The sequence below is a fragment of the Ostrinia furnacalis genome, unplaced genomic scaffold (assembly GCF_004193835.3).
Source record: "Ostrinia furnacalis isolate ACB-3 unplaced genomic scaffold, ASM419383v2 OfSCF7580, whole genome shotgun sequence".
In the NCBI taxonomy this organism is placed as follows: domain Eukaryota; kingdom Metazoa; phylum Arthropoda; class Insecta; order Lepidoptera; family Crambidae; genus Ostrinia; species Ostrinia furnacalis.
Window position 1 is genome coordinate 821439 of NW_021137819.1, and position 72089 is coordinate 893527.

Sequence of the window (72089 nt, forward strand, 5' to 3'; positions counted from 1 at the left end):
AAACTCGTGGTTTATAATGACTACCCTACCCCGCGAGCTGCGTTCAGTTGGTGTTGATGAATTACCACCTAGACCGACTTCTGCCTCGTCCCAAAACCATTCTGGGGTTAAAAGAACATGTGCCATTTGTCTTAGCCATGTAATAAAATGAACTAGGTTCACTAGAACTTATTATGATAAACCTATGTGCCTAAATTTCTGCAAGCAAAATTGTGATGTCTGTAGACGTGAACGTTTCTAGTAAGTGATGTTTGATGATTGTAGTTTTTTTAATTTCTTATCTTAGGATATCTTTACCTGCTGAGTTTTGTTGATTAGTATCTAAACTATCTAAAAATGATGATTAGGAAGGTCCCAAAGTGAATTTCTGGGGGCTAGTATGCCCATTTTAGGTGACTAACTTTTTTTTGAATGAAAAGTACCTTGCTCAAATAAATACTGATTTTGTACTAAAAACTAATGTTTTTTTAATCCATGTTTTTATATTAATTGGACAACTATATAAGTTACGAAATTCTTGGCCTCAAACTTATTTTACGTTAGCCAATTTTTTTGTACATTAGTTTTTCTTTGACGTCTCTTAAACGTCACCTCACCAAATACGCACTGTTGACTTCAGGTCACCAGTTAAAGGTTAAGTATCATTCATATAAATTTGATTTTTGAACTCATACCCTGTGTAGACTCTACCAGGTAGACCCCAATCTTCGGATACATTGATGCAATTCTAATATTTATTATCATTAACAACACAAAGTTTGACAACTACAAGAATCGCTAAAACTTGGATCAGATCTAGGCAGACTTCACCTTTACAATCATCCCGGAGAGAACATGTTTTTGAATTTCCGTTTTCTAAATACTATAGATACCGATTTTTCTTACTAGTCGCCTCAAACAAATAGCAAGGAAAATGCCACATCATCTCCGTAAACTTCCATTCTTCCGTGCCCCGTCTCGCAATCGCAACGGGGAAATAAAAAGTGCAAGTTTTTTACAACATCGCCGGTTGTTGGTTCAATTTTCAAATTCAATTTAGATTTACTGCGCTCTTAAGGCGCTTCCTCGGGCCACTCGCGATCCACAATGAATCGCAATAAACTGAGCTAGTGATCCTTTAGTTCAGTACAATGCGTCCACTTCAATGGGCCGTGTCTTTTGTACGGTCCGATGCTTCGATATCTGAGTTCGAGAACTTTCGGAAATTGATTGAAGTTATTTTAGTGTCTTCTACTAATTATCATCAGCCTTTGTAAGTCCACTGCTTATCAAAAAATATCACCTTACAAAGATTGCAGGAAGGCGCTGGATGCAGGCTGCTACCAACCGGTTAATACGGAAATTATTGAGACCTATGTTTAGCAGTGGACATCCTGTGGCTACAATAATGATGATGATGATGAATGAAAAAGGGTTTCAGTTTCTACCATCAGGCTTGTGGTATCCGCGAGTTCGTTCGTTCGTTTCAGCCGAAAGACGTCCACTGCTGGACATAGACCTCCTTCAAGGATTTCCACAAAGACCGGTCCTGCGCCTATTCTCGAGTACTATTTCTCTATTTTAATTACTTGTAATGATATGCGATAGCTTAACAAAGCCCAATCTTTATTTGTTCATTTCTAACTACGAGTACCTATACCAAATTACCTTCCATTTACTATTTTTTTTCCTATCCAATCCCGATTTATATTTTTATGTTTAAAAAAGTAAATCATGACGCAATAAATTAGCATCAGATGCCGTTCTTTTTGTGTGAAAAGAACCAATATCTTATCATTGCTTTCACTCCAAGATGTAACATACTACCTCTATAATATTATTAAGCACAACACATCCATCCCCATATACGTATATTCATTGCGTAANCCGTCGAATGAAGGGTTAATGAAATTAAGTTTAGAACTAGGCTTTCAAATGGGACCAATGTTGGTGGGAAGCGGGCATGCATACGTTTGAGAAGTGCTTGTTGCGGGAGGTGCGATTTATTTGATGCCGAGTGTAGTTTACACCATAATAAATTGAATTATTCACGCAATTTCATTCCAGTTACAGAAATTATATCGTGCGTACCACGGTCAAAAGTATTTCAACCTCAAATGTATTCTTTTTAAGTAAATTTTTTTCCCCTCCTATTTTTACTTCCTTTAAGTTTAAGTTTGTAATGTAAACGTATCTTTATTTTATTTATTTATTTATTTATTTATTAACACCAACAAGACATACACCATTTTAAACAATATTATACATGCTTATATAATAGGTTAAGTGCTATCTTAATTATAAGNATCTTATCATTGCTTTCACTCCAAGATGTAACATACTACCTCTATAATATTATTAAGCACAACACATCCATCCCCATATACGTATATTCATTGCGTAAAAGATGGCCTGTCCCAACCTTTGTACGGCGGCTCATAAACCCATCTCGAGTCGCGGCACCTTGACTGATCGCAGCCGGCCGCCAGGACATACGGGGGGATATTGTGAGGAATTTACTAGTTATTTGAAGAAAAAGCTCAAGTTTTAAATGGAAAACATATTGCAAAGTGAACTAAAATAAATACCAACGCCCCTATTCACAAATATTTCTATGAGGTCTCACATTGCGCGTGGACGCACAGGGTAACACATGAACCAATCACAGAGCTCTATTCATCCTGTGCGTTCCATTTGCTGCTTGACTTATGCAAGCATCGTTTGTGAAGACGGGCGTAAGTATCAAAGGCGTGAGGCAAAGAGGTTAAAATGATTAGAAATCATTCGATCCTTATACCACACTCTTCGAACCAATGTTACCAAACGGTAGAGCCGTTTGCAGAGTTATTGTAGAGTTCTAGCATCGGCTATTTACTCAAGACCTGTTCCCACTTCATAAACAAACCTCTAAAACTTCTGTGTAGCCAAGATATGTACAGCTTGACTGTAAAACTCCTAATCATCATAATTGAAATTTCTTAGCGAATAGAGTCGCTTCTCAAACTAATTTTTTAAATAAACAACTTGAAAAAATCGATCTGCCTAAAGCGGGAACTGAACCTACGACGTTTTGCTTGCCAGGCGACTCAGCCATTGGACGTCTACTGCTAAACGTAGGCCTCCCTCAAAGATTTCCAGGGAGGCTGGGTGGTAACGGCCTGCATCCAGCGCCTTCCTGTTTTTTATGAGATCATCTGTGTAGACATCCCACGCTGTGCTAGATCCTGGCTAGGCGAATTTGCTGTGATGGGAACGAAAGGCGTTAATCCCACTAAACTCTTAAAGCTATAAACATCTGCAACTCCTGAACAACGCCCGCAAAATCGCGCCGTATGTTTCCTCATCAGCTAAAATACTTTGTTTTATGCGTTCCGCTAGTTGGGTTTATACGAGTGCGGTTTCGCCCCTCGCTCGGTGTCCGCAAGGTACCTACGTAAACATCCCTAGATAAAACATTTTGCGCTAGCTCAAGCCAAATTTGGCGACTCAGAGTGGTTTTATGATGTGTTTACGAGTGTACTTAAGCGGTTAAAATAAAACGAATCCGTGATATAAAAGGTCAATTAAGTTAAAAGCATTTGTACTAAAGCTAAGACAATACTACTTATTTAATTACTTTTGGAAATAGAACCTGGACATTTGGTTTTGGATTGTAACTGTACCCCTTTTATAGCAAAATAAATAAATAATGTATTTATTTAAGTTTCAAGGTCTCAAAATAAATAATCTCATCATCTTTTGTCATCAGCATCTCTACTTTTGTCGGCCGTTTGGTGTAGTGGTTTGAAACGGACTACTTAATTCCGGAGGTAGCGGGTTCGATTCCCGCACAGTACAAACATTTGTGTGCATGAACATATTTGTTTGTATTGGACTGGGTGTTTTCAATGTATAATAAGTATGTATTTACAAAAAAAAAGTATTTAAGTATGTTTATATCCGTTGTCTAGTACCCATAGTACAAGCTTTGCTTAGTTTGGGACTAGAATCGCAGTGTAAAAAATGTCTAAGGATCTAAAGCATTGGTTCCCAACCTTATTTGAGACACGCCCTCTTTCGACCATAAGAAATGAGAATGCTCCCTCTCCTCCAGTCAAGATTATTTATTGGTCTTATCAAACAGTTTGGAATACATTCTCTCAGCGGTCGCAGGGTTCTTACAGATGGCCCGCGCCCCCCTCTAAAGGTCTTTGGGAACCAATGATCTAAATAATCATGTACCAATTAGGTACACAGACATACCTACTGATTTTTCTCAATTGAGTCAACCAGGAACTGAGTCTGGGGGCAGATACGATTAAATTTTACTTTAGAACTTCAAGATGAGGAGAAGCAGTTTGTTGTGTCTTGTTTTTAGTTTGATCGGAATTTGATAAGTTTAAGTACCTTTGTAGAGAATAAATCGAATCCTGATTGCCAATCGGAGTGAGTAAGCGATACTTGATTTCTAGTCAACTTATTCCTACAGCTCCAGTTTTTATTTGGAATTTATAGTCTTAAATATTTGCCAACTGTGCACTTATAGAAAAGTTATTTTTGCACTGAAAAGTGGAAAATATAATCTTTTCTACATTTAAAAGCAGATAAATTAATTATTTACCGGACTTGATAAACGAACTAGACATAAACAACTTTTTACGTTACTCAGAAGGTCAAGCTGATTTTTGTAAACATTTCTTAGAAGCTGAAACTAAAATAAAGAGGCAAAAAATTTAAATTCCATCTCAAGGATACAAATATTATTTCTAAAGTTATTCCATCGCAAACTTAGAATAAATCTGAGTTACATAAATTANTAGGGTAACACATGAACCAATCACAGAGCTCTATTCAACGTTGTGCGTTCCATTTGCTGCTTCACTTAAGTAAGCATCGTTTATGAATACGGGCATAAGTATCAAAGGCGTGAGGCAAAGAGGTTGAAATCATTAGAAATCATTCGATCCAAGCCATACTCTACGGACGGTAGAGCCATTTGGTCCCGGCTGCTGAGTTACATCACACCATTCGGGACTATTCCCACCTCACGGTCCCACCGCTGCAACTCCTGTGCAGCCAGGATCTACAGCTTGAGCGCCAATAAAAACAGTCATTGAACCTACAACAATTTAATAATAAACAAAACATAACCCTCCTTAGCGCAGTCGGATAAAAATAGAAAGAGTTTAAAGTTTAGGATCGACTCTCTAGATCGAGTATTCATAAAGCAAAGTTTCAACTTTCACCCCCACCTTGATGGTTAGGTGAAGGCGGTGACTGGCGGACACACTGTAGATCCTGGCTATACAAAACTTGCAGTGTTGGGAACGAAAGGCGTTAGTCCCGTTACACTCTTAGGCTGAGTTGCACCACCTAACTTTGACCGTAACTACGAGTATAACGACAACCGGCGTATTTTGTATGGAATTTGACAGATTTTTGACGTTTGATAATGTCAAAGTAAGATGGTGCAACCCAGCCTTAAAGCTATAAACATCTGCAACTCCTCAACAACGCCCGCAAAATCGCGCCGTATGTTTCCTCATCAGCTAAAATACTTTGTTTTATGCGTTCCGCTAGTTGGGTTTATACGAGTGCGGTTTCGCCCCTCGCTCGGTGTCCGCAAGGTACCTACGTAAACATCCCTAGATAAAACATTTTGCGCTAGCTCAAGCCAAATTTGGGGACTCAGAGTGGTTTTATGATGTGTTTACGAGTGTACTTAAGCGGTTAAAATAAAACGAATCCGTGATATAAAAGGTCAATTAAGTTAAAAGCATTTGTACTAAAGCTAAGACAATACAAGATAGTAAACAACTTTTGGAAATAGAAGATCCATGCTTCTAGGCTTAGATATATCTTTTTGAAAGGAAATTTTGGTTGTGGATTGTAACTGTACCCCTTTTAAATAAATTGTTTATTCAATTAATTTTCAAGGACTCAAAATAAATAACTTTGTCATTTTGTTATTACTCATCATCTAAAGCAATCGTATGCCAATTAGGTACACATATCTATTGATTTTTCTCAATTGAGTCAACCAGGAACAGGAACAGGTCTGGGGGCAGATACGATCAATTTTTTTTTAAGAAGTTCAAGATGAGGAGAAGCAAATTTGTTGTGTCTTGTTTTTAGTTTGATCGGAATTTGATAAGTACTTTTCTGGAGAATAAATCGAGTCGTGATTGCTAATCGGAGTGAGTAAGCGATACTTTATTTCTAGTCAACTAATTCCAGCTCCAGTTTTTGTTTGGAATTTATAAAGTCTTAAATATTTGCCAACTGTGCACTTACAGAAAAGTTTTTTTTGCACTGAAAAGTGGAATAATCTTTTCTACATTTAAAAGCAGATAAATTAATTATTTACCGGCCTTGATAAACGAACTAGACATAAACAACTTTTTACGTTACTCAGAAGATCAGACTGATTTTTGTAAACATTTCTTAGAAGCTGAAACTAAAATAAAGAGGCAAAAAATTTAAATTCCATCTCAAGGATACAAATATTATTTCTAAAGTTATTCCATCGCAAATTTAGAATAAATCTGAGTTATATAAATTAAGTTCTATTCAATCTTTGAGACGTCTAAAAACCCGGCGGAATTGCCTTCGTGCTTTTACTTAGAATCAATAAAAACCGCTCGCTGGCCTATCCCGATAAAATTTAACGGTACCTAAACTAATAAACGAAATCCGAGCCTTCGCCATTGATTGGGGTTGGCTTACCTATAGCCGATGCAGAACAGACGGCAATAACAACAAATAAATAATTCGTTACATTGCAAACTGATAGGGTTATTTTAATAGACCAGGGGGGGTAGTGTGAGTTTACGTAAAAGTAAAAATATATGAAGATTTTAGTTCTTGAAACTTTTCCTCTAGGGGCGCTGTACAATCCGTCATACATTTTTAATGTCACTTTTTTATGCAGTCGATATCGAATGCTTTTGACGTAACCTCACACTACGCCCCCAGATAACTCTTCTCTCTTAAACCTATGTAGATCTATGTCAAAATAACAATTTGATTCTTCAATTAATACTCAATACTCAATCGTTTATTGCATAACCACATTAGCATTCACATTAGGTCTTACAATTTAGGCAGTTATGTTATACAATGTGGACCCAGTTAGGGCACAGCAACTTTAGGAAGGAGACAGAACGACGATCTTAATAGTTTCAAAAGAAATTAAACATTGAGTTTGGTGGAAAAATATTGTTAAAATGTCATGCTAATTACTGTCAAGTGTTGAAATGTCAGGTTAAATATCAAGTGGTAAGCAGTTAGGTCCTACTAATTTATTATTCAGGTCAACATTAATAAATAATAACTTAAAAATCCTTAAATGTCAAGAAATTTCTAAAATAAAAGTAAACATACTCTTTTCTGACCCGACGGATTAGCAAGCTGAAATGGCAATGAGCAGGGCACATAGCACTGTCGGAGGATGGGGCTACAAGGTTATGGAATAACCATGTACCGTAAGCGTAGGTACCATAAATGACTTTCAACAACAAGATGGACCAGACTCTCTTAAACTGGAATCTTATTGGTTTTGAAATCTTAAAGTAGTCGGTAGTTTTCTTAAAAACCAACTCGAGGGACCAATGTTTCAGCCTTAGTCCCTAAACGGACCGATAATCTCTTATTAAGGAGTGTAATGCCCGTTTTTACCATCAATCCCTAATTTTTAAGTGACCCCTATGGTAACAAATAACAGGAATTTTGTTTACATAGAGCTCACTTAAAAATTAGGGATTGATGGTGAAAACGGGCATAAGACACGGGTCTTGACGCGACGTTTACGACGACGCCGCGAGCCGCCAGTCTGCTTGTGACCACGGCTGCAGCATCGCAACCGTAACGTCAAGCCGTGAGTACATAATGTAACTCATTAATAAACGTCGCGTTAAGACCCGTGTTTTACTATTTTAGTTGAAATGGAACGCGAAAGTTTAAAATCTTATATCTTTTTAAGGAGATTGTAAATCTTGATGTGCTGTCGTCCGCTATTGAAACGGCGGTTTTTTGGGCTATGTTCAAAGTACGCACTATCCGACAAACGGTTATAGCTTTTATGTTTTAAGGCTCTAGAATTTAGGTAAGTATGCCTCAGGGTCGAGATATTGGCGTGGAAAATTATAACGGAGAAATACTTGTGGCCAGTGAACTCTTTCAACAGTTATGGCCACGAAATATGAAATTTTTATTAGATATTTTCTGCCACGGTTCGACATGGTTTAATTTTTTGATGCTGACTAAATAATTCTTCGTAGGCTATACAATAGGTAAGATATGTATGCTCAATTCTCCATCTAATATTATACAAAAGATATACAAAAGAGGGATGTTATGAAAATTCAGCCGACGCCAGGACACTGCTGGGGATAATTATACATTACTAAAGACATTAAGGGCCCTTGGCTGGAAGAAATAAAGCTTATGAGTAAGTATATCGGTTTATACCTTTAGGGAACTTTTTTAAGCAGGTAGGTATTTACTAAAACTCTTTCACTATATTTCATTCAATATCATCCATGATGACACAACAATTAAATGTCAATGATTCATGAAATAGCGAAACAGGTGATAATTACTGCATGGGTATAAGCATGGGATAGTCAACCTTTTTGCTTTAATTCGTTTAGCACCAGTTTCCACAATTCCTGATAGAGTTTCAGATTATATAATAGATACTTACTGGGTACCGGGGACCTTATCTGCCAGGTAGGATCATACCCTTCGAATCCACTAGTTGCAGAGTAATTGTTATAGCCGACTTTATCTTCACATTTATCTTTACTGACATAATTTATATGTAACTACTATCTACTAACAATACGAGTCATTGTTACTTGATTAAATAAATTCGTTCATTAATTCATTTACTTATTAGAAAGTTATTGACCTTAAGAATAAGAATATTGTTATAATTGTTTATTGTTTAAATCTGCAAATAAAGTGTTTTCAGTAAATACAGTGTGAGTCACGATAAAGTGCAAATATGAAAATAGGTGAAACTAGACCTATATTTATCGACAAAAAAGAGGTGTATGTACCTACACTTTAACGTGACTCACACTGTATTTAATTTTCCTAGTACTTATAATGACCGATTAAAATTCACTTGAGTGAAGTTGCGATCGAAGAAATATCCACAATTGGTTAATTACATTCATCATCATCATCATCATCATCATGGTCATGTGTTACGTCTGACCCCATTACACTCTTTTTATCCATTTGAAAAATATTATTTAAAATTTTCTCTCACACCATTTGGTGCCATTGATTTGCCATCCCTGCCTCGCGGTATAATGAGATTCTTAATTACGGTTCAGTTGGCTTAATTATATGATTGCTGTTTGCCAATGTCTAATTGATATCGGTAGGTATTTTTACAGCCCGTATTTTGATATTTGAGTTAATGAAACGGCCGTTCGTTCAAACAAATGGTGNTAAAAAACAAAATTAGTGAACATTCTTCATTGATAGCAATTTAAGTGTGAATGATTGTGCCAATGAATTTGACCTTGAATTACATTTAGACCGCGTGTCCAATCAACTGTTTGCTAGGATAATATTATTTCCTTTGTCACTTCAGTTATACGAGTAGAAGGGACTCGTGATTATGAATGAATACTGATTCTTTTGAAAATAAGTATTTTGGGATACAATCAAACCTTAATATCTCGACTGTTCTCGACTATTTAAAAAATGTATTTGCAACAAAAACTGTTCAATATCAACATTATTATTATCAGTAACCGAGTTCAAANAAAAATGGTGGATAAAAACTGGATTGGTTTATGATCTATTTAAAAGCAAGTGGCTGATCTATTTTTGTCAGTTCTTTAATTTGTCAATTATGTTTTTTTTAATAAGTTTTAGGAACTTTGATAACCTATGCACTTATAGGCGAAGAATCTGTTGTACTATCATGACTTTCTAATTTACCACAGATTTTCTTTGCTTTATCTTCTATTTTGGTGTCAGTTGTGACAACTGTAGTCTAAGGCTGAGTTGCACCACCTTATTTTAACCGTAAGAATACCATTAACCATCGGTTAATTTAACTTTTTGTATGGAGTTTGACAAATTTTTGACGTTTGTCAAAGTTAAATTAAATGATGCAACATTAGCCTAGACCCTGATGTCAGATTATTTGTTCCGCCGCCCGGCGTCTGATATGGCTCAATACCACAAACTATCTGATGATATGACTCAATCTTACTACAACAATAAAGTCTTCCAAAGCACTGAAACATATAACTTTCCGGACAATTGCGTTGTCCAAGCCTGCAATGTAAGCAATGTCATTATAAGGGTACAATAAACCCCAAAACTTACTGTCCCACTTATTGTCCGACCTTATTGATGGATGTATCTAAACCTTAACTAAGCCCAACTAAATCCCGGCGCCAACTTTCGTGGAACATTCTCGACCATCAGCGCGCCATATTTATTGTAACGAATGGAAACCGAACAACGAAAAGTTAAATTGAATATAAATCTATTGCCGGAACGTTTACAAACTTAGAAATGCCGATAAATCTTGCAAAACCACCTTTACGTTGACGCAATAAGAGCCGTGTAGAGTGCGCGCTAGTGTTGGTAGTTCAAGAGACCGGGACGCATCAATATTGGGAAAGGGCCTTCGGGTGTTTAAATAAATAAAATAACCCGCTTGTAGGCAATTAGGAATCGTGTGCTTTTACGTTTTTCGTTCATTTCACTGAATGCGAATTAAGGTTTAAGTATCGCCCGTAGCAAAGGGCAATTAGGGGCTGTACGTAAATATATTTTCGGACGCTGTTAGTTTGCTCAATTAAAAAACCTCTCACCGATTGATTGAACGATTTTTTTTTACACAGAGCTACTCACGAAAGCTGTTTCGGTATTATCGAATCCATCCATCACTCCCACTTATTGGGACAATTGCTAGGCCTAAAAAGATAGGACCAACAGGACAATCCGAAAATACAGAAATTGTATTAGTCTAAGCGATTTTCTATTTTTTTGGACTGTTAGATTGATTCCGTGTGCTCGTTTGCCTCCTGTCACATAAAAAAAATTACACTTAAACTTAAATTTCAATATTTTTTCTGACAAATAAGACATAATTATCCAATAGATTACAGACTTGATATTAATAATAAATAATTTCAACAAGATATGGACCTGTTTTCCAGAGAAATAGTCAACGAGATTGTAAATATTATAAGGACTCCTTCCTTATTTCAACGAAGTGATCTAATATAAATAAATGTGTCTTTTTCTTTTTAAGATATTGATCCTTAAAAATTACTGGTTGATATTTATATCTACAAAAGGAATAACTAAAATGTTACAAAACAATTTATACAATAATACCTAACATCATAACTGGATTTAATTTCAGTGTACAGAAGCATCCACCAATATGGATATTTGCTCTATGGATAAATACTGCAATGATATTTGCATACGACCAAGGTGTATGCGGACTTGTGCAATCAGGTAGTTGGCTCCAATACTATAAGCTTTTTACTTATTAAAATCCACCTTCCTTAATTTGTAGATTGTAATGAATGAGGTCTATGAGATCGAATTAGAAATGAGGCGATCCGTAAACGAACTAAAGTCGCTGACATAGCCCGATGGATTAGCAAGCTGAAGTGGCAATGGGCAGGGTACATAGTAAGCAGAACTGACGACCGATGGGGCAGCAAGGTTCTGAAGTGCCACGTACCGGAAAGCGCAGCGTAGGACGTCCACCCACAAGTGGACTCACGACCTCATAAAGATAGCAGGAAGGCGCTGGATGCAAGCTGCTTCCAGCCAGGCAATATGGAAATCATTGGGGGAGGCCTAATGTGCAGCAGTGGACAATGGACATCCTGTGGCCGAAATGATGATGATGATGAATGACTGAAGCTACAACCTCGACAGAATTAACCCTCAAACAGGCTGAAGAAAAAATATGTTTACCAATTTTAACCGTATCTCTAGGGATCTATTTAACCACTCTGCCTGGCGAAGGGTTAATAAATGCAAGAAATAAAGGGAAGGAAGGAAATTATTGTTTATAAGTTTATTATGGTAAATAAACAATGTCCACAAACTAGAAAAAATATAAGTATACTCATATAGGTAGCCGCAAGATTTACACTGGTTACTTCCATCGATCCAAAATCTTGAATGCTAATAAAAGTTACTCATAGGTTTTATTATTATGTACAATATCAAAGTACCTATGTAACTATTAATGTTTCAGTAGGTACCTTTGAACAGTTTTCAGTATATTCGAAATAAAAACCAACCTTCAGTTAAATTCAGTTTAACTTTTTATTTATTTACTTACTGACTTACGGAGTAAATTTCAACAACTACAAGTATATTTATTTGGTCTTACATGATACTTAAGGGGGAAGTTTCTATTCAGCAGTGGAAGTCCTGAAGCTGAAATGATAATAATATTTTGCTTCAAAAATTATCGCTATATGACACATGAAGCCTTCATCACTTTCAAAATTTTCAAGCAATATTTTTGCTCGAGTCTCTAGTTTGCCCACGCACCACGATCAGGCACATTATATTACAATTACGTTGAACTGTATCGCCAATATTGTTGATTAGTCGGCTCGTACATTTGTAATTCTAATGGTTTCCACGCAATTTAGATCGTATGATATCCCTGATCGTGTACGTAACGACTGTTGGATATTATTGTTTTGAGTGTTTTAGGGTTAACTTTCAATGTCGATGTCAAAATATTGGGAAAACGTTAGTTCATAATTTATAAGAAAAATGGACATGCTGAACTAAATAAAAGCTTATGAAGCTCACTAAGGTGTTCAAGTATACATAATATACGAGTATACGAGAAAACAATCAACATCTTTCTTTGAGGCGCCCGCTGCAAATCAGTATCTATGCACTTGGCTGGTGGGATATACTGGACGGGTGCACGATATTTTTGTAAAAAAAATAGTGCAAAAATGAATCTTACTTTGTTTCTTCTTTCTTAAATAAAAGTAAAAATCCGTCCAGGTACCTTATAACAATTTATACGTCTCCTTTTCCTGTATCCTGTATCAAAACCACACAACACGCGTAAATCTTCTTTCCGACAATTAAGTCACACGTTCGATCTAATCGAATCGTCTCAAGACAAAAAGTAACGGAGTGGACCCACATCTGGCACGGACGCATGCCAGGCAAACAAATTGGCCCATGCGGAGCAGAATAACCGCGTCCTTCAATGCGCGACGTTGAGCTATCGACGCTAGTGATTTAGGGCGGTATAGTCAGCCACATAAACAACAAAGTAAGAAAAAAAAAAAGAAATTAGAAAATATTTTATGCATCAAAATTTCTAGAGGTGGCTGACAAAATTCAATAAATATGTCAGAGACAAAGAGAGATTAATTTAAAAAAAGTCAACTTTAGATACATACTTAGTAGAAAGTCTTGCAAAGTAATTACAAATGTTTGAGATGTTACGAGTATCATAACATCGTCTCAAGACAAAAACTAACGGAGTTGACCCACATCTGGCACGGACGCATGCCAGTCAAACAAATTGGTCCATGCGGAGCAGAATAACCGCGTCCTACAATGCGCGATGTTGAGCTATCGACGCCCGCCAGTGATTTGGGCAGTAAATAACTACTGTTTGAAAAAAAGTGTTCTAGGGGTAACAAGAAAGAAGTGCCATTTCGAGGAATATCCTTTAATTAAAGGACTGAAGCAAATAATTTTATCTGAGCGTGTGTAAGGTTTTATTTGATTTATTTTTAGCGCGACATCCAGTAATTATGATTTCGAAGCCGGTAAAGAAATATCCAGTAGGTACTTTATTACTGACAGAATAAAAAAATATCTCAAGGTATATGTGGCTGATTGTACCATAACGCCCGTGTCTATTGGGGATTAAACGGACGCTGGATTTTGGGATTATCGAGCGAGAAAGAGATTTCCACGTCACGCCCTGCCTCATTTTACCCACCCTATGTTTTAGACAACACATTTGTTATTACAATTCTTTAATGTCGTATGCATTCATTATTTGGTAAAGACGACAGCATATTAAGCTTAATACTGTGGCGTCTTATAATATGACTGTAATGGGCAAGAAAAAATTATAGTATTAAGCACTTGCCATATTTTGTTTGTCTCGAAGCGCTGGTATGGCCCAAAAGATAAGGAGACATGGTAAAGTGCCCATTAAGGGCCACCTTTTTTTTTACTGTATTTTTTCGTTCATTAGTGCCACCAGTGCAGCAGTGGACAAAATTGAATAAAATATTTTTTATTGTTTTTTTAATTAGACTATGCTGCTTACTGTACGTTAACTAAAGTCGTCACGTTGTTGAATCGATATCGAATGATATATTATTATTGTCTACAAGCAATGATAAGGTCATTAATGTCTACGGGATAAGGATGACTGTGTTGTTCTCCAAGGACCAATCCATCTAGAGACAGAAATTAATCAGATTTGTTTCAACAGCGGCAGTTAAACGTTACAGTCAGACAAAGTAGCTTTCTAAAATTTGTAGAGATTGTTTTACGAAGGCTGAGTTGCACCATCTAACTTTGACCGTAACTATAACGATAACCAGTGTTTTTTGTATGGAGTTTTACATTTGGCATTTGTCAAAGTTAAAGTAAGATGGTGCAATCTAGCGTAAGACTTTAAGTTATGTTCTGAAAATATGGCTCTTTCAAATTAAACGTTTCAAGCCAGATATTATTCCTCCACTTTCAGGACAGCGAAAGGAAAATTGTGTGACAACTGTGTTGGAATAAAAATGTCAATTACCAACAGTAAGGGTGGGTTGCACCATCTTACGTTAACTTTGACAAACGTCAACAATCTGTCAAACTCTATACAAAAAGCACCAGTTATTGTTATTGTTACGGTTAAAATAAGGTGGTGCAACTCAGCCTTAGTGTGCAGTCCTGTATTTGAAAGAGCTAAGAGCTCATACAGTGACGTTACTTCATCCAATAACCTAGACCCATTCGTATTGAATTCCCATCACAAAATAATGAAAAGCGAATAGCAGTTCCCCTCAATCTTTCTCGAATTATCGGCGACAGTGATTGATTTCAACTTAATTGGCTCTTATATCGATGTAGCAAGGTTGATTTTCCAACACATCTCATTTAATCCAAGGTAAAACTGCACGCTAAGACCATGTCTATCGAGGATTATACGGAGCCGTATCGGGTCTACATTTTGGTTGTATCAGGTCTATCCATCTCTTTCATACACACCAGCTTACCAAAGTGAGTGAGGGAGATAGTTAGAACCAGGGTGTTAGGGATTAGCGGATAAAGGTACGGTAAGATTGACATGCTTTAAAAAGCTCTGGCTAAATTCGGGCCAATTTTCACCGATTACAGTGAGGAAGTTAAGGTTTTTGAGTTTCTGTTTGATTGTTGTTAGGGTCCTAACGAATATTAGTAAGAAATAAATAAAATAGCGTATAATAGGTGCTGTAATTCCCGCCAGCCTAATTACAACAAATTATCTAGAACTACACGGTAATTGTGTGTCCAACGGTGGTGTCCCAGGGCGAGTGTGCGAGCCAAGCGCTGCCGATGATGACGCTGTGGGTCCCGAGGTGATGTTTGTCATCGTACGCCGTTCGCACGTCTCCTCCCGCGCGTTGTTGGCTTCCCAACTTTGTCATTAAACCGCACATGTTTCGGTTGACAATACTTATTTATTTATTACTTCGATTATGTACTTAAAAACTAGAACATGGGTCCATTGACCACCGTATGGTAGAGATTTGCAGCTTATTTTCGGTTGATAAATTGATTACATTAAAAACGTTTCTCAATATCCCATTTAATTAAGTTATTCTTCTTCGAATAACCTTACAACATTGTAGACTAGAACATAAAGTAGCCATTAAGTTAGTGGCTCTAACTGCTGTCGGGGGAGTATTGCGGACTAACTACCCTCATAAGTCAACTAAACTGGCTCGCGAATTACCAGGCCAGGTCTTGGAACTAAACGGTCGACCATTTAATGTAAGGCTTTAAAATATACAGGGTGACTTTGAAATCGTTGGCAGCCTTTTAAAATAAGACCCTACTCATGATACAAAGTACATACCCCAAAATATGAGACAAATCGCCAAGGATGCCAACAATTTAAAAGTCAACCTGTATAACAGGAAAATTGTGATGAACATAGAGTAAGATAAAAAAATATTGTAAATCAAATGAGACCCACTAATAACATTAAGATCGTATTAATGAGTCTTAATCAAGATTACTAAAAGTCTACCTTTGCTGGTTTTGAGCTGGAAACATTGAATTTTCGGATAGATCCCGTTTATTCGGTAACCTATGATTGATACGGTTTGAAAGAGCTCGTGAAGCACTTTCAGCATCAGTGACCAGTTTATTAATACCTTGTATAGTTTAGAAATAATCGAGTGAGATCACTTATCGTTTCCACCCTGTATACTTTATAATACGATACAAGTCATCTAGGCAATACGTCTTATTAATACGATACATTTTTAGCCATAACAAGGAAGTAAGAGCTTCCTCACCTGATGGAAAGTGATGATCAGGCCCCAGAGGAACTACTTATCTTACCTCTAACTGCCGAAAAACAATGTGGTTAACAACAATGTTGCTATGGGGACAGACTTAGGTAAGATTAACTTAGAGAAGACCAACAAACTTAAATGGAACTAAATTTTCTCCCTTATCCTCTCCTATCCTCCCTTACCTCTCGTCATCCATTTTATATAAATTATATGTATGTATTTATGTATATATTTTGTATAAATATATATTATAATATTTTATGTATCATATTGTGTACATTTTTGTAGCTTTTTAGCACCGCCTACTCAATATCTCTGTTTTGCTCAAGGTCAGCTGGTAGAGAATGACGTATGGCATTAAGCTCGCCTTTTTGTACTAAACATTGTTGTGTGTGCAATAAAGTCTTTAAACAAATAAATAAATAAATTATTAACAATAAATTGGTGTACCTTAAATTTTAATTTCATTTTCAATGAATTCATCATATCAAATTGAAATAAAACAGGTTAATACCCAAAGCTTTTACTGAAACAAAAAGTTATAAATCCATATTTTATTTACGACCGTTTGATGGCCATAGTATAACATAACTTACACAATTTACAACGAGTAAACTTTTATAGTTAACAATTCTGCCGAACTGCCCAAAACAAATAGGTAATTCCCAAGTGTGTGTATGTTACAGTCAAAATTCATAATCGGTCTAAACCACTTCTGACTGCAAAAATCAGTCAAAACCACTTTTCAGTGAAAAATAATTATTCATCCGACAGAACAAATTGACAATCTACTTATATTTACCTGACGAATACCCAGATTTCTTAAAAGTAGTACCTAAGGTAGGTGTGATCATTTTGTATGTACAATCACATGTTAAATGTTACACTTTGAAATGGTTTAATAACGCATTTTTATGATTTTCAAGTTGTTATTGTTGTTGTTTCAGCCAAATGACGTCCACTGCTGGACAAAGGCCTCCTCCAAGATTTTCAAGTAATTTTCATTAATCATAACACTGTATGAATGACTGATTGATAAAATTTTAAATCAGTCGAAACCACTTATTGACTAATTTTTTGCACTTAAAAGTGATATTGACTAACGCGCTTGGTCAAGACCACTTTTGACTGATTTTCAACCGACTTCAAAGAAAGGAGGAGGTTCTCAATTCGACCCGTATGTTTTTTTTTTCTATGTTTGTTACGCGATAACTCCGCCAATTATGAACCGATTTGAACAAATCTTTTTTCAGCGTATAGGTAATACCTCAAGGGTGGTCCCATTTAAATTTAATAGTAAAAAAAACAACCCCCAAGGGTGGAAAATTGGGGAGGAACTTTTTTATACGCAATATATCCGCCGATTATAAACCAATTAGAACGATTACTTTTTTGTTGAAAAGGTATTATCAAAAGGGTGGTTTCATGCGAATTTGAAGAAAATATTTCACCCCCAACGGTGGAAAATTGGGGATGAATTTTTTTATAATATACATTAAGAATATGGTCTCAATGTACTGCCTACCTTCAGTGGTAACATCAAGGTAATAATTAGTTAACTAAAAAGCAAGAAATAAGTAAAATTTTATAAAAAAACAATACCGACTCCAAAAAACCTTTCTTTCTTTAGCATTTCAGAATGCCACCAGTGTCACCCTTAAAACCAATTGCGTAGAATCTTGTAACTTAGTAGGTGACGTAATCGGTAAAATTTTATCTTGTATTTAAGTAGGTACCTACCTATTTATATTAAGTTATTGCTATTTATATATGAAAATAAGACAAAATATATGTTTTATAAACACTTATGAGTCATTTATAGTAATAAAGTTTGAAAAAAATATTGATGTGAAGTACAGAATCACTTTCGTGGCATCAAACAATTCAAAACGTTAAAGCTTCCAAACGAGAGTCACTATTTGACTGATTTACTGAGAATACAATCTTCACATCAAGCGCTACAATTTTTGTTTACAAAAAGATGAAATAAGTTAGAAATAAAATTCGCCACGAAGGTGACGATGAGAACCGTGGCGATGAGAAATACCCTGATACTTCTGGAGTTGGTGCCAAGATTATGAAACATGTAAAGTTTGCCTGCACCGACTCCAAAAGTATCAATCATGGTATACCTACATAAATATTAATAATTCGTCCTAATAAATAAGTAGGTAATTAGTAATTATTTTTCTACTTTTTAGTTTAGGTTTTTTGGAGTCGGTTTTTGCAGTCAAAAGTGGTTTTAACCGATTATGAGTTTTGACTGTAACATGTATACCTACTGTATAACTTAGCATCATAACCTCGTTATAAACAAGATTCCCGTGTCCTTCCCTAATGGTAATAGTAATGAATTAAGTGGAGGGTAAACAAGATCCAATTATCATGAGAGTTTAATCACTGATACCTGTTTTTGTTTGTGCTGGGGTGAGGCGAGTTCGTTACTTGTTAGTTTAGTAGTAAACTCCTACATAAACTAAACTACTTGTGTATAAAGTTAACGCCTTCTTAGAGTAGGCGCACACCGTTGATTTTTCGTCGGCCGATAGTTTAGTCGGGCAGTTGATCAGTATGGGCATGTATGGGAGTGAGCACTGTGCTCACTCCCATACATGCCCATACTGGTGTAGTGTGCTCAGAGCACACTACACCGATTCGATTTGGCCGATTCTTCATACAAATTAAAATCGGGCACAACTATCGGCCAATAAAAATCAACGGTGTGCGCCTACTCTTAGGATTCAAACCGATGATATGATTACAATAGAAAGATTGTATTATTATTTGTTTGCTCAATGGAAGAGTAAAATTGTAACATTAGACTTTCACCTACAGAATCTATGATTTGAGTTTGAATTGAAAATACTTAAAAGAGAGTCACTCTTACCTACTCTCTGACCAATAATAATACTATGATACCAATTAAAATGCATAAAATAATTTTGTCCAAAACGTCCTTTGTATCGAACAGTCAGTTCATTATTAGCATCAGTTTTTTATTTTATCTTTTAATCTTATCGTATCACCAGAATATTCCCACCTCTCGTTCCCACCGCAACTCCTGTGTAGCCAAGATCTACAGCTTGACCGCCAATAAAAACCCAACCAGTGAAGGTCAAGTTTGTCCCGGGGGAAAGTTAACTGTCATTGGACCCGCAACGAAATTAATCAGAAGAACATAGGAGGAATTCCAAGTTAAGATTCGACTTGGTTTGCTTAAAAGCACGGAAATTTTTCCTTGACTCGACAAGATCGGTGTAATAAATTGCAGAATTAGATGTATGTTGTATTTAATTATGATAATGTTCTTTGGAAGATTCGTGTCAAAATTACCACATTCATGTTTCCAAAGATCACACTCCCACAAGATATGATGGGCAGACTGCTCATGACCGACTTCAACAGTGAAATACTCACAAAAAGGAGACGGAACTAGTTTGAATCTTATCGTATCAACGAAAATATTATAGAGTCTTATATTGTTGCAATAGGAGCACATTTGCAATAAAAAGTATCGTCCATTGTGTTGTCGACTGTACATAAATAATACCAACGCTTTATCAGTTACAGAGTTCAAAGGCCGCCCACAATGTTATTCGTCTCCAACAAAAATAAACATTCAGATATCATTATTTTGGGACCAAGAAAACTGTCTCGGCTGCGTATTTGCAAAGGCTTGTTTAACTTCCTGTCCGCTTGCCTCTGATACAACTGACTGGCTGTGTCAACTTAGTTACGAAATACGCGTTTTTCCGATAAAACAGTAAAATAATGTCAATGTGAAAACTTTCATATTCGTCAAGCATATAAATAATGAACATACATAAAAAAAGATACATACAGTTGAAAATTTATAACCTCCTCCTTTTTTGAAGTCGGCTAAAAACAAATTGCACTGCCCAACTATATAAAATAAGCCGCTTGATTCATAACTATTAGTTTTACTTTTACAATGCAATTTTAATGACAAAATAATAATTATCTTCTTAACTCGACAAGTTCTTAACAATTCTAAATACATATTAGTCAATCAGGTAACATAAACAGCAATAAGGAAAACCAGTGCGCTATTTATTTTATAAAAATATGTATTTTTTTAATCTCAACAAATATAACATTATCAAAAAATTTACCTGATAAACGAGTCCATTTATTTACAAAACATAACATGCAAGTCACGATGAAGGACAAGTCGAATGACTACGAGCTGGAACCAACAGACGAGTTATTGGCAGCCCAAGGATTTTTCTTCTTTTTAGCTGGCACGGATACTGGAGCCAACACAATGCATTTTACTCTTCTTGAACTGGCTAGTAATCCAGATGTTTTGCAAAGATTGCACAAAGAAATAGACCAAGTGTTTGAAGAAACAAACGGGGAAGTCACTTACGATGTGATTGATAAATTAGTTTATTTAGATATGGTGGTTAACGAAACTCTGAGGAAGTTTCCACCCTTAGGTGCTTTGCAAAGGGAATGTGTAAGAAATACGGTATTACCTGTTGGTAACTTGAAAGTTGAAAGGGGGGTTACAGTAGTTATACCAACTTATGCCATACACACGGATGAGAATTTCTTCCCGAATCCCGAAAAATTTGACCCAGAAAGATTTGCTCCGGAAAATGCTGCTTACTTCCCGAAATATGGTTATATGCCATTTGGAGAGGGGAGAAGAATCTGCTTAGGTAAGACTTGAGTTCTTTATATTTATTAACGTTGTTAATTTTGTACAGATGGAGCAATTCTAGGTTTGGTAATTTACTTAAATAAACAAATATCTCTTGGACAGTTTACACTGCGACTTTAGTTGCCTGTTAATATATAAGGAATTTTATTTCTTTCAGGTTCCAGATATGGACGTATTCAAGTTTTATCTGGCCTAGCGTGTTTACTGCGTTCGTTTACTCTGAAACCTCAAAACTATACGCCTCGGTTCCAGAAGAGCAGCTTCAGCTTACGAGACACTAACTCAAAGTACGACTTGATTCTGAGAGAAAACATGTGAAGAAAGTGACAAATATAAGTAGGAGTAATAATAGCATTTGATACTAAGATTGGTGACTGTTCAAAGACAAGGACAAAAAAGTGAATGAAAAGACTTATTTTGAAATAATTAATATATTTTTTATTGTCGAAAATGTAGTCATGTATGTTAAAATAAATCAGTACATTACCAAGTTGTATAATTCTGTTTCCATTTATTTATTTTCATTTAATTGCAAGACAACCCTTACCATTCAACATTTATTATTGTATTTCTTGAATGAACAATTTGCAGACTGTGCCCGTACACAGATTCCGGTCCCTAATTTTGACAACATAATTGATAGCAATTTAAGTGTGAATGATTGTGCCAATGAATTTGACCTTGAATTACATTTAGACCGCGTGTCCGATCAACTAACTGTTTGCTAGGATAAGATTATTTCTTATGTCACTTCGGTTATGTGAGTGACTCGTGAAGTCGTGACTATGAATGAATACTGATTGTTTTGAAAATATGTATTTTGGGATACAATCAAACCTTAATATCTCGATTACCTGTTCTCTACAATTTGATGAAAATGTATTTGCAACAAAAACAGTTCAATATCAACATTATTATTATCAGTAACCAAGTTCAAAGACACAATATTATTCATCGCCAACATAAATAAACATTCAGATATCATTATTTTGGGACCAAGAAAACTGTCTCGGCTGCGTATTTGCAAAGGCTTGTTTACCTTCCTGTCTGTTTGCCTCTGATACAACTGACTGTGTCAACTTAGTTACGAAATACGCGCTTTTCCGTATGGCCAGATATTATTACAGGTTCAAATCCGACAGATAGTAAATTAATGTTAATGTTATGACGTGAATGTTAATGTAATACATGATGAATTATTTCCTGCAGTAGGTACAGCTATCAGTTCCCTTCCTAGAAACTTTCTTTGAACTTGGCTTGGCTAATTGCAGTGACAGTTGAATCAAAACAGATTCTTATCAGTTAAGAAATCAATCAAAACCCGTAATGTGACAAGATTGATAAACATAAGTAAATTAACGAAAACAACATCGTGTTGCACAATTTTAATGCTAAATAATTACTTAGCTATACGTATAGCAGCCCGAATAAAAACTAAATAATAATTATTTAACTAAACAAGTTCATGAATAATGTTAGTCAATCAGGTAATATAAACAGCAACAAGGAAAACTAGTACACTATTATTTTGTTTGTTTTTTTCATTCTAAGAAACTCGAAGTGCCTACACAAATTGATAAAACCTATCAGAAACAAATGGATCCAATTATATCAATATTTACAAAACTAAAATGCAAGTCACGTTAATTAGTTTATCTCAAACAGAGGACGATAACGATTCAAATCGTTTTACAAAAGTAAATAAGCATCTTCCATTGTTTTCCTTTAATATTAATAAGGATAATTCAGAACATCTAAAGAAACTATCAATAATGCATCTATAAATAAACACAACACGACTCTACCCATTAGTACGCTTCTCGCCGTCGCTTTGACAGCACCTATCTCACAATGTGGATAATATTATTGAGCATCTGTGTGATCTTAGTTGTGTGGTTGATATTTACACAAAGTAACAAAGACTATTGGAAAAAACGAAATGTTGTACAAGTGAATGACTTGCTAGTGAGTTTCTTTCGCGGTGAACGTTCTATCGCTGAAATCTACAAAGAAGTTTACGACAACCATCCAAATGAATTGTACGTCGGCTCAGTTATGATGACGAAGCCAACACTGATATTGCGAGATCTACAAAACATGCAAGCAATTCTTCACACAGATTTCGAAAGCTTCTCCAGTCGCGGGATCGACTGCAATGAAAATGATCTATTGGCAGATAACGTCCTATTCATTTCTGACTATCAACGCTGGAAAACTATTCGACAGAAAATGACGCCGGTCTTCACGAGTTCTAAGCTAAAAAGTATGACGAATGTTATTAAAGAATGTGCTCGCGATTTCGTTGAAATGGTGAAACAAAATAAAGAAATGAGAGAAAAACCATTCACTGCTTTATACACTTACACTACGGCTACTGTTGGGGCCTCGGTTTGTGGCATCGATACACAAGTGAACAACAGTATGCAGTCGCCTTTCCTTGAAATGAGTTGGAAAGCTTTAGAACCCTCAACAATTACAGATATAAAATTTGCCATATCTACTTTTTCTCCAACTCTTTTCAAACTTCTAAAACTAAAGATATTCGGAGAACATGAGGAATTCTTCATTGGAGCAATGAAAAAGGTGCTAGCTGCGCGTAGAAATGACCCACACAATATCAATGATTTTATAGGATTGTGTATGGAAATCCAAAAAGCTGGACCAATGAAGGACAAGTCGAATGACTACGAGCTGGAACCGACAGACGAGTTGTTGGCAGCCCAAGCATTTTTCTTCTTTTTAGCTGGCACGGATACTGGAGCCAACACAATGCATTTTACTCTTCTTGAACTGGCTAGTAATCCAGATGTTTTGCAAAAATTGCACAAAGAAATAGACCAAGTGTTCGAAGAAACAAACGGGGAAGTCACATACGATGTGATCGATAAATTAGTTTATTTAGATATGGTGGTTAACGAAGCTATGAGGAAGTATCCACCCATAGGTGCTTTGCAAAGGGAATGCGTAAGAGACACGGTATTACCCGTTGGTAACTTGAAAGTTGAAAAGGGAGTTACAGTAGTTGTACCAGCTTATGCCATACACAGGGATGAGAATCTTTTTCCGAATCCTGAAAAATTTGACCCAGAAAGATTTGCTCCGGAAAATGCTGCTTATCTCCCGAAATATGGGTATATGCCATTTGGGGAGGGGAGAAGAATCTGCTTAGGTAATCTTTAATTTATTAATTTTATTTACGTTGTTAATTTCGTACAAATAATGATCATGATGGTCTTCGTTCAAAAATTGGCAATTTACATGTCTGATCATTTATAAGGATTTTTGTTTCCCATTTCAGGTTCCAGATATGCAAGAATTCAAGTTTTATCTGGCCTAGCGTATTTACTGCGTTCGTTCACTCTGAAACCTCAAAACTATACGCCTCGGTTCGAGAAGAGCAACTTCAGTTTACGAGATACCAACTCTAAGTATGACTTAATTTTAAGGGAAAACATCTAAAGAAATTAATTATATGAGATGTAAAAGGAAACAATAGCATTTAATACCAAGACTGATGTATTTTCAAAGACATTGACAAATAAAAGTAAAAGGCGAATGAAAAAGACTCATTTTGAATTAATCACTTTTGTTATTTTGTCGAAGATTTATTAATTACGTAAAATTATATTTATCTCATAATATTAATCAGTATGAAAATATGTATTTACATTTTGGTTTATTATTTTTCCGTAAACATTTTGTGAACTAAGCCTCTGCACAGATTCCGGTCTATTATTATTATACTAAAAAGTTCTGTTTACTAATTTTAGTATGATTGTACCAATGATTCTGACCTTGATGTATATTTGGACGTGTCGGAGTCACTTTGTTATGTAGTTAAGACATGTTCTTATGTAACTTCGGTTATGTTGTGTAACCCTATTTATCAAATTAATTATTTCTTATTTTAGTAACTTAATTTTAACCAGGTCTTTTTATTATAAATGATATTACCTAGATAATCAATAAATGAAAATAATTAATGATTTATTATTCTTTTACCCTATAGTACGTATATTTTGTGACTAGTGTGACACTTGAAAATATTCTGTCTCGTAAGGACATCCTCATAAAGTCAGGTTAATTTACAGGGTTCCAATTGTCCAATTCTAATGAGGTCAACTCTATGTAGGTACCAATGGAACTACGGAGGTGTAGATTGTGATCCTTTGGTCCAAGCAGGATAACTATGTCTTCAATAAACTAATATTTTACTTTTTGTGTACAAATACTGTAGGTATTAGTTACTAAAATATTTAGTAGGTATGTTTCATGAACTTCAATAAAGCACTTACTACACTTGAATAAGATCCTTATAAAGCATAAAGTTTTAAGTGCTACTTACTTTAGGCCATCGTACAAGTAATTGATACGATAAGTAATTGAGACAATAATCAATTATGATAATTAAGTAAACAAGTTACGTTAAAACAAAGACAAAGGCTAGACATTTGACGTCATCAAGTACCTAAATTAATAGTGACAAGATTTTATTGCGCAACTTACGAAGATACGAAGAAGAAGAAGATTACGAAGAAGATAATAAGAAGCAAATGAGCTTGTAGGTAGGTACATTAGTTATGTTTGGTTTAAAACAAATATCTTGTGTCATTATTTCAAGGAAAGCGCAGTATAGGAGCTCCACAAGGTGGATCAACGATCATAAAGGGAGCAGAAAGGCGCTGAATGCAGGCCGCTACCAACCGGTCACTATGGAAATCATTGGAGGAATCTATGTTCAGCAGTGGACGTTCGATAGCTGAAATGATGAACGTCAAGTTGTCATACACTCGGCCTATTTTTTCCGATCTAGTTGTGTGGACATCAACAACAACAATGTTATCATCAATGAAACGGACCTGACTATAAAGTTACCAGTAGTCTCCATGATCCGGTATTCTATAGAATGTCTTAACATTTAGGCATACCTAGTATAAAATTTGACATATTTTGTCCAGGCGTTCATTAAAAACCTGCATCTGACCCAAAAGGTCCCGGATTCGACTCCCAGTGTGTGAAAACTTTTCTACTCTAGTAGGCGGTAAGGCTGGTTCGGAGTCCGCCTGGCTAGTTACCTACCACCATCTTGCCTAAATAACAACAATGTTATCAGCAATGTTAACCCATTAATAATAAATAATTAAATAATAATCCTATAATAAATAATTAAATAGCACACTTTAAATCTCAAAAGCCTCATGCCCGTTTTCAACATCAATCCCTAATTTTTAAGTGATCACTATGAAAGCAAAATTCCTGTTATGTGTTAGCATAGGGGTCACATAAAAATTAGGGATTGATGGTGAAAACGGGGTTCAGACATTTAGAAAAATGCACCTACCTCGGTCAATGATCTTTTCACTTCTATGCCGTTTTGTTCCAAAGAGACTGCAGATCCTCATTCTCGTAAAATACGAGTACCTGTAACAAAAAAAAAAACACATTACCTGGCTGTCTTTCGCCAATTATTCTTCTATATTCTAAAAACGATTAGGTGTTTTATGTAATTACTGAATTATTTAATTTACCAGTAACACACATATACTAACAGAACGAAATATGCAAGTCACGGTGATTAATTTTCGTCGCATAAAACCAGAATCACGATGACGATACAAATTGTTAAACAAACAATAACAAGCCAAGCTATCTATTTTTATTAATTTAGGAGATTTGTTATTATGCACCGATACTAAGAGTATTATTGATACTATAAATATTATCACTATTGACAGAACTAAGACTTTAACTTCAGTATACTTCACGCAGTCGTATAGATTTGTAGATAACAACAATGTGGATAATATTATTGAGCATCTGTGTCATCTTAGTGGTATAGTTACTATTTAGGAACAGTAACAAAGATTAGATACTGAAAGAAACGAAATGTTGTACAGATAGACGACGTCCTAGTCAAATTTTTATTCGGAAAACGTTCGCTTGCTGAAATCTACAAAGAAGTTTACGACAACCATCCAAATGAACCATACGTCGGCACAGTACGTTAACTAAACCAACACTTGTAATACGAGACATCCAAAATGTCCAAGAAGTACTAAATACAGAATTTAAAAGCTTCTACAGTCGCGGAAACGATTTAAACGACAATGATATATTGGGAGACAATAATCGACTTATTTCTGACTACCAGCGCTGGAAGACTATTCGACAGAAAATGACGCCTCTTCCTTCACCAGTTCCAAACTGAAGAGCATGATAAATAATACAGAAATGTGCTCGCGATTTCGTCGAGATGGTGAAACAAAATAAAGAAATGAGAGATAAACCATTAAATGCTTTATACACTTACACTACGGCTTCTATTGGAGCGTTAGTTTGTGGTATCGACACAAGAGTTAAAAGCACAATGCAGTCGCCTTTTCTTAATATGAGTTGAAAATCTGGGGAACCCTCCTTTGATAATAATTTCAAATTCGCCATAGGTGTTCTGTCTCTCAAACTTTACAGAATTCTAAGACTCAAAATATTCGGAGAGCATGAAGAATTCTTTCTTGGCGTCATGAAAAAAGTGATGGCAGAGCGCAGAAAAAATCCACAACACATTGACAATGATTTTGTGGGATTGACCTATGAGGGACAAGTCGAATGACTACCAGTTGGAACCGACAGACGAGTTGTTAGTAGCCCAAGCTTTTCTTCTTTGTAGCTGGCACGGACACTGGAGCAAACACAATGAATTTTACACCACTGGAACTTTCCAATAATCCGGATCTTTTACAAAGATTGCACAAAGAAATAGATAAAGTGGTTGAAGAAACAAAAGGACAAGTCACTTACGATGATATTGACAAATTAGTTTATTTGAATATGGTCGTTAACGAAGCTATGAAGAAGTATCCACCCATAGGCTTATTCCAAAGAGAATGTATGAGAGATACGGTATTGCCTAGGCTTTTTCCAAAGAGAATATATTTTATTATGAGAGGTACGGTATTGCCTGTGGGTAATTTGAAGGTTGAAAAGGGAGTTATGGCAATCATTCCGACTTATGCCATACACAGGGATGAGAAGTTATTCCCGAATCCCGATAAATTCGATCCAGAGAGGTTTGACCCGGAAAATTCTGCTAATTTCCCGAATTACGGATATTTGCCATTTGGGGAGGGAAGAAGAATATGCATGCATAGGTAAGCATACAACATAATTATGTTTAATTTAAATGTCTGGGTGGTCTGGATGTTATTAATTTAAAATATTTATTTAATTACTAATTGAAAACGATCAAATGCTCTTCATTCTTCTTTAGATTGTCAACTTCTTTATAAAGACAGTTATTTTTAGGAGTTGTGTTATTATAGACTATATCTTAGAAGACACGTTATTGATTTATCCATTTCCATAGAAAATAACCATATTTTTATTTCACATTGCAGGTTTCGCACGCATTCAAGTTTTGTCTGGCCTAGCGTTCCTACAGCGGCAGCGTTCGTTCACTCTGAAGCCTCAAAAATATACGCTTCTGTTCCGAGAAGAGCAACTTCAGCTTACGAGACCCTGACGCCAAATATGAGTTCATTTTAAGAGAAAATATCCATTGAAAACCTTATATTTTCTTAGCAACGCGACGACACATCAGACTGTACAATTTTATTGTAATGTAGAACTTAATACAACTACAAAAGATGCTTGATAATGTTAATTTGTGAAGAAATAAATAAAAATTAATCTAAAATTTAGTTTTTTATGTTTTTTTTTTAAATCCGTAGAATCTAAGAACAAGCCATTAATCACAGACTTCCATTTTACCTGATTATGAATTCAAATTTAAGAATCATCCGCCGCTAGAGAACATTTATATCAGTTAAAATATGTCAAAACTGGATACCTGGGTAGACCTTACATCGCGTGAAGGCAGATCGGTTTGTTTTTATACTTTCTCGAAATAAATAAACTGTTTATATTGATCTGTACCTTAATCATTTATTTATGGCGCTCTTATCTTAATTGCTACAACAGATTTAGATAAGTGCATGTATCTGTATAATCTTGCTATTTGATAAGATAAAAATAATAATGTATTTCTGATAACAGAAATATTTTGACGGCCACCTCGTGGTGGGCATTCTTAATACCTCCTGGTGAGTCATTCTTACTATAAATTTTTACAAGTTTTCTTTCACAATTTTAAAATTTTATAGGTATAATTTTACTAACTGAAAATAAACAAAATAATTATATTATTTTTGGGACCTACGAGTAAGATGGCACAGGTAAATAATAAATTATTATACCTTTATTTCAAATTCATTGATAGTAGACTTATAAAAATCTCTTTTACACTTATATTAGTAGATTACACATAAATAACATTAATTTATTCCATGTACCTACTTCACAATTATTTAACAAATTATGAATTTATAATTAGGAATATTCTTAACAGAAAATCTGATTTAATCGTCTGATGAATTCGGTGTCTCAAAAGCATTAAATATGTTCTAAAGAATCAAATTTAATTTAACTTGTGTGAAGTTTATTAATTAACGGAATTATTCAGTCGGAAAATTTGATCTTTAAGAGCGAGTTTAATATTTATTAAATATTATAAATTTTAAAGTAATTACGTAGCTAAATGATTTCAAAATAGAGTTTTGTATGTACTACGCGAGTTTTTATAAAACTTTATTTAGTTCAGGGAAAAAGATATAACAAATTATAAAATTATTTATTTAAAAACACAAACTGATAATTTTCAAGTACGAGTACAAGCACAACATAAAATAAATAAATGTGCAATTTATCCTGGGACATTTCCTTGGGAATTTAATTTGTTCGAATAGTACAAAATATAATAATGTAAACATTATGAAAACAAACATAGCTATGCGAAGTGCCATAGCAGTGTGTTTCAATCTACACAATATAAACGGTTTCAAAAAATTTTTGTTTTAGTTCAAAATAAGCGATCATTCTATAAAACTAATTGTTAGTAATGTAGTTTTTCAAGTGAACACTGATTCTGTTATAATTTAAGTAAACAAATTGAACCAGAATCACTACCAAAAGATAGAGCTTAAAAGTTTACATAAGCTTCTAATTTGACTTCTTTGCAAAATGCTCACGTCTTTATAATATTATACAAACAAATTCTTCAACCTTTATATTAGTAGTACTCATCAGCCTTTATATTAGTACTCTTCAACTTATAAAGAAATGGTGCATTTTGGGAAGTGCTCATTTTACGAAGTGCTCATTTTGCGAAGTGCACATTCTCTGTCAAACCCTTATCTTCTTTGTGCGCTTCTTCTTTATGTTTACAATTCCTTCATCACATGACATTTTCTCTTAGCACCAGCTCGTACTTCGCTTCAGTGTCTCTTGTGCTGAAGGGGCTCTTCTCAAAACGCTTCGGATCATATTTTTGAGGTTTTAGCGTAAATGAACGCAGCAAAAACGCTAACCCTGTCACAACTTGAATGCGAGCGTACCTAGAACCTGCATAAAATAAACACCATGATAAATTAACTTTAGAAACGGTAAAATAAGTAAAAGAATCACAAATCTTATACGTTTTTTTTTCAATCACTAGAATTAGATTTAATTAATGAAATCCTTTGATATTTAATTTTAACACTGTGCCATCTCAAAATAAACAAAGCTTGTCTTGTGAGTACTATATGACAGATGATAATAGTTTTTAAATACTTTTTATTCATTCAGACAATCCAGATCCAATTTAAACTAACCATAATTATGTTTTATGCTTACCTATGCATGTTCTTTTCCCCTCCCCAAATGGCATATAGCCAAACTTCGGGAAATTTGCAGCATTCTCCGGGGCAAATCTCTCTGGGTCAAACTTCTCAGGATTGGGGAACAATTTCTCATCCCTGTGTATAGCGAACACTGGTATAACCATCAAAACTCCCTTTTCTACTCTCAAGTTACCAACAGGTAGAACCGTATCTCTAGCACATTCCCTTTGGAAAGAACTAATCAATGGATACTTTCTCATCGCTTCATTAATGATCATATTTAAATAAACTAATTTGTCCACAACTTCGTAAGTTATGCGCCCATTCGTTTCTTCGAACACTCTATCTATTTCTTCGTGTAATCTTTGCAAAACATCTGGATTGCTGGACAGTTCCAGTAGAGTAAAATGCATGGTGTTTGCTCCAGTGTCCGCGCCAGCCAAAAAGAAGAAAAATGCTTGGGCTGCCAACAACTCGTCTGTAGGTTCCAACTCGTAGTCATTCGACTTGTCCTTCATAGGTCCAGCTTTTTGAAGTTCGACACACAAGCCTATGAAATCATTAATTTGTTGTGGACTTTGTTTGCGCGCCGCTATAACCCTTTTCATGGCTCCAATAAAGAAATCTTCATGTTCACCGAATATTCTGAGTTTAAGAAGCTTGAATAGTTTTTTAGATAAAATAGCTGTGGCAAACTTTAGATTAGCCTTTACCGACGGTTCCACAGCTTTCCAACTCATTTGAAGAAAAGGCGATTGCATTGTACTTTTAACTTGCGTATCGATACCACAAACTGAAGCGCCAATAGAAGCTGTAGTGTAAGTGTATATAGCACTAAATGGCTTATCCCTCAATTCCTTATTTTGTTTTACCATTTCAGTGAAATCGCAAGCACATTTTTCAATTACACTTGTCATACTCTTCAGTTTAGAGCTAGTGAAAATGGGCGTCATTTTCTGTCGTATAGTTTTCCAGCGTTGGTAGTCAGAAATAAATAGAATATTGTCTCCTAAGAGATCATTGTCATTTAAATCACTTCCACGACTGTGAAAGTTTTCGAAGTCTGTAGTTAGGACTGCTTGAATGTTTTGAATGTTTCGCAAGACAAGTGCTGGCTTCATCATCAGAAAGGACCCGACGTGTAGTTCATTTGGATGGTTGTCGTAAACCTCTTTGAATATTTCGCCAAAAGAACGGTCGCCAAACATGAATTTCAGATACAAATCGTTTAGCTGCACAACATTGCGTTTTTTCCAATAGTCTTTATTATGCTCTTTGAGAATGAACCACAATACTAGTCCGATACAAATGGTTGACAAAATTAACCACATTTTGAGATAGCTGCTATCAATTTCACCGCGGAAAGTACACTGACGGAAAGCACCATCAATGCTTTTATATGTAGTGTCAAATCGAAGAGATACAGGAAAAATGATAATGGTAATTCTAGGATAAGAGACACTTGCTCGTTTAAAAAGCTTACTTCCTGAGCTTTACCTGAATTTCATTTACCTGAATTTTAATTACCACAAGGAAAATGGTCAATTTCGGAAAGTAAATTAATGTTTATCCCAAAAAATTACTTTGGAAACATCACTTTTCTTTTTTTTCTAAGCTTTTAAAAATTAAAGTAACGATGACTCAACATTTTGTACAGTTTTGTATGTAATCATCATGATTTTAGATAACTAATGCATGAACTAGTCAGCATGATTTGTAAAACTGAATATTCTACATATATCTATCTCCACCCTACAACGTTTTTTATATATTTTTGAGGAAATAACTATAATATTACGAATAAACTTTTTTTGTTTAAAAAGGCAAGATAATAATTATGCATACTACTTAAACATAAGCATATTCAGTAAGTTTAAGGAACACAAAATTGGTCAGTTTTAAAAAATGATTTCGTAAATAATTTAAAATGTATTTTTTTAACGTGGATGACGTAATAATTTTTTGCAAAATGAAAGTAGTTGAAATATATTGTTGTTATTAGTTTGTATTGTCATCATGATTTCATTTAATAATGTGTGCAGTAGTCAGCATGACATGTAAAAAATATTTTATCGTTGTGAAAGCATTTTCCTTTTGGGTATTTTCCATAATGAGCTGTATTACTGAGAACTAATAAATATGAAATATTGGTAAGCCATACGTCGAATTACGTGGAAAAGTTTATTCATTATTTTTGTTTGATCAGAAAATTCTGGAAATAAGAAAGTCGGGATCACCTTCGATTGACGTAATATCACCTTTATGATTTGTGTTTCCATCTAAAATGGAGACAAAATTATAAAAGACTTTACCAATTACATTTAGTAAAATTTGAATTCGTATGACCCACAGGGTACCTGGAATCGAGAGAATTTATCTTAAATCACTAAACTATGGACAAGATATCATTTCGTATAATTTACGCTAGAAGGTAGCAGCTAACAAATCGATCAACATGGAAATCATTGGGGTGGCCTATGTTCAGTGGACGTCCTATGGCTGAAATGATGATGATGATGATGATAATAATGTAGACTCTTTGTCACCTCAAAAGTTACCGTATCATTCTTTAAATATCACACTAATTTCTTAAGACGCTACACAGACAGCTGTAAGATACTGGTATAAACGTTTTAGTTCAGCAAGTTCTTAAAGCTACTATACTCGTATAAAAGTTTAAAGCTTTGCCTGACATATGGTGTGGCTTTATGGTTCTACCATGCAATGGTCTCTGTAAGTATTTACTTAGGCTGAGTTGCACCACCTAACTTTAACGGTAATTATAATTATAACCGGTGGTTTTTGTATGGAGTTTGACAGATTTTTGACGTTTGTTAAAGTTAAACTAAGATGGTTCAACCCAGCCTTAATATTTGTTTACGTCTAAAAATTAGGTAAGCATATTGTTTGCTAATATTTTACGATGTCCATCAAAGATTGTCAAATTTTATATTCATAATAACATAATTTCTATAAAACCACAAAAAGTTACTTTAAAACTTATTAAGTACATAATAATATTAGTTCTTGCAACTCACGAAATCGAGTGAGCTTGACTTGTGTGTGTACGTGTACATGCACATAACGATAGTGTAATGGTAATGTCTATCAAAACTTTTGAAAAACGAACAGTAGCGAGCCACCACACATGTAAAGCTCACTCGCCTTCGTGAATTGCAACAACTATAACTACTAATAACAAAACTATTTACTAAGCGCGACCCTAATTCACTCCAATGAAATCTTTCGTCCACAAGAACTTTGCTTTGACCACAAACTTCGTAACTATGTGAAGTTTGACACTTCCATGGTCTACCCGACCAAAATGTCCGTCATTCTAACATCTGCCTGGGGCAATCGGGCGATAAGATAGTGATTTAACGTTAGTTCTTGAGTGCAGCCGAATGGTGGCCGTTAATTCCATTTGATCCTTTAAGTTTGATATCTGAAACGTGTTGATATACAGCACTAAGTTTTGCTCTCGGCTTCGCGTGAAATTTGTTTTGTCACACAATTCTACTGCGGTTGTAATTTGGCTAATAGATACGATCATTTTAAAAAATAACAAAATCTTCAAAACATAATGAAACTTTTCTATGGACATTTAGGCTTATAAATAAATAAATATAAACAATTAGGTTGGACTGACCTGAAAATCGACAGTGGAGGCGATGTATGTGACTGCACCAGACAGTCTGCCAACAGAGAGAGATGGTGGGAGATCGTGCGGAGAGTTGTATCCGCCTCTACAACTGATGTGAACAACGCCTCAACGTGACCACGACCGCTCTGCCAAGAGCGAAACGAATAAGAAGAAGAAACAATTAGGTATAATTGTAAAGTTGCATCATTTTTTTTTTCAGTAATATTAGCCTAAGAAGAGTGACAAATTAAAACTCATAAAAAACTCAACTCATTTATTTATGCAAGTAGGCTTTTGAAAGGCACTTTTACACGTCCCAGTATTAACCCTACCAATGCTTCAGGACAATAAATGGGCCAGTGCTGAGAAGAAGCATCGTAAGAAACTCAGTCACTATTGTCAGACTCTTTTTCAAGGGTTAAATAATCCATCCATAGTATATCCATAGTAAGAGGTAGAATATGACTAGTAAGGACTAGGACAAGATAATAGCATGAGTCCAAATGAGTAGGATAGGGTTAATCCGTTCATTCGTTCGACATACAGTTATAATCCAAGTTTAGGATGACGTGGAGTTGACACGGATGATTGACGTTTTCGAATGGGTCTCGGATGTTCTCAGTACAAATTGGCCCGTGTCTGGTTATGCTCAGGCAAATTGATTTAACGAGTCTTGTCAATGTAATATCTAAAGCTTTAACCACACCAACGCGTGCAGATTGCCATCACCGGCGCGATCACAGCGCTATCTTAGGCCAGTGACAGGTCGCGCGGACTGTCATGGGTCGCGCGACCTGTCATTGGCCTATGATCGCGCCGGCGATAGCGATTTGCACGCACGCGTTGGTATGGTTGAAGCTTTATAGATTCTAGTTACATTGATAAAGGAGATAGTAGCAAGGGTCATGCTTTATACACCTCGTTAAACAGAGTGTAAGTATTAACTTCGAGGCCATAATGATTGGGGTAATATTGAACGTATTATGATTACAGTCAGATTGGATCAGATTTAATCTGATTACACTACAGGTACATTATACGTTTATGAAATATCGATAGAGTTCCAAAGTCAATACGCGCATCACTTCAGAACCTTTTTGTGTAATATTGTTTTGTTGCATATTAAAATGGAGTTAAGCAAGATAAGGGACCTACAGCAGAGCCTCTAGGCAAAATACTATTCGTTGCAGACTCCAATTTCTGATCGCATTGCTGTCTTTTCTGTATTTTACATTTCGCTACATGCAATAATGACGAAAATCCTTTGTGAGGAACGTTGATATCTTTAAATAATTTTAGTTTAACGAGTTTAAAAACTGATAATAGACCTTCACAAACTATCTTTTTCAAAAACGCCCCCAACAAATAGATAGTAAGTCCACATAATTTCCAGCGGGAAAGAATTTTGGGAACGTATTTTCTGCTAAAACTTTTGCTGAAACAACTAACTTGGCGACGGGCCAACTAAAACTTGTGTTAGATTTTTAGACTGTCGTAATCTACATTGGCTTATGAACTTTATCATTTAAGCCCACAGTGAGGTCCCAAAGTGACAGTGACTTGCAAAGACGAAAGTTTTACTCGGAACTCGGTTATTGGAAGAAAACTAGCATTAAGGAAAGATGTCTTTGATGATATTATTACTATGATAGTCGGGGGACTCTTACGTATAGGTGTTAAGTTGTTCGTATCAGCCAAATAATGTCCACTGCTGGACAAAGAACTTCGGCGTTTCAGCCGAATAACGTCTACCGCTGGACAAAAGCCTCCCCCAAGGATTTCCACAAAGACCGGTCCTGCGCCGCCCGCATCCAGGCACCACCCGTGACATCCACCAGATCGTCGGTCCACCTAGTGGGAGGCCTGCCCTCACTAGGTCTTCCGGCTCAAAGGCCTTATTCAAGGATTTCTACAATGCCCGGTCCTGCGCTGCCCGCATTTAGGTGCTTTGTACGAGTTCGTTATATTTCGTGTTGTTTCTTACCATTTGCATTCTATTTATTCTCTACCTGAATCCTTTTGGGTGGTTTGCGTGGGCTTTATAATCGTTATTTAGTAAATCCTACATAATTTTGAAATCGGACAACAAAACTCTCTTCATTAATGTCGTAGCTACGTAGGCGTGGGTCACTCGCCCACGACTTTGTAAATCATGCGGGACTCTTAGGGCTTGATAACTAAACATTTAATAGTTCTTAAAGGCAATTTGCCACAAATAGGTACGATTACAATACGTATGTTCAATGCATAGAAAGGAAAATTGTCATTATTTTATGTAGAAGAAAACATAGTGACGAGTAATAATTTGCTACAAAAATCCGCATCCATAAATGATAGGTTATATTAAACACACAATAAGTACCACAAGCGTCTTTAACCCGTCTGGTCAGTGTGTGGAGTGTAGGCCAAATCCTCTTTTTGCCCCTCAAATTGGAGAGGGTCGTGCACTTACAGTGGAGACTGAATGACCTGACGATGATGACTCAATAATTTATTGATTTAGCACAATCACATTAGGTTTTAAGATTGCGGTTCACACCACTACAGTGACAGGAACTTGACTTTAGGCAATGTGTAAGCGACAGTTCGCGAGCGATGTAGACACAAGAGACAGAAACCTAAAACTTCAACCACACAACGCGTGCAGAGCGCCATCGCGGCGCGTTCATAGGCCAGTGACAGGTCGCGCGACCTATGACAGTCCGCGCGACCTGTCATTGGCCTATGATCGCACCGTAACGGTCGCGATCCCCTATGGGATCTCGTGTCTCGGTCTCCTGTCTCTGTCGCAGTGCGAACAGCCACCTTTACAATGCAAATCAATATAAACAGTTACATATTTTATTATTCGTTTATTTTTTGTTTCAAAAGTTGCCTCTAGCGCAAGCTACACTATATCGCTTGACCAAATATCTGTGTACCCTCCTCACAGCCGACACATATTGCCCCAACACGTCCGGGAGGATTACTCAGCGAGCATTACAAGTCTGCTGTCAACATACTTATTCAACTTTTGTTGGTAAGTCTCGGTGGGGAAGGAGTTGCTTGTTATTGTTTTTGAGGCGCCAACAATGCTTCCAAACTATCTATCTACACTAATCTATACTAATATTATAAATACGAAAGTTTCTCTGTATGTCTGTCTGTCTTGCTTTCACGCCTAAACCACTGAACTAATTTTGATGAAAGGACAGTGCCAATCCATGTATGGAAGTTGGACCAAGTGCTGCCCAGAATGAAACGATAGTGCATTTTGTTCCTCAGACCAATACTAATTTTGTAAACCGAAGCGCACTGAAATCTATCCCTGGAGTTAAGAGAAAAAAAGAGTTTTGTTTTGAATTATTTACATACAAAATATCATCGATGTATACGTACTACGCATAAGATTTCGCGATTGTGGCATTAAATAACACTTGCTACGTTGAACTTAACCATACTGCATCCGTACACCTTACTTTAGTACGACTTCGACATTCTTTATAAGCGATCAAGCGCTGTTGCAATAGTTTGGTTACTTGACAAAAATTAATTATTTCCAAAATGGAGCAAGAAGTTTTAGCTTACACTAACTTCAATAATCGATTGTAATACACCNGCTTCCACGACTGTGAAAGTTTTCGAAGTCTGTAGTTAGGACTGCTTGAATGTTTTGAATGTTTCGCAAGACAAGTGCTGGCTTCATCATCAGAAAGGACCCGACGTGTAGTTCATTTGGATGGTTGTCATAAACCTCTTTGAATATTTCGCCAAAAGAACGGTCGCCAAACATGAATTTCAGATACAAATCATTTAGCTGCACAACATTGCGTTTTTTCCAATAGTCTTTATTATGTTCTTTGAGGATGAACCACAATACTAGTGCGATACAAATGGTTGACAAAATTAACCACATTTTGAGATAGCTGCTATCAATTTCACCGCGGAAAGTACACTGATGAATAGCACTATCAATGCTTTTATATGTAGTGTCAAATCGAAGAGATACAGGAATAATGATAACAGTAATTCCAGGATAAGAGGCACTTGCTTGTTAAAAAAGCTTATTTCCTGAACTTTACCTGAATAACCACAAGGAAAATGGTCAATTTTGGAAAATAAATTAATAGTTATCCCAAAAAATTACTTTGGAAACATCACTTTTCTTTTTTTCTCAGCTTTTAAAAATTTATGTAATGATGACTCAACATTTTGTACAGTTTTGTGAGTAATCATCATGATTTTAGTTAACTAATGCATGAACTAGTCAGCATGATTTGTAAAAGTGAATATTCTATATCTATCTCTACCCTACAACGTTTTTTATGTGTAAATAAATAAGAATAAACAAAAACCTTTTTTTTGTTTGACAATGCAAGACAATATTCACACCTAAGCATATTCAGTGAATTTACGAGTGAATGAACACAAAGTTAGTCAGTCTACAAAATGTGACTTCGAAAATCATTAAAAAATATCTTGGATGACGTAAACATTTCATAAATTAGTTCATTTTTATGCAAAATGAGAGCAGTTGAAATATATTGTTGTTATTAGTTTGTATTATCATCATGATTTCATTTATTAATTGTGTGCAGTAGTCAGCATGACATGTAAAAAATATTTTATCGTTGTGAGAGCATTTTCCTTTTGGTTATTTTCCATAATGAGCTGTATTAAGGTTAGACCAGACCAACGCGTGCAGCTGGCGTGCACGATGACGATGGCGATGGCGACCAGACAGCGTGTATGAATTTGTAGCGATGTGTTCACATCAACGCGTCCTGTCATTGGTCGCGGCGATCTATGCAGCGTCTGCACGCAGCGATCAGCCCCCCTAGACAAAACGCACTTTTTGATCGAATCGAAAATCGAATCCGTCAAATCTCCATACAAAAAAGGGGCTTTTCGACCACTTTGCGACTGGTTTGCGATTATAATTTGCACTTTGTCTAGACCCACAGCAATCATCGCGACATTTGTCACTGTGACCTTTCTGTTTTTTAAAATCGATGTAATAAATAGTAAGTAGGATCTGTTAAAAAGTTTTTACACAATTAAAAATGAATTATTCATAACATACCACTAGTCTGACCTACTTGAATAATAAAAAAGGTTTTAGAATAAAGTATCAATATCAGAATTTATTTTTTGTAATAAATAAATTATTNAAGTCATACGTCGAATTACGTGGAAAAGTGTACTCATTATTGAATTTATTTGATAAAATTCTGAAAAAAAGAAAGTCGGGATCACCATCGATTGTCGTAATAACACCTTTATGATTTGTGTTTCCATCCAAAATGGAGACAAAATTATAAAAGACTACCAATTACATTTAGTAAAATTTGAATTCGTATGACCCACAGCCCACAGGGGAATCAAACCTGGTATCTGGAATTAAGAGAATTTATCTTAAATCACTAAACTATGGACAAGATATCATTTCGTATAATTTACATTAGAAGGTAGCAACTGACCAATCGATCAACATGGAAATCATTGGGGCGGCCGTTGTTCAGTGGACGTCCTATGGCTGAAATGATGATGATGATGATGATAATAATAATGTAGACTCTTTGTCACCTCAAAAGTCACCGTATCATTCTTTAAATATCACACTAATTTCTCAAGACGCTACACAGACAGCTGTAAGATACTGGTATAAACGTTTTAGTTCAGGAAGTTCTTATAGCTATTGTACTCGTATAAAAGCTTAAAGCTTCGCCTGACATATGGTGTGGCTTTATGGTTCTACCATGCAATGGTCTCTGTAAGTATTTACTTAGGCTGAGTTGCACCACCTAACTTTAACGGTAACTATAACGATAACCGGTGGTTTTTGTATGGAGTTTGACAGATTTTTGACGTTTGTTAAAGTTAAAGTAAGATGGTGCAACTCAGTTTTAATGTTTGTATACATCTAGATTTAGTAAGCATGTCTGCTAATATCTTACGATGTTCATCAAAGATTGACAAATTTTATATTAAATCATTTCTATAAAATCACAAAAAGTTACTTTAAAACTTAGTATTAGTTCTTGCAACTCACGAAATCCAGTGAGCTTGACTTGTGTGTGTACGTGTACATGCACATAACGGTAGTGTAATGGTAATGTCTATCAAAACTTTTGAAAAACGATCAGTGGCGAGCCACCACACATGTAAAGCTTACTCGCCTTCATGAATTGCAACAACTATAACTATTAATAACAAAACTATTCACTAAGCGCCACCCTAATTCACTCCAATGAAATCTTTCGTCCACAAGAACTTTGCTTTGACCACAAACTTCGTAACTATGTGAAGTTTGACACTTCCATGGTCTACCCGACCAAAGTGTCCGTCATTCTAACATCTGCCTGGGGCAATCGGGCGATAAGATAGTGATTTAACGTTAGTTCTTGAGTGCAGCCGAATGGTCGCCGTTAATTCCATTTGATCCTTTAAGTTTGATGTCTGAAACGTGTTTATATACAGCACTAAGTTTTGCCCGCGGCTTCGCGTGAAATTTGTTTTGTCACACAATTCTACAGCGGTTGTAATTTGGCTAATACGATCATTTTAAAAAATAACGAAATCTTCAAAACATATTATGAAACTTTTTATGGACATTTAGGCTTATAAATAAATAAATACATATTCTGATGTATAAACAATTAGGTTGGACTGACCAAGAAAATCGACAGTGGAGGCGATGTATGTGACTGCACCAGACAGTCTGCCAACAGAGAGAGATGGCGGGAGATCGTGCGGAGAGTTGTATCCGCCTCTACAACCGATGTGAACAACGCCTCAACGTGACCACGACCGCTCTGCCAAGAGCGAAACGAATAAGAAGAAGAAACAATTAGGTATAATTGTAAAGTTGCATCATTTTTTTTTTCAGTAACATTAGCCTAAGAGTGACAAATAAAAACTCATAAAAAACTCAACTCATTTATAATATATGCAAGTAGGCTTTTAAAAAGCACTTTTACACGTCCCAGTATTAACCCTACCACTGCTTCAGGACAATAAATAGGCCAGTGCTGAGAAGAAGCAGCGTAACAAACTCAGTCACTATTGTCAGATTATTTTTTAAGGGTTAAATAATCCATCCATAGTAAGAGGTAGGATATGACTAGTAAGGAATAGGACAGGATGATAGCATGAGTACTTGTGAGTAGGATTGGGTTAATTCGTTCATTCGTTCGACATACAGTTATAATCCAAGTTTAGGATGACGTAGAGTTGACACGGATGATTGACGTTTTCAAATGGGTCTCGGATGTTCTCAGTACAAATTGGCCCGTGTCTGCCTATGCTCAGGCAAATTGATTAACGAGTCTTGTCAATCTAATATCTAAAGCTTCAACCACACCAACGCGTGCAATCGCCAACACCGGCGCGATCACAGCGCGATCTTAGGCCAGTGACAGGTCGCGCGGACTGTCATGGGTCGCGCGACCTGTCATTGGACTATGATCGTGCCGGCGATGGCGATCTGCACGCGTTGGTGTGGTTGCAGCTTTAAAGATTCTAGTTACATTGATAAAGGAGATACTGGTAGTAGCGTGGGTCATGCTTTATACCTACACCTTGTGTAAGTATTAACTTCGAGGCCATAATGATTAGGGTAATATTGAACGTATTATGATTACACTCCGATTGGATCAGATTTAATCTGATTACACTACAGGTACATTATACGTTTATGAAATATCGATAGAGTTCCAAAGTCAATACGCGCATCACTTCAGAACCTTTTTGTCTAATATTGTTTTGTTGAATATTAAAATGGAGTTAAGCAAGTTAAGGGACCTACAGCAGAGCCTCTAGGCAAAATACTGTTCGTTGCAGACTCCAATTTCTGATCGCATTGCTGTCTTTTCTGTATTTTACATTTCGCTACTTGCAATGATGATGAAAATCCTTTGTGAGGAACGTTGATATCTTTAAATAATTTTAGTTTAACGAGTTTAAAAACTGATAATAGACCTTTACAAACTATCTTTTCCAAAAACGCCCCCAACAAATAGATAGATAGTAAGTCCACATAATTTCCAGCGGGGAAGAATTTTGGGAACGTATTTTCTGCTAAAACTTTTGCTGAAACAACTAACTTGGCGACGGGCCAACTAAAACTTGTGTTAGATTTTTAGACTGTCGTAATCTACATTGGCTTATGAACTTTATCATTTAAGCCCACAGTGAGGTCCCAAAGTGATAGTGACTTGCAAAGACGAAAGTTTTACTCGGAACTCGGTTATTGGAAGAAAACTAGCATTAAGGAAAGATGTATTTGATGATATTATTACTATGATAGTCAGGTGAATCTTGCGTACAGGTGATAAGTTGTTCGTATCAGCCAAATAATGTTCACTGCTGGACCAAGGCCTGCGTCGTTTCTGCCGAATGACGTCCAGCACTGGACAAAGGCCTCCCCCAAGGATTTCCACAAAGACCGGTCCTGCGCCGCCCGCATCCAGGCACCTCCCGTGACCTTCACCAGATCGTCGGTCCACCTAGTGGGAGGCCTGCCCACACTAGGTCTTCCGGTTCAAAGGCCTTATTCAAGGNTGTAGTGCGTATACATCGATGATATTTTGTATGTAAATAATTCAAAACAAAACTCTTTTTTTCTCTTAACTCCAGGGATAGATTTCAGTGCGCTTCGGTTTACACATTAGTATTGGCCTGAGGAATAAAATGCACTATGGGTTGATTCTGGGCAACACTTGGTCCAGACCCTGGCACTATCCTTTAGCATAGACCGGGAAAGGACATAGGATAGTTTTTATCCCGGTTTTTGAAACAGGGACGCGCGCAATAAAGTTTTTCTGTGACAGACAAAATTTCACGCGGTCGAAGACGCGGGCGGAAAGCTAGTCTGCTGCTGAACATAGACCTCCCCCAATGATTTCCATAATGACCTATGTTCAGCAGTGGACGTCCTGTGGCTGAAATGATGATGATGATGATCTGTTATAGCTCTGAGTCCGTTTAAAGTTCTAAAACGTAGTTATGTTATCAGTGTGCCTACCATGAGTTTACGTTAGGTGTGCTCGCTAGCGACTGCGTAAAAAAATGACATTTAAATGTATGACATATTGTGCAGCGCCTCTAGCGGCTACTTTCAAGAAATAAAATCTTCATAGAATTTTTTGACGTATTCGCTAGCGAGCTCACCTAACGTAAACTCATGGTAGGCACACAGTTCTAAAACCATTTCACTTTAGTTAACTATGTAATGGTGGCTTTAGATTTTGTGTGTCTTGTCTAATGCAATTCTTTTTTCATACCAGAGACACGGTAAATGGTTAACAACAGCAAGGCTGGGTTTTAACTTTAACAAACCTTTTTTTTATGCTAGACAAGGCAGGTATTTGACCGCAATCGCACCTGGTGTTAAGTGAGAATCTGTCAAACTCCATACGAAAAACACCGGTTAAGGTCAAAATAAGGTGGTGCAACTCAGCCTAAATGCATAAACCTTTAAGAGAATAATGGAAATAATGACGTCATGCATGTACACAAACCACGCGCATACGAGTAGAAGGCGACGATGCATCTGTCAATCATGCGTTTCCAGACTGTTGATAATCCAGAAATGTGACATGAGGTCATGCATCTGACATTCGGTTAACTATAATCTGTCCCATGTCTACAGGGTGTTAGATAAATGGGTATATGAGCCGACACTAGCCCATGTTAACATGGTCATATAAATGGTATGGTGAAGTCAGAAAATTGATATCTTCATTTTAATTATTTTAATTTTCATACAAATCGGATTTTATAAAAATTATTTTGTATGAAAATTAAAAAAATTAAAATGATCATATCAATTTTCTGACTTCACCATACCATTTATATGACCATGTTAACATGGGCTAGTGTCGGCTCATATACCCATTTACCTAACACCCTGTATAGCCACACGCATATTATTATCACTCACTAAGCCTAGGCGGAGACCACCGATTTTTTGTCGGCCGATAGTTTAGTCGGGCAGTTAATCAGTACGGGCATGTATGGAAGTGCGCACATTACACCGATTGATTCTTCATACTAGAATCGGGCCCAACTATCGGCTGACTAAAAATGAATGCGCCTTGTTTAAACGTTCATAAGAAGCCAAGATGTCAATCTCAAAAATTTGGCACCTAGGTAAATTATAGTAGGTGGACCGACGACATCATAAAGGTAGCAGGGAAGCGCTGGACGCAGGCCGCTACCAATCGATCAACATGGAAAGCATTGGGGGAGGCCTATGTTCAGCAGTGGACGTTCTATGTCTGAAATGATAATGATGATGATCAGGTTATTATAATAATACTTGTCAAAAAAACCAAGTCTCGCAACTCAGTTGTTCTACGGTAAAAAGTTGTGAGATCCATGTAATACCAAGTCCAGGCCAGGAAATCTTTAACGTTTTACATAAATATATTGACTTGGCCATCGCACTAAATAATTTAATTTACACGTGTTTTCATGCGATGGCCAAGTCAATATATTTATGTAAAACGTTAAAGATTTCCTGNGGTCTTCCGGTTCAAAGGCCTTATTCAAGGATTTCCACAATGCCCGGTTTAGGTGCTTTGTACGAGTTCGTTACATTTCGTTATGTTTCTTACCATTTGCATTATATTCTCTACCTGAAACCTTTTGGATGGTTTGCGTGGGCTTTATAATCGTTATTTAGTAAATCCTAGATAATTTTGAAATCGGACAACAAAACCCCTTTCATTAGTGACGTAGACGTAGGCGTGGGTCACTCGCCCACGACTTTGTAAATCATGCGGGACTCTTAGGGCTTGATAACTAAAAATTTAATAATAGTTCTTAAAGGCAATTTGCCACAAATAGGTACGATTACGATACGTATGTTCAATACATAAAAAGGCTTCTCATTATTTTATGTAGAGGAAAACATAGTAACGAGTAATAATTTGCTACAAAAATCCGCATTCATAGATGATAGGTTTTATAATAAGTACCACAAGCGTCTTTAACCCGTCTGGTCAGTGTGTGGAGTGTGGGCCAAATCCTCCTTTTGCCCCTCAAATTGGAGAGGGTCGTGCACTTAGGCTGGTTTTAGAGTACCTAATTCAGACCATCCGGTGCGGACCCGCTCCGCACGGCCAATCTGTATGAACTTCTAGGGAGCGTTTTAGAGTAATGCGGTCCGGAGGAACCGCTCGCTCCCTAGCAGTTCATACAGATCGGCTGTGCGGAGCGATTCGCACTGACAGTCCGCGTGACACTAAAACCAGCCTTACAATGGAGACTGAATGACCTGACGATGATGACCCAACATTTTATTGTTTTAGCTTAGAATCCAAATCATTAGACATAAACAGTAATATTATTCGTTTATTTTTTGTTTCAAAAGTTGCCTCTAGCCCAAGCTACACTATATCGCTTGACCAAATATCTGTGTACCCTCCTCACAGCCGACACATATTGCCCCAACACGTCCGGGAGGATTACTCAGCGAGCATTACAAGTCTGCTGTCAACATACTTATTCAACTTTTGTTGTTAGGTCTCGGAGGGGAAGGAGTTGGTTGTTATTGTTTTTGAGGCGCCAAATGCTTCCAAACTATCTACACTACCTGATAAAGGTCTTGAAGGCTGATTAACGAGACTGTTTAAAGTTCTAAGACGTAACGATTTTCCGACCTAAAACCATGTAACTTTAGGAACATAGGCCTCCCCCAATGATTTCCTTAATGACCTATATTCAGCAGTGGACGTCCTGTGGCTGAAATGATGATGATGATTATCTGTTATATGCTACCTGAACAATCTCCGAGGCTGTCAAAAGTTCTAAAACGTAGTTATATTATCAGATCTAAAACCATGTACCTAACTTTAGTTAACTATGTAATGGTGGGCTCTATAAATTCATGATATAACTAAAATAACACTTTCGGTCAAAGACTGCAACTGCAATGTAAAACTCATAATAATAGAATAGGATAAATATTTTAGGTATTGTGTGTCTTACTTAATGCTATTGTTTTTCATACTAGAGACGCGGTAGTTAATTGCTTAAAATAGTAATGCATAAACTCAGAAAATAATGGAAATAATGACGTCATGCATGTACACCAACCACGCGCATACGAGTAGAAGGCGATGCATCTGTCAATCATGCGTTTCCAGACTGTTGATAATCCAGAGATGTGACATGAGGTCATGCATTTGACAGTCGGTAAATTAGTAATCTGTCCCATGTCTATTATTGTCTATAGCCACACGCATACTACTCACTAAACCTAGTCGGAGACCACCGATTTTTTGTCGGCTGATAGCTTAGACTTGCAGTTGATCAGTATGGGCATGTATGGAAGTGCGCACATTACACCGATTGATTCTTCATACAAATTAGAATCGGGCCCAACTATCGGCTGACTAAAAATGACTGCGCCTTGTTTAAACGTTCATAAGAAGCCAAGATGTCAATCTCAAAAATTTGGCACCTAGGTAAATTATTGTAGGTGGACCGACGACACCATAAAGGTAGCAGGGATGCGCTGGACGCAGGCCGCTACCAATCGATCAACATGGAAAGCATTGGGGGAGGCCTATGTTCAGCAGTGGACGTCCTATGGCTGAAATGATGATGATGATGATCAGGTTATTATAATAATTAATGCTATTTGGGACCAAGATGTATAGTAATAATCATAATAGAGTTGAGAGCACATCAAGCTAAACTTTGTGTAAGTAGTTTAAAATTGTATGTAGTTGTAATACGGTTGGTTTTGCAACAAAAATGCACTTTATTGTTCTATCTATTGACATTAATAACTCTAGAATATTCACTAACAAGATAAAACTAAACGATCGGTATAGTAATTGTCGAATCAACGTGTTATCCTTGACTTTATTATCAGTAGCAACAGTGTAAACAGATAAAATATCATAGATTTGTTTGTATGGAGCTAATATGAAACCACCAATCAGATTTTATTATTTCTTATGGTAGTACAAAGCTACGCTGTTGCCAAAGTCACAAATATCAAGCCAATGGATATACTAAGTTGTCTAGGAATGCTACAATAGTAGTTTTGTGACAAACAAAAACAAGCAACATTCTGGTACACACAAAGTAAAGTTATTTTGACCTCTTAGAAGCCGAACTCTACCAATAACGGCAGCTCACCCATCTAATAACTAACCATTCATAAATGAGAATCGAATCAGAAATGAGAGATCCGTAGGAGAACCAGAGTGACTGACATAGCCCGCAGTATCGCTAAAATCAAGTGGCAATTCACCACGAGCCGGAAGACGTAGCGTGGGCAGGCCTTGTCACTAGGTGGACCGACGATCTGGTGAGGGTCGAGGGAGGTGCAGCGGCGCAGGAACGGTCTTTGTGGAAATCCTTGGGGGAGGCCTTTGTCCAGCAGTGGACGTCTTTCGGCTGAAACGAATGAACGAACGAACGAACCATAATAAAGTACCATAATAACCAAGCTTAGTCTAGCTAAGAGGTTAGAAAACAAACATAATTGACTATCTTTTTAACACAAAAGTACACAATATGAATAATCTTTTAGAGCAAACATTTTGCCATTTACCCCAAGTAAAACTAGCCCAATCCACTTCAAAACAGTTGACCTCCCACCGCAATGCCAAAAGCGTGCCATTTCTTGCTGAAACAATGCCTTAAGTGGCTATAGAATACTAAAAAACCTAGAACTACGTTTAGTAATTACTATAACTTCGCCTGAACTTTTTGGCTAAGAACCAGGCAGACGCGGTCGCGCGGCAAACTTTGTCCGCGTAAAGGCAAACGCCACCATAACCAACCATACTTAGTTTTATAACACTGGTTAGCTTTAACAGACATTAAACATTAGTTGGTGGTTTAGAAACAAATAAAGAAATTGAAATAATTCCCTCCACCTATTGAGGTAGGCCTAGGTAATTTAAACGTTTTTGGTAATATTTCTTTAAAAATAAAGTCAAAATTAGCTCATCCAGCTATCATCGTGTTCTTGGAGAATGTTAATCATCATCATCATTTCAGCCACAGGACGTCCACTGCTGATCATAGGCCTCCCCTAATGGTTTCCATATCGCGCGGTTGGTAGCGGCCTGCATCCAGCGCCTTCCTGTTACCTTTATGAGGTCGTCGGTCCACCTTGAGTAGTGAATATTAATTTGAATTTATATTTAATAGTGGCTGTCCATAATGTTGAAGTCAATATGTTGACTTCGGCTAGATTCACACACAGCAGTGATCAACAGTGATCTGGTGAAGGTCGCTGGAGGTGCCTGGATGCGAGCGGCGCAGGACCGGTCTTTGTGAAAATCCTTGGGGGAGACCTTTGTCCAGCAGTGGACGTCTTTCGGCTAAAACGAACGAACTAAGTGATCAAACTTGTACGCATTTATATTAGCGTTACGTAATATCTGGTTAATCTAGATGGTGTAACTGGCCGTAAGTAGGAATCGCACTCCAAGGGGAAAATTTATGTCGCACTTAGATATCGAAGCAGAATGTCTTAATGCTGGATGTTTCGGAAGAATTACAGTAAGATTTTTTGGGAACCAAGGCTCTAGTTGTACTGGTCCTAATGCTAATTCGTAAATAAATCAAAAATAACGAGACACTTATTACTGTTGATGACGAGGCATGAAGAAGCAATGGGTGAACAAAATCTATACTAATATTATTAATGCGAAAGTAACTCTGTCTGTCTGTCTGTCTTGCTGTCACGCCTAAGCCACTGAACCGATTTTGATGAAATTTAGCATAGAGATAGTTTGAGTCCCGAGCAAGGACATAGGATAGTTTTTATCCCGGTTTTTGAAACAGGGACTCCGCGATAAAGTTTTTCTGTAACAGACAATTTTCCACGCGGGCGAAGGCGCGGGCGGAAAGCCTGGTATTTAAATATTAGAGTTATTTGAACATTAAAATTTAATTTTTTTTTATTTACTTCGTATTTAATTCTCTTTATTAAGTTAATAATAGGTACGGTATCATCATCAGAGCATGCTTTCTAATTACAACATCTTACTTATATTGCTGAAATTGAAAAAAAAATTGCGTCTTATTTGCTTGAACAAGATTTCAATGTAGGTATACTGATCAAAATTAATCAGTTATTATTAGTAAAAAATACAACTAGTCCCAATAAAAAAATCCAAACCATGACCTGATTCGGCAATAAGGTGCCAAAGTTCTGTTCTACTAAAGACAAAGGTCCGCATAATCCGTGCGCCGCAATAAACCTGTCACAAAAAAGCAATTTTGTTTGCTCACGCGTCCGTACAAAGCTTTTCTTTGATGTTGTCACAGATGTTTGCACGTACGAGTACCTACAATATGAAGAACTAAAGAATTACTTTACGAAATAAATAAACGAATGCTGATATAATGAACAAAAAAACAACTTTATAAAATAAACTTGCTGTTTCCACGTACGCGTGAAATTAGTTTGAATTACATTTCACGAATTGCAACATTTTCTTTACTGCTTCGCCCCTATTGGCTGTAGGGTGATGTTATAATATAGCCTAAAGCTTTCCTCGCTTATCAAACACAAAAATATTTTTTCAAATTGGACCAGTAGTTCCTGAGATTAGCGCGTTTGACCAATCAAAAAAACTCTTCAGCTTTATAATATTAAGTATAGATAAACAACTGGAAATTCTAATGCAAATTTACAGCGATTATAACACATGGAACTAGAGTTTTATTGCAATACTAGCGGCCGCCCGCGACTTCCATCATCAACATCCCGTATTACCCTCTTAAGGGTGGAGTTTCGTAAAATCCTTTTTTGGCGGATGCCTACGTCATAACATCTACCTGCATGCCAAATTTCAGCCAGATCCGTCCTGTGGTTTGGGCTGTGCGTTAATAGATCAGTATGTCAGTCAGTCAGTCACCTTTGGGTTATTTTAGATAGCACTTATTATAATTACAGAAAATCCTGAATTGTTTTTTGTACAAAGGAAGCAATTTCGTTTGCTCACGCGTCCGCACCGAGCTTTCTTTTGATGTTGTCACAGTTGTTTGGGTGAACGCCACAAAATTGAATGAAAATTGTACGAGTAGAGAGCGCTCTAATATAAACAAACAGCAATGGACATTTCAAAGCAAATCTTGTAGAGCTATTATAGGATCAAAATGCAAAATTTGTTACAAAAAGTTGGCAAAATGTCTTTGTTACAATTGGAATAAGGTTGTGTTGACAACATTTTAGTCATTTTGCGTGTCACGAACTATTTGACGCTGACTGTACCTACAATTGTTGACAGACAACGAATATACTTACTTATTCATAGGATACTAACTCATGTACTTTTGTTCCAAAATACGTTCATATTTTACATGTATCGCACTTATATCAATTCAAATAGTGGTCATTCACACAAATATTTGTATTACACTGAGGTCAAACCCGTGACCTCTACGCCAGAGGTCAACAGTCTGGTACGGCCGTCATTAATTCCATTTACCGAACAAATTTAAAAAGAGATAACTAGAAATCATGTAGTAGACTTAGGAGCCAGTTAGAACCAGATTTCAGTATAATGTCACTAAGATAACCTTAATAGTGCTATTTTTGCAGATATCCTATGAATTATTGCTTGACTAATATCTGCACGCGGCTATACTCGTGCTTAGTGGTCTTCAGCATAAAGGCCACATCCTATTCCTTTCTGAAAATACAACAAACAGACAGATATAGCTTTTATAATATTAGTTATAGATGATAAATTAGCTTTCCGCTTGGTCGACTTTCGGGCTTTATTGCTGATATTAGTTTTACTCCGAATTTTCTCTACCTAAATCGGAAACCTATAAATCCTAACAAGGAAAAGTCTTGAAATCCTACTGGTCAAATGTAAGCAAATACAGGGTGAAATCGAAATCGTTAGCATCCTTTTAAAATAAGACTACTCATGGTGGAGTACATTCCCCAAATATGAGACGACAACAAGTTTTCCAATTACTTTTTTGTCTTTATTTTTTATTTTGTATAAGTGTGCTCTTATAAAGAGTTTAAATCGCGATTGTACAGTCAACAAAATAAAAAAAAATAAAAAATCTAAATCAAAAACATTTATTTAGTTTAGACCACAAGTGGCACTTATGAACATCAAAATATAGTAAATAATAATAAAAAAAAGTTAGCCCTTATGGGGCAATTTACATGACATGTCTTTTTATCTTTTGGGCCCTACCAGCGCTTCGAGACAAACATATGGCAAGTGCTGAGAACAAACTCAGCACATCAGACTATACATTTTTGTTGCAAAATAACACCTATTACATCGAGATAAGAAACCGCTGTATTTATCCCCTCCCTTATCTGCTATTGTCTGTGAATAGTTTTAATTATTGGCATTTAAACTCCTTTAATTTGTCTCTTAATTGGGAAAGTAGAGTCTTATTTTAAAATAATTATTTAAATTTCACCCTGTATTCTTTCCCGGGCCTATCTAGAGGGTGCTAAATGACTTACACCACTTCTGAACAACAAGCGATTCTGATGCAAATTATCAGGCAGTCTACAGGCTGTGAAAATGGCGTGAACTGTTCAAGAAATCTTGTTCTTGGGGCTTTGAGTTCAGTGAGCAGCGAGAGATAAGTTTCCCCCTGTTTTTGTGACGTATTTGTATAAACGATAAAATAAAGTGTGGGGAGAGACAAAGGACGGGTAAAAATCAAGTTAAAGTTACTAGATTTTTCTTATGGCATTTAATTATAACCAACTTACCTTATGTGTGTAAGTTAAAAAATAAAGAAAAATAAAAAATAATTCACTACATAGTATAAAACAAAAGTCGCTTTCCTGTCCAGTCTGTCTGTGTATGCTTAAATCTTTAAAACTACGCAACGGATTTTGATGCGGTTTTTTAGTAGATAGAGTGATTCAAGAGGAAGGTTTTTAAGTATAAGTAGCACCCGTACGAAGTCGGGGCGGGTCGCTAATAGCAAAATAAGATAAAATCACATAAATACCCCAACTCGTCCCAATTATGCAGTACTTCCATCGTCTTGCACAACGAAAAACCCGAAAAGGCCTTAATCAAAATCAACTGAATGATAGAGGATAACAAGGAAAACCCTAATTAAACAAAAGGTCACTGATTAGTCCGTTTCTTTCAGAACACCCGCTGGACGTGGCCAGAATTCGCTCCGATAAAAAACGGCATAAATTTACTTGCGCCCTTTTCGAACTGAATACATTACGGCGAAGATTGTCTTTTAAACTTTTTTGTTCTTTTTAACTGATACTGAAATTTTCAAAGATGCTCGGATTAAGAGGGAATTTATAAACTGATCTTGTTAGTGAGCGTTTGAAAGGAAAATGCTGGTGTATTTGTAATACTTGGGAAGTGATGTAGAAGTTTGAAAATTTTCTTTATTAAAAATTCCTTGTTAACATCACTGCCTCAAGCGGGCTTTGAACCTACGATCTTGTCAGCAGACGACTGTTCTGACCAGTGGAGCTACGGAAACATAGGCACTCAGGTAAATCGGTTGAAATTTCCAAGTGAATTTTACACTGTGAGCCAACTTTGCTAAGTTGGAGTCAAAGGCATACCTACTTGTTTTTCTTCTTATAAAGTTTTTTCTGCTCCTTGCTCTCTAGAAGTGATGAAGTGAAGTGAAACCTATTACGTGATTTTGACGTTGATTGAACTCAATTAATGGCCAAACTGTAGATCTTGGCTATACAGGAGTTTCATTGGTGAGAAAGGGAGGTAGAACTAGTGCTATTATATCTACACTAGCTTTACGCCCGCGGCTTCGCCCGCGTTAAATGTTGTCTGTTAAAAACCGGGATAAAAACTATCGCGTGTCCTTTCCCGGGACTCATACCATCACTATGCCAAACATAAAAATGGGTTCAGTGGTGTAGGCGTGAAAGCGACACATACAGACAGACAGAGTTGCTTTCGCATTTATAATATTAGTAGGGACTAGAGAAGTAGNAAGAGGGAATTTATAAACTGATCTTGTTAGTGAGCGTTTGAAAGGAAAATGCTGGTGTATTTGTAATACTTGGGAAGTGATGTAGAAGTTTGAAAATTTTCTTTATTAAAAATTCCTTGTTAACATCACTGCCTCAAGCGGGCTTTGAACCTACGATCTTGTCAGCAGACGACTGTTCTGACCAGTGGAGCTACGGAAACATAGGCACTCAGGTAAATCGGTTGAAATTTCCAAGTGAATTTTACACTGTCAGCCAACTTTGCTAAGTTGTCATCAAAAGCATAACTTGTTTTTCTTCTTATAAAGTTTTTCTGCTCCTTGCTCTCTAGAAGTGATGAAGTGAAGTGAAACCTATTACGTGATTTTGACGTTGATTGAACTCAATTAATGGCCAAACTGTAGATCTTGGCTATACAGGAGTTTCATTGGTGAGAAAGGGAGGTAGAACTAGTGCTATTATATCTACACTAGCTCTCGACCCGCGGCTTCGCCCGCGTTAAATGTTGTCTGTTAAAAACCGGGATAAAAACTATCGTGTGTCCTTTCCCGGGACTCAAACCATCACTATACCTTTTATCAAAATCGGTTCAGTGGTTTAGGCGTGAAAGCGACACATACAGACAGACAGAGTTGCTTTCGCATTTATAATATTAGTAGGGATAGTAGGGACTAAGGAAGTAGGGATAGGTAAATAAAGCTTACCTACAACTCAAGAGTTTAAATAAATACTCCCTCTGCATGGAGAAAACTAGCCGCCTAGCAACTATAACGGTGCCCCTTTTCACATATGACATTATACGGGAAGTTACTTGAATTAGAGAGCACACTAATTAGAATTTATTATATCTATGTATTTACAGTTCATTTAACTTAGGTAAGGTTGGATACACACGCACGAATTGTTTGCGATGGCACAAAATTGTTGAGGAAGATGTTTGTTAAATGTACATGTAAAGACTGCAATTAATCTTGCATTCGCATTCTTTTTTTATCATAAATATTATTATTTATGTAGAATTCTTACGAAGAATATAAGCGAGATAGATAAGAATTTTGAAATAGCAATATTAAAATACTTACATAACTATCAATGTTTAAGTACAAATAACTTCCTTAACAATTTCGTTAGTAACGAAACTCCATCACGTGACCTCGGCTTCAATAGACTAAGGCAGGGATGGCGAACCTTTATGTATCAACGTGCCACCTTTCTAAATATTATTTGATGTAGTCATAGACGTGCCATCAAAATAACACCTAATGCTATCAATGAGGTGTAGTATAGTACAAGTGACAGAACCTTACTCTACAGTGGCACTAATTGATGAGGGCAAATATTATAGCCCATATTATTTACTATTTTATTTTATATTATAGTAAATTTTGTGGTTGGTGGCGTGCCCTAAATATTGTGGCGAGTGCCATCATGGCACGCGTGCCATTGGTTCGCCATCCCTGGACTAAGGTGTACTCCGTTATAGAACAGCGAGCATTACTCAGTGCTCTCACTGGTGGGTGTGGATTACTCTAAGTTACTTATTGACCATCTAATTATTTAAAATTACTCTGGCGAGCCGGAAGACGTAGCGTGGGCAGGCCTCCCACTAAGTGGACCGACGATCTGGTGAAGACGGATGGCTGGACGAAGCGGCGCAGGACCGGCCTTTGTGGAAATCCTTGGGGAGGCCTTTGTCCAACAGTGGACATCTTACGGCTGAAACGAACGAGCTCTGGCGAGCTCAAAAAAAAACGCACGACAAAGTCGTAACTGTGTGCTCGCCCTTGCCCACCGCCCATACGTTCGTTAGCCGGGAACATAACACCCCAGGCGACCATTTATCCACCTAACCTAATTACATCAGGAACGAGATCTATTTATTTTGTACTACCAGCGCCCCCATGCGGCGTTCCCGAAAAACGCGACTCTTTGCGCAACGCAGATTTTATTCGAACTATTCGTGCCACTATTTACATGTGACCCACATGTTTTAAATAAACATTTTGTTTTCGAGTTTAGGGATTTAACTGTGTAGGTATAGGTATAGAGTTACTATAATTAACTTTTAAAAAAAATAAAACCGACTTCAAATGCGTGAACACAAAAAAAAACAAAAAATTAAAAATATTGCGTATAAAAAAGTTCATCCCCAATTTTCCACCCTTGGGGGTGAAATATTTTCTTCAAATTCGCATGAAACCACCCTTTTGATAATACCTATTCAACAAAAAAAATAATCGTTCAAATTGATTTATAATCGGCGGAGATATTGCGTATAAAAAAGTTCATCCCCAATTTTCCACCCTTGGGGGTTGTTTTTTCTATTATTAAATTTAAATGGGACCACCCTTGAGGTATTACNTCGCTTTCCTGTCCAGTCTGTCTGTGTATGCTTAAATCTTTAAAACTACGCAACGGATTTTGATGCGGTTTTTTAGTAGATAGAGTGATTCAAGAGGAAGGTTTTTAAGTATAAGTAGCACCCGTACGAAGTCGGGGCGGGTCGCTAATAGCAAAATAAGATAAAATCACATAAATACCCCAACTCGTCCCAATTATGCAGTACTTCCATCGTCTTGCACAACGAAAAACCCGAAAAGGCCTTAATCAAAATCAACTGAATGATAGAGGATAACAAGGAAAACCCTAATTAAACAAAAGGTCACTGATTAGTCCGTTTCTTTCAGAACACCCGCTGGACGTGGCCAGAATTCGCTCCGATAAAAAACGGCATAAATTTACTTGCGCCCTTTTCGAACTGAATACATTACGGCGAAGATTGTCTTTTAAACTTTTTTGTTCTTTTTAACTGATACTGAAATTTTCAAAGATGCTCGGATTAAGAGGGAATTTATAAACTGATCTTGTTAGTGAGCGTTTGAAAGGAAAATGCTGGTGTATTTGTAATACTTGGGAAGTGATGTAGAAGTTTGAAAATTTTCTTTATTAAAAATTCCTTGTTAACATCACTGCCTCAAGCGGGCTTTGAACCTACGATCTTGTCAGCAGACGACTGTTCTGACCAGTGGAGCTACGGAAACATAGGCACTCAGGTAAATCTGTTGAAATTTCCAAGTGAATTTTACACTGTGAGCCAACTTTGCTAAGTTGGAGTCAAAGGCATACCTACTTGTTTTTCTTCTTATAAAGTTTTTTCTGCTCCTTGCTCTCTAGAAGTGATGAAGTGAAGTGAAACCTATTACGTGATTTTGACGTTGATTGAACTCAATTAATGGCCAAACTGTAGATCTTGGCTATACAGGAGTTTCATTGGTGAGAAAGGGAGGTAGAACTAGTGCTATTATATCTACACTAGCTTTACGCCCGCGGCTTCGCCCGCGTTAAATGTTGTCTGTTAAAAACCGGGATAAAAACTATCGCGTGTCCTTTCCCGGGACTCATACCATCACTATGCCAAACATAAAAATGGGTTCAGTGGTGTAGGCGTGAAAGCGACACATACAGACAGACAGAGTTGCTTTCGCATTTATAATATTAGTAGGGACTAGAGAAGTAGGGATAGGTAAAAAAAGCTAACAACTCAAGAGTTTAAATAAATACTCCCTCTGCATGGGGAAAAAACCTTTAACTAGCCGCCTAGCAACTATAACGGTGCTGCCCCTTTTCACATATGACATTATACGGGAAGTTACTTGAATTAGAGAGCACACTAATTAGAATTTATTATATCTATGTATTTACAGTTCATTTAACTTAGGTAAGGTTGGTTACACACGTACGACTTACGAGTAATATGCAATATAAGGTACTACATTTACCAACTTGAATAAAGAAGAAACATTGTGGGATATTGTTGATGCAGATGTTCGTTAAAATTATCTACAAATGTTGTTACTTAATAATAAATCATTTAAATTTATTTAAATATCAGTTTCTTACAAAAAGTGAATGTGCAGAATATCATTGAATATTCAAAATAACTTCGCGAATGTTATAACTTCCAAGCTCCAACCCTCATTTTGCTTGAGTGCAAAGGACTTTTTACAGTTTTACACACTATAGTCTTTTTCACCTAAGATGATCCGTATGACGTTTCGAGTTTGAAAGATTTAGAGATGTCACATAACTAAACCATAGCGATTTATCTATCGATTTTTTTCGAAGAGTTAGTAAAACCTACTTTTAGAGAAATATTTTGTATAGGTGTTATTTAACAAAAAAACATGTTTTTTTAAATTACAAATATTATTGTAACAGATTTTTATTGATGATATTAAAATTTCATGGTTCGTGTTCAAAAAAACGATTCCTAAAAAGTACTGGTTCTGTTTCTTTAAATTAAAAACTAATAATTTATTTTCAATACGTTTATTAAAGTCAATAATCGAAAAATATAGTTGATTTTTGTGATGTTTTTAATAACTAAGTATTCACTGCAATCGATTAATGAACCGCGGAAATAATCGATTTTATTATACAAGAAATACCCCAGCACTAAATCTATTCCGTTTCACACATTGCGTACATTAAATAAAAAATATTTTGACATCGTATTTAATTAAAATATAATCAATAGACTCAGATTTTACTATATATTTCAAGACAAGTAGTTAATATTTTTTTATTATATTGCTAATAAAATACAAATATTTTTTTCAAATATATTCTGCATATGTAGTATGCGTAATATGGATAACCTTGAAGTGTCATACGGATCATCTTACGTGAAAAAGACTATAATATTGGAGAAATCGTGGTTTTTAAGTCCCAAATCATTTCTATGAAATAAAGAAGACTAGGGCTGAGTTGCAGCACCTAACTTTAACTGTGACTATAACGATAACATTAACAGAGTTTAACAGATTTTTAACGTTTGTTAAAGTTAAAGTGAGCCTAGCCTAGGTTTTTTACTTAATGAAGTTGTTAAAACTGACCGAGTGGACTGTATTGCTGTAGGTAGAAAAGGCCTAATGGAAATTGTATGGCAAACTATGTAAGAAAAATTTCCAACTAAGGGCCAAACAGTGCATTTTCTCAAGACCAAGATAGACAGTAGACAGTAACCAAAAACAATAAAAAAAGTAAAAAAACCTAAAGAATATCAAAAATTATTGCTAGCAAAACTGCCAGCAACAGTAGTATTTTGTGTAGTCTGTGGAGCTCAAAAAAATCGCACGACATAGTTGTACGTGAATGCACGCCCTTGCCCACCGCCCATACGTTCGTTAGCCGGGAACATAACACCCCAGGCGACCATTTATCCACCTAACCTAATTACATCAGGAACGAGATCTATTTATTTTGTACTACCAGCGCCCCCATGCGGCGTTCCCGAAAAACGCGACTCTTTGCGCAACGCAGATTTTATTCCAACTATTTGTGCCACTATTTACATGTGATCCACATGTTTTAAATAAACATTTTGTTTTCTAGTTTAGGGATTTAACTGTGTGGGTAGGAGCATATGTATACTATTACTTAATTGAATTTGAAACAGCGTCTATTTCTTCTTATAAAGTTTTATAACGTGATTTCAGAGCAATATAAAAGGTACTTAATCGAATATAGCAAATTGTAAGTTAAATTAATACGATAACCGCTTTCACGTATTTTTATTAATTAAAGAGATCAAGGTTTTATTTGCAAATACCAAATAAACTAATTAAATCAGCGTTAAAGAATAATTCTAAAACTTTTAGCTTTTAAGTAAATGCCTAAAATGATATTTACATTCAAAATCTAATAAACAATAGGCTGGTTTCCTAAAAAAATTTTTTAATCCGTCAATTTTGATATAAAAAAATATTGGACACGTATATTTTGAATTGTCAATCAAACGAATAATTACAAAGTTATAGTGCGTTGAAGTTCCGCGCGACGTCACAAAGTGCTGCACTTATACGCACTCACTGACGTCACGGGCCTTTACTTTAGAACTTTGGCACGCTTTATCTCTTTACATTTTCATTAGTTTTAAAAAGTGAAAAATATGTGTCGAGTAGTTTTTGATAAGCTAACTGACGCATTAATTAAAACTATTGCTTTTACCCAGGAAACATCCCTATTGGCCTAACATTCATACAACACTGGTTTCATTTGTATACAAAATAAAATCTCGTTGCCCCAAAAAGACAAAAAGACGGCCAATTCGCAGCCTTATTAAAGATATTCCCTTGAGTCAACAGACCTATTTTCACTAAAAACTTTTTGTAGGCTGAAAAAGCTTTCGCCTTCGTCGTAATTTCCATTTGCCACTAAAATGGAAGTTGGAACAATACTGATGCTAATTTCACCGGGATATAAAGCTTATCATCCAGTTATACCGGAAGAATACAGTTCATAATAAAACTACCACCTTAAAATAAGTAGATACCTAAAGTACGGCCAACGAGAAGCGATACCAAATGTAAACAAACCCAATGTCATGGGTGAACCCGTCTGACTTATATCGTATCGACGTTTTGTATCGCTGCTATTGGCCGTACTTTAGTTTGCATTTATTATTTTGTAAATTGTAATTCCTGTAATAAATAAAAGACTGACAAATCTAACAGAGTTTCTCTGTCCACTTCTTCTCAGCGCCAGCCGATATGTTATGTTTTTCTGGGGTAAAAGAGTACATAATAACAAATGTTTACCACGAGAAGTGTAGAAGCACGACCGGCACTCTCTAATTTACCAGCAAAATAATGGAGGATTTGGCTTACACTCCCCACGCTGGCTAGACGGGTTGGGAATGACCTTTTAACTTAGTAATATTGCAACATCACGATACTACCTTTGACCGATTTTTGACGTTTGTCAAAGTTAATAAGATGGTGCAACCCAGCCTTAGTTTGAAGAAGTAATAAATTAATAATAAACAAAATTAATAATCTAAAAATGTAGTCGCTTTTTTAACTGCTTTGGGTGCACTACATACCTAACCCAATAGCCGAATAACCGACTGGGTTAAAAGTTTTCATAGAGCGAGTTAGCAAACTCATCGCGTTTTCTACATATTATCATTTTGAAGAATCAAACGAAGTATTTAGCATTTAATCAGATAAAAAATATTTTGGATTAATGTAAGTAAAAAGAAAAAAGACACGTGGGTTTTTCCAGGTTTGTTGTGTTTACCGAACCAGAAAGCTGACTCTACATTTTAAACTTATAAAAGTATTAAAAATGTTACCTGGTTACCACATGAAAAACATAAAAAAACGATTTAATAATGTACGTAAGTACATTCATTATTAATACTTGCTTTACGATAACTCAAAGTTGTGAATCTGATTACAATTCTTCCCAAATAATGTGACAACAGCCAACGAAGAAATACGTAATTTTTTAACCATTGGATCACGGAAGTGTTTCACTTTTCCCTGACTTGTAAACGTGTATCAATGTCAACTTTATCAAAATAAAGTTAGACAGGGGTGGGCAACTCCCATCCACAGTTTATGTTTTAATTAATTTCTGTAACTTCTGTTTTGCCAACTTTAACAGCTCGTTGCGGTGTGGGTTGTTATTTTTGTCGTTTGAAGTGCTAAAATTCAGGTAATTTCAACATTATTAATTGTTTGTGTTGACGACTGGAATTAGAACGTTTTGAGTGGGTGAACCATAATAATATTTGTGATATAATTATTGCAGAACTGAAATTTTGTTGGTGTTTTCATTGGGAAAAAATAATTCTGCTTCTAAAATAACTACGAGAACCTATTCTGTAGGCAGTATTACCCATCGGTTCAGCGATTTTTGTACAATTTTTAATTACTTTTATCTCTAAAGTTTATTCTATTAAGAATGTAATTAATTCATGTCAGGATCAGCTTCATCTTAAGTGTAAAGTTCAGTAAAGTTTTAGTTTTAATTTCAGCTCAAAATCCAATGTCACATTAATTAAATAAGTTTGTATTTATAAGTAATACAAGAGCATAAATACGCATATTTTCAAAACTAACGTATTCACAAACGATACTTGCTTAAATGAAGCAGCAAATCGAACGCACAGCCTTGAATAGAGCTCTGTCATAAGTTCCTGTGTCACGCTGTGCGTCCACGGCGTGGACTCCACGCGCACTGAGAGACCTTAGAGTTATGTTTGTGAATACATGCATTAACATAAGTATAAAAGTTCAAAAGTGATTAGAAACAATATCACGGAGTTGATGGTAAAAACTTAAAATCTTCTTAACGAAAGATCATAACGTCGCGTCCCAAAGGATTTCAAGCGATTAAAAATTCAAGCGCAAATGATCAACCGCGACTCTGGAACACTCCACTTAGAATATTAACCAGCTTTGCCCGTGGCTTCGTGTGCACTCTAGAAATTATTCTTAGAGAAGGCACTAAAAGTAAAAGCTTTATTAGTTGTAATAAAACCCACCAAGTGTGATTAGGGCGTTTCGCACACGAAGGGTTTTATGTCATCATAATATTTAACTCTACATATTTTAATAGTGGTTTATAGTTTCATATACGAGTAATATTTATGAGGTCTATTACGGTGTATTCAACTGTCTACCTTTATTGCTGTAAAATACTACCAAAAATAACATTTATTGGTTCATGTATAAATACCACAAAAAAGGCATTTTAAAAAAGTTTGACCTAAAGCAGCTTTCCTTGTGATTGAGGTAACTTATAGACAAAGTTTCTAAGGCTGAGTTACACCACCTTACTTTAACTTTGACAAACGTCAAAAATCTGTCAAACTCCACACAAAAAGCACCGGTTAAAATAAGGTGGTGCAACTCAGCCTAAGTTTACCAAACGTTCATGTAAATGAAAGACAATTAGGAGAGGTCCCTGACATTTGTCTTCCCACTTTCCGATAATCTGGTTCCTTTAAGGACTCCGGTAAATTGATATAAATAAACTAAGCAGTGGAGCCATCTTCAACACAGCCAAAACGCATACCTAATCATAATATATTTATATAACCCAAAGGTGACTGACTGACTGACATAGTGATCTATCAACGCACAGCCCAAACCACTGGACGGATCGGGCTGAAATTTGGCATGCAGGGAGATGTTATGACGTAGGCATCCGCCAAGAAAGGATTTTACGAAACTCCACCCCTAATGGGGTAAAACGGGATCCACGCGTACGAAGTCGCGGGCGCCGCAAGTTTCAAATATAAGAAGGAAGTAATTATGAACTTGACTCTCCTCTAAATCAATTCTCATCATAGAACGTTCTTTAAACGCCTAAAACACACATCAGTATTTAATTTGAGGCTAATTACGTTCGCCATAATTGGAATTACGCTCGCAATAGCGAATTTGAAGTTGACTGACAATGACATAGCAAGCGAACTTTTGCTATGGGAATGCGATAATGAAATGATTTCATTCCGTTTCAAATATAGGGTGATTTTGCAAACAGTAGTAATTTTTTTAGGAGCGACACAGAATCTGTAACTTAATCGATTTATGCGAAGAAAGCAATTTGTTTTTTCATATTTAAATATTAATTATTATTATCCGCTGCGCGCGGTTTCAAAATTGGCTCAAGTGGATAATTTGCTTTGATCATAGAAAAATACGTAACTGCTAAGCATAATAGATTATTATGGTGCGCGAAAATAAGCCTTATCCTTTAAAACTTAAGATAAGGACACTCGCGAATCGTATCTTGATTATTATTTTTTTCAAAAAATACCACGAATAAAAGTAACTTACAATGAAGTTTATTGTTTTACTAGCTTTCCGCCCGCGACTTCGCCCGCGTGGAATTTTGTCTGTCACAGAAAAACTTTATCGCGCGCGTACCTGTTTCAAAAACCGAGATAAAAACTATCCTATGTCCTTTCCCGGGTCTCAAACTATCTCTATGCCAAACATTAAAATCGGTTCAGTGGTTTCAGCGTGAAAGAGAGACAGACAGACAGAGCTACTTTCGCATTTATAATATTAGTAGAGATAGAGCTTATTAAAAAATTTTGGCAACTGTTTGCAAAATCACCCTGTATTTGGCAGATGAGTGGAATAGCTGACACGCGTGTTATCGGTGGAACTTTATACACGTGGCGACTAAAATCATCTCTGCCTGCAGATAATGTTTCGTTATTACCTACAATAGAATTTAGATTCCGGGATTTTCGATCCCAAATTACTGAAGTAGCTCAGCTATAACGTAATAGAATCTCTACGAGTACATATCGTCACCGTCGTGGCAGAATTAAATAACTGACAAAACCAAAGTTGCGAGATATTCACGTTTTTGTGTTTTTTTTCGTTAAAAATGGCGATAACTTTTAAGGGTAAAAATATTTTACTGTCGGTCTTTTGATATTTTATACAGCAAATTTACCTTAATAATTCAATATTCTTCGATGATGTTACTTCGTATTATTTTAAATAAAAAAAATTGAAATGTAATTATTTAGTTTTGCCACAACCGTATTTTGCAACTAAGTTGCAGTTATTTAGTTTTTGTGTGTCACTTATTTAGTTTTGCCACAACCAAAGTATTACAAAAACGAATATTTCCATAAAATAAGTACACTTGTTGAATTTTGCCACATTTTTATTGACCTAAATGTTGATTTATTCATTTTATTTTATTTGTTTTGTTAATGCGATTTTAGTCAAAATCTGTAAAATTGTTAAATAAGACTAGAATATACCTACTTATTTAATATTTATAAATGTTTATCAAATTGGTATGGTAACCATCAACATTAGATTCCTATAACATTGAAATTAAATTGAAAGAACCAACATCGAAATGAATATCAAAATTAAAATAATCCAAAAACAATAAAACTGTAATAGGGATATCTCCCTAGGGATCCATAGAGATCCCTTACCCTCAACGTCATGGAATCACGTTAAATGTCACTGCAGATCTCTCTCCGTTGACGCTAAGGCACATCGGCAGCTCAAAAGACAGATATGGAAGTCCTTGCGACATGATGTTCGCAACTTTAATACAAATAGTATTAAAGAGGCGATAGAGCGGAACCAAGGCTCGAAAGTGTTCGCAAGAGACAACTCTATTGGGCGAAGCTAGCTGACGATGCTGAAGACTACGAAAGGTAGTGTAACATCAACAAAATCCGAGGTTCTGAGTGAGACAGAAAAGTTTTATGGACAGCTATATACCTCGACGAAGATATTGTGGATATCAGCATTATCAGCCTATACGAGATTAGGATGGCTCTCAAACACCTAAAGAACAACAAGGCACCGGGTGATGACGGAATAACCTCGGAGCTTGTGAACGCGGGTGGAACATAGATATTGAAGTCAAGTTCTTCAGAGACTATTTAACTTCTTACCCCAGGGAACAACGCCAGAGGCAAGGAACAGAAGCGTGGTGGTACTCTTCTTCAAGAAAGGGGATAAAACCTTGCTGAAGAATTACTGACCCATCTCGCTTCTGAGTCATGTCTACAAGCTGTTTTCGAAAGTTACCACGAATGATCTCGCGCGTAGGTTCGATGACTTCCAGTCTCCCGAGAAAGCCGGTTTCTGAAAAGTATCGGTACATATCGAGGTGCTGAAGTGCTTGTACAGAAACGCCACCATGTTGGTTCAAGTACAGGAGTGGAGTACGAGGGCTATTGCTCTGCAGCGAGGCATAAGGGAGATGTTATATCTCCGGATCTCTGAAAGTATTCACCGCTGCATTGGAAGACGCTTTCAAACTCCTTGAATAGAAAGGATTCGGCATAAACATCAAAGACGAGTATATCACTCACCTTCGGTTTGTCGACAATATTGTGTGGTCATGGCAAAATCACTGGAAAACCTCGGCACAATAATCGAAGACCTTAATATCCCAAAAGGTAGGCCTTGGGAACAATATGGAAAAACGAAGCTTTTGTCAAATGTCTATTATTGCGCCCTACCCAGTTTCGTTTAGGAGCTCGAATCTCGAGATTGTTGACAAGTATGTCTACCTCGGACAAACGTTTTAGCTAGGTAGAGAAAGAGGTCGAATCCAACTCGGCTGGGCAGCGTTCGGGAAACTACACAACATCCTTTTGTGCAAAATATCTCAGTGCCTAAAGACAAAAATCTACAATCTGTATGTGTTACCACTGATGATATACGGCTCGGGAACGCAGCCTCTTACTATATAGGCCCTATAAATAAGCTCAAAGTTGCACAACGTGCTTTGAAGAGGGCTATGCTCGGTTTTTCTGTACAAGAGACAGGGCACATAATACGCAGAACTGACAGGCGATGGGGCAGCAAGGTTCTGGAGTGGAGGACACGTACCGGAAAGCACAATGTGGACTTCGTAAAGGTAGCAGGAAAGCACTGGATGTAGACCGCTATCAGTCGGTTATATTGGAAATCATTAGGGGAGGCCTATGTTCGGCATTGGATGTCCTATTATGACTGAAATGATGATAATGATGAAGTTCACTATCCATATGCAACATCTGAGTAATGAACATTGAAACTTAAAGTAACATTTAAAGTAAAGTTACAAAAATGAAATAAATCAAAAACACAATTGTACGAGTATTTTGATCGAATCGAGTTGTGGCAGAATTAAATAAAGTCACTTATTGACTTTCTTAGTACAAGTATTTTGAAGCAATGTTTCGTAGTGAGTTGTGGCAGAATTAAATAAAGTCACTTATTCAGTTTTGCCACGTAAATTCTACAACAAACAGTGTTGTAATTTATGGTCAATAGTTTCACTAAACTGAAGATATCTTTGGAAATATCATAGATATTGCCACGAGAGTAAGACCAAAATATAGGTAACACTTTCTTCTATACAAAAAGTGGAAAAAGTGGTTTTTGCCAAAAGTGTCAGTTATTTAATTCTGCCACGACGGTGACGATATTACTTAGATCTTTTAAACTACGAATTTTAATTTATTAGTTAACAGTTTTCAGCAATAGGATAGGATAGAGTGATTCAAGAGGAAAGAACATTACATTGTTCAAACGACGCCACATTTAGCTAAGCACTGGCATAAAAAGTGGAGTTTTTGTAATTTTGTAAATGCAACGTATAACTATTAAATCTTTCCGCATGATAAAATATGCAATAGATTCGGTATTACGTTTTTAAAAATGCTTACAATTTCCAGAATTTTCCATTACTATAGGTAGTCGTTAGCGCCGGACGCTATTTGGCAAATTCCAAAACCAATTCCGAATTGGACTACGTTTAGAATATTCCAGTGTAAAAAATAGGCAGCAATTTTAAATACTCCAGCGTTTGACCTCAATAATTGATAGCTGGGTTAAGCAATTCCAGGAAACACTCTTTGCAAACTATGATCTTGACTCGTTCGTTCGTTTCAGCCAAATTACGTCCACTGTTGGACAAAGGCCTCCCCCAAGGATTTCCATAACGACCGGTCCTGCGCTGCCCGCATCCAGTCTCTTCCCACGATCTTCACCAGATCGTCGGTCCACCTAGTAGGAGGCCTGCCCACGCTACGTCTTCCAGCCCGTGGTCGCCACTCGAGAAATTTTCTGCCCCAACGGCCATCGTCTCTACGAGCTATGTGCCCCGCCCACTGCCACTTGGTTTTAGCAATTCTGCGAGCTATTTCAGTCACTTTGGTCACAGAATAAGTAATAGTACAGAAGGATTACTCCGCAAGACGATTTAAATAAATGCGAGTCTTGCTACGACGCGATACAGTGGAATTCAGCTCGTACAGCACTACGTACCTACAATTTTATTCACCTACAAGTTTTGTCTCTTTCTATCGCGTGCCTCTGAACTCTTCTTACGCTGCTAGGGTTGCTATGCTGTCTAGTGAAAAAATAGAATTAATCTACTTAGGTATTTGTAATGAGGTACGTATGTAGGTAAGTATTAGTGTTATTTTACCTTTGTAAAAATAACATTTTAAATATACCTACTTAGGATAAAAAAGTACTTATTTTAATACAATGTCTTCATTCATACCTATTTTAACACAAGACAAATAAATTAAACATACCTACTATCACAAAAGAAAGAATGACATCATACCTACCTACTTACTACGCAAACACGAAACGGCTACATCCTAGAACGAGAGGCATCACCCGAAAATCATATTTGTATTTGGCTTTGCACAAACTTAATCTAATGTTGCTCGCTGTACTTTGGCAACAATTTATTTTTTACTGAATATTGTTGGGGTACCTATGCATTATGGTAAAAGAACTAGCTTGTCGTAATTTGGTGTATCTGTTACGGCTAAAGATAGTTGTGAACATAAACTTAAGATTAGCCGGCTAAACTTAAGTTTATCTTCGAGAAGCAGCTAAAGTTCGATAACATGTTAGTTTGCGTCGTGATATTCCATCTTTAGCCGGCTATTGTGCACATTAGCCAAAACGAAACGGCTAAAAATGTATTCGATGGGCGCGCCAGGCCGGCGGAGGGCTTGAGGGGGCGGTGGGGAGAGAACGCGCGCGCAGTTTTATTTTGTTTTATTTTGTAATTTTAAATAGGTACCTACAGAAGATTCAATTGTAATGACCAAATGGTTCCTTATTATTTTATTTTAATGATTAGGTAGATATTGTTTTAAGTAATTAATATTTTGTTATTGTAATAATTGTAATTTTGAATACCTACATAGGTACATAAAAGTATATGTAATGAAAGTGATTATTTTTTAACACGTTCCGCCGCGGTAACGGCATATACAGTAAAGGTGGAATTCATTCATATTATGGCAGTACGGGTCTCGCTGTTTTTACGNCTGTGTGACGGGCGCGCGCGTGACACTCGACTGATATAATACCCGCCGGCGGGGCGCTTCGCTGTAGGTAATTATCGGATGTACCGCGCGGAGTGAGCCAAGCCTGCTTATAGACAAAGTTTCTAAGGCTGAGTTACACCACCTTACTTTAACTTTGACAAACGTCAAAAATCTGTCAAACTCCATACAAAAAGCACCGGTTAAAATAAGGTGGTGCAACTCAGCCTAAGTTTATCAAACGTTCATATAAATGAAAGACAATTAGGAGAGGTCCCTGACGTTTTTCTTCCCACTCTCCGATAATCTGGTTCCTTTAAGGACTCCGGTAAATTGCTATAAATAAACTAAGCAGAGGAGCCATCTTAAACACACCCTTAACGCACACCTAATCAAAATATATTCATATAACTCAAAGGTGACTCACAGACTGACTGACATCTATTAACGCACAGCCCAAACCACTGGACGGATCGGGCTGAAATTTGGCATGCAGGTAGATGTTATGACGTAGGCATCCGCTAAGAAAGGATTTTACGAAACTCCACCCCTAATGGGGTAAAACGGGATCCACGCGTACGAAGTCGCGGGCGCCGCAAGTTTCAAATATAAGAAGGAAGTAATTATGAACTTGACTCTCCTTTAAAATCAACTTTCATCATAGAACATTCTTTAAACGCCCAAAACACACATCAGTATTTAATTTGAGGCTAATTACGTTCGCCATAATTGGAATTACGCTCGCAATAGCGAATTTGAAGTTGACTGACAATGACATAGCAAGCGAACTATTGCTATGGGAATGCGATAATTAAATGATGTCATTCCGTTTCAAATATAGGGTGATTTTGCAAACACTTGCCAATTTTTAGGAGCGACTCAGAATCAGTAACTTAATCAATTTACATATAGAAGTCTTTTTCTTTTTTTAAATTTAAATATTTTTATCCGCTGCGCGCGGTTTCAATATTGGCTCACGTGTATCCACGTTTCTTTCATTTATACTTCATTCAAGCCTTAGCCATTAAAACTTAAGATTAAGACTAATCGTATCTTGTTTCTTTTTTTTTCGAGAAATACCAAGATTAAAAATAATTACAATAAAATAGTAAGACACGGGTCTTAACGCGACGTTTTTTAATGAGTTACATTATGTACTCACGGCTTGATGTTTCGGCTGCGAGTACATAATGTAACTCATTAATAAACGTCGCGTTAAGACCCGTGTCTTACTATTTTAATTTTAATGGAACGCGAAAGCTTAAAATCTTAAATAACAATAAAGTTTATTGTTTATAGAGCTTATTAAACAATTTTGGCAACTGTTTGCAAAATCACCCTGTATTTGGCAGATGAGTGGAATAGCTGACACAGGACGCGTGTTATCGGTGGAACTTTATACACGTGGTGACTAAAATCATATCTGCCGGCAGATAATGTTTCGTTATTACATTAGAATTTAGATTCCGGGATTTTGGATCCCAAATTACTGAAGTAGCTCAGCTATAACGTAATCGAATCTCTACGAGTACATAGTATTAAATGTATTCGTTGCCACTGTGTATTTGTTTAGATCTTTTAAACTACTCGACGAATTTTAATTAGTCCTTAAATAGATTTCTGACGCAGGTCGGAAATTTTTGGATGGCTCAAGGAGTCCAAGTGTGGTTTTGTTCCTCGGCGAAGCACATGATGTCCTGCCCTGCGTGCCCAAACAACGGCACGCAGGAAGATTAAAATGAAGGCAGCTAATAACGCCACTCTTGTGACGGAGTTTTGTTCTGACTGACACTGTGTAGGTTTGTTGTTGACACGACAAGAAGAAAAATTTGTTGGTAGTTTCAGCTATGGATAGAGTGATTAAAGAGGAAGTTTTATAAGTCTAAAGGTTTATATTTTTTACCTAGCTTTCAAGTGAAGCCGGGGCGGGCTACTAGTATTAAATAAAGAACATTACATTGTTCAAACGACTAGCTAAGCACTGTGGTTCTTCTCTTAAGTGATTGTAATTGATTATAAGTATTTCGCAAAATAATGCAAAAACATAAATTGTTTAAAAATGCAACATAATTTACAACAATTAAATCTTTCCGCATGATAAAATTTGCAATAGATTCAGTATTACGTTTTTAAAAATGCTTACAATTTCCAGAATTTCCCATTACTATAGGTAGTCGTTAGCGCCGGACGCTATTTGGCAAATTCCAAACCCAATTCCGAATTTGACTACGTTTAGAATATTCCAGTGTAAAAATAGGCAGCAATTTTAAATATTCCAGCGTTTGACCTCAATCATTGATAGCTGGATTAAGCAATTCCAGGAAACACTTTGCAAACTATTGATCTTGATTCGTTCGTTCGTTTTAGCCAAATGACGTCCACTGCTGGACAAAGGCCTCCCCCAAGGATTTCCATAACGACCGGTCCTGCCCTGCCGCATCCAGACTCTTCCCGCATCCTTCACCAGATCGTCGGTCCACCTAGAAGGAGGCCTGCCCACGCTACGTCTTCCAGCCAGTGGTCGCCACTCGAGAATTTTTCTGCCCCAACGGCCATCGTCTCTACGAGCTATGTGCCCCGCCCACTGCCACTTGATTTTAGCAATTCAGCGAGCTATGTCGGTCAATTTGGTTCTCCTGCGGATCGCCTTATTTATGATTCGATCACGCAGGTTTATCTTGATTGCTTAATGTTATTGGCTTAATCTTTAAATATGATAAATGCGATAGTTACTCTGTCTATCTGTTGCCTTTTCACATATAAACCACTGAACTGATTTATTATAGAAATACCCAGAGAAAATAAAAACAGAGGATAGCGCTAGAGGCGCGCAATGAAGATCTGTGATAGATTCACGCGGTTGCGAACAAAAAAGCTTTTTTTTAATATAATCTTTTTCCCTTAAATAATTTACTATAAACATTTTTAGTTTATGTTTTTAATCCAAAATCCTACAAAAGCTAGAAATCTATCGATTACTTTAAACCACTCGTAACATAGATACATTATTACTGTCCCAAAGTCCTCGAAAACAAAAATACGTGTCCACATGCCTCCGGGCTAGACCGTGCGTTAGTATGCGGGACTCGTGACGCCTAACTAAGGCGTTGTTCACATAAATCTCATTTATCGCTAATAGGCGGTCCGTACTGAGTCAGATGCTCGAGTCTTTGTTAGTAGGCAGAAAAGTCTGAGCCCCGCCGGCGGGGTTTAGTATAGAATACATTGACAGCACATTAGTTGGTGGTGGGGATTGTTCTATGTCTGCCTGGCTAGTTAATACCATCCTATCTAAGTCTATCACCACAATAACAATGTTAACAGCATTTTTGTTGTTGTTTTTCGGCAAAGGCAAAATAGCTAGTTACTTTATAGTCGAGGATTTCGGGCGATGCTTGCTTCCACCTTCGGGCCTGATCAAATCTTTCCATGAGGCTCACCTCAATCAAATTTTGGCATGCATCTCAAAGCATGCCAAAATTTTCCTCGTTGTAGATTTAAAAAAAACACCACGCTATACGTTTTTGTTTTAAAACATCTCCTTTTACAACTAAATAAGCTGTCACATAGTCAAATCCGATGTTTTATGCTTCTGAATTTAGTTATTCTATGATAGTACTCGTGACTTCTTAGACTTGTAGATAATTTCAAGTCCGATATTCTTGAAGCTTTGTCGCCCGTCGAGATAAATTTTAAATTCGTCTGAATAATTTACATGACTTTTACAGAAATAAAAAAATACAACAAATAAAAACAAATTCCCAAAACGACAGAACTTATGACAGGCTTAACCGACTTAATGTGTTGGAGAATTGAACCCAGAAACTCTAAGAAGATTCAAGCTCGTTTTCACCATCAATCCCTAATTTGTAAGTCACTCTTATGGTAAAAAATAACAGGAATTTTGAACAAAATACATAATTTTCTTAAAAATTAGGGATGGATGGTGAAATCGGGCATCGC

General features: G+C 36.5%; 3 protein-coding genes and 1 pseudogene across 3 annotated transcripts; 3 read left to right on the forward strand and 1 right to left on the reverse strand.

Annotated features, from left to right (window-relative positions):
- The first annotated feature begins 20700 nt into the window (after positions 1–20700).
- Positions 20701–21530, forward strand: LOC114365280 (cytochrome P450 6B5-like). The gene is made up of 2 exons (XM_028321795.1): positions 20701–21205; positions 21365–21530. Exons 1-2 carry the CDS (start codon positions 20701–20703, stop codon positions 21523–21525), a joined length of 666 nt encoding a protein of 221 aa, XP_028177596.1. The 3' UTR covers positions 21526–21530.
- A 1468-nt stretch (positions 21531–22998) lies between these two features.
- LOC114365282 (cytochrome P450 6B5-like) lies at positions 22999–25198 on the forward strand. The gene is made up of 2 exons (XM_028321796.1): positions 22999–24376; positions 24506–25198. The coding sequence occupies exons 1-2, from the start codon at positions 23059–23061 to the stop codon at positions 24664–24666; spliced, it is 1479 nt and encodes a 492-aa protein (XP_028177597.1). The 5' UTR covers positions 22999–23058; the 3' UTR covers positions 24667–25198.
- Positions 25199–26766: 1568 nt separating this feature from the next.
- Positions 26767–28889, forward strand: LOC114365281 (cytochrome P450 6B3-like; annotated as a pseudogene).
- A 1444-nt stretch (positions 28890–30333) lies between these two features.
- Positions 30334–32263, reverse strand: LOC114365288 (cytochrome P450 6B5-like). The gene is made up of 2 exons (XM_028321801.1): positions 30937–32263; positions 30334–30663 (listed from the first exon to the last, which is right to left on the reverse strand). Exons 1-2 carry the CDS (start codon positions 32252–32254, stop codon positions 30497–30499), a joined length of 1485 nt encoding a protein of 494 aa, XP_028177602.1. The 5' UTR covers positions 32255–32263; the 3' UTR covers positions 30334–30496.
- Between the last annotated feature and the right edge of the window lie 39826 nt (positions 32264–72089).

Excerpts from the sequence above, each read along its gene's own strand:
- LOC114365280 (XM_028321795.1), top strand. The coding sequence starts at position 20,701 with ATGAAGGACAAGTCGAATGACTACGAGCTGGAACCAACAGACGAGTTA. Across the intron at positions 21,206-21,364 it reads GGGGAGAAGAATCTGCTTAG|GTTCCAGATATGGACGTATT; the intron begins GTAAGACTTGAG and ends TATTTCTTTCAG.
- LOC114365282 (XM_028321796.1), top strand. The coding sequence starts at position 23,059 with ATGTGGATAATATTATTGAGCATCTGTGTGATCTTAGTTGTGTGGTTG. Across the intron at positions 24,377-24,505 it reads GGGGAGAAGAATCTGCTTAG|GTTCCAGATATGCAAGAATT; the intron begins GTAATCTTTAAT and ends TTCCCATTTCAG.
- LOC114365288 (XM_028321801.1), bottom strand. The coding sequence starts at position 32,254 with ATGTGGTTAATTTTGTCAACCATTTGTATCGGACTAGTATTGTGGTTC. Across the intron at positions 30,664-30,936 it reads GGGGAAAAGAACATGCATAG|GTTCTAGGTACGCTCGCATT; the intron begins GTAAGCATAAAA and ends TATTTTATGCAG.